Source organism: Castanea sativa, chromosome 11, assembly GCF_040712315.1.
Source record: "Castanea sativa cultivar Marrone di Chiusa Pesio chromosome 11, ASM4071231v1".
In the NCBI taxonomy this organism is placed as follows: Eukaryota; Viridiplantae; Streptophyta; class Magnoliopsida; order Fagales; family Fagaceae; genus Castanea; species Castanea sativa.
The window spans coordinates 14,056,004-14,111,580 of NC_134023.1; the positions used below are offsets into that span (position 1 = coordinate 14,056,004).

Consider the following 55,577-nt stretch of genomic DNA (forward strand, 5'->3'; position numbering starts at 1 on the left):
AAGTTGCATTAAGATAAGGAGTTAGACATCCCCGTTAAAAGAAATCTGTATGGAATGAAAGATAAAAATCTTGAACTTGTCATTATGAATTTGCATAATTACATTGTGAAAAAGAAATGTAGGCAGAATAACAAAAATAAGCCTATGGTAAGCTGGAGCTATCATAAATGAGGGCATGAAGGAAAAGGAGTCTTGGTCTACACCTTAGTTTTTGGCGGAGGGTCTTCCTTGGACTTGGCTGCAATCTCCTTTGTTTTATCTTTAGACCCCTTTGATTTGACCTCAGTCTCTTTGGTTGGGGAGCCACTTCTTTGATGGTAAGGGGAGCATTTGAAAGAAGCCAATGATGCGGCCTCCACGATCTCTTTGATGGTGCGAGCCACTTCCTTGGCCTGAGCTAACTCACCCTTCAAGCCCAGAATTTATTTTTGAGTAGTGGCTAGCTCTATTCCTTTGTTGTGGAGCTGTTTACGTTGCTCCTTCGCCTGAGTCTCGGCAATCTTAAGTCTAGCTTCAGCACTCCTCCTTCCTTTCCCTTCTTCTGCCAGCTTGTCAGTGAGCTATTTTTTCTCTTGCTCGAACTAACCCAGAGCTTTTTCAATCTCGATCCTGATATCGGCCTTGGCCTTAGCCTCGTTCTGAGCATCTTCTACCCATTTCTCTGCTACAAAAACCTCCTGGACGGCCTGTGTGAGGATGGTGAACAAGTGCATTATGACAAGGATAACATAAGAGTGTGTTAATATATATATATATATATATATATGCTTAAAAGGGTTGGAAGAAAGTAAATCGCAATGATAAAGTAATCGAATGACACATACCAAAGTCAAATCTCTTTTTAGGGAAAGAAATAGTTCTGGTTGCCTCATTTTCTTCAGGACAGCCATGTCCTTCGGCAGTAAGATGGGCTACTCCAGGGCCTCGGCTAGGTAGTGGGCGTTCCCTTTTAGGAATTCCCTTATAGTTGAGTGGCGGGGAATGGGAACTCCATCCAATTCCAATCGAAGTGCCCAATTGGATTGAGTTTGGCGCACCTCGGCCACATCGTAGCGCTCCTTACTCTCCACAGACGATGCTCGAGTTTGGCCCTTTGCAGTCTTTTACCATTTCTGTTTTTTCTGCTGTGCCAACTCCTCTTCCTCACCCTCATCTGTTCTTTTCTTTTTGAGGTCAAGTATGGGAAGAAAGGTACCTAGAGGAGGTGGAGGGCGTGGAAGATTGGCCGTAGGTTGAGATTTTGACGTGCCGTGGTGGTTTGCTTGCCCCTTTCAGCAAGAAAAGTCCTCAAACTTTTCCCTTTTTGAAGAGACATGCCTTCTTCCTCTTCCTCGGCACTGTTGTCTACACGCACAACTATGAAACCTCTGATACCAGAGCTCTCATCGAATTCATTTTCTTCGTCCGAAAGGTTAACAATGTGGCCCTCTGAAGGTTTCTTTGCTTCCTCAAGTTGGAATTGGTCTATTTCCTCCTCGAGAGACAGGCACGAGGATATGGATTCTTCTCGGACGGCTGCTGCTTCAAGTTGTACAGGTGGAGGGACTGCTGTTATTGGGCGTACATAGAGGATGACGGAAGGGTCGTCCGACAGATCACGTGAAGCAAGGAATCCTGTTTTTGAGACGTCTATTCTTTGAGGTCTCCTCTCACCCGCGATGATTGCGTTGCTGATGTCTTGGAAGGTAGTCGACAGAGGTTTGTATCCCAGGATGAGATGGGCTACCCTCACTTACCCGTCTTCACTTACAAATACCTCGGATCTTAAAACTCTATTGAGGTCCTTGATGCTGGATAGGCTCAAACGAGGTGATACGTGCTGTTTATCTACAAAGACATCTGAGAAGCCAAACATGGTTAGACCAAGAACAGGCGTCAAACAAAGAGAAAGTAAAGTGCAGTAAATCTAAATGATAAAATTAGAAGAACTAAACCCCATGCCAGGGGACCTAAATTCTATGGAATCACAGCTGGTGTTCCCTCTTTGACTGGGCAATGAGGACCGTCGTACCACTTCCCAGAGGTGATTAAGTAGTCATCCTTCATGCCTTTGTTAGATTTGGGAAGACACGATATGAGTCTAACGATGTTAGACATAGACTTGAGGTAATACCCCACGTCCTTAAGTGAGTGACACTCATACATATAGACAACGTCGCGCCATGTGAGTCTCAAACCCATTTGCTCGTTGAGCGCGTCGACACAACCTAAGATTCTAAGCATGTTAGGTGTACATTGGTCTGGGCATAGTCTATGATTATACAAGTAGTCATGGGTTACACTCTTCATGGGAAATGTCATTCCCCCTTCTAAAAACGCAATTATAGGAATGACAACTTTCTCTTCTTTCCTATCGTCGGCTATGGCTTCTAGGGCACAGTACCTCAAACCCACCCCCTGGGGAATGTGGTATTTGGCTTGGAAACCTTCCATACCAATGGAAGTATCTACTAAACATTTGAATCTACCCATTTGGTTGAAATAAAAGTGAGGATTTAGAAAAGAAATGGGGTAAAATTAATGGCCAAGGACGATAGCCGAGGAGAAAAAGAATTTAGAAGCATGAAAACTTACGAGAAAATGAGTAGACGACTCTTCAGGAGCTTCTTGAGAGTTAAGAAAATGAGGAATTCTTAAGAGCTGGTCGATTTTCGGAGTAATGGAGAAATTGCAACTTCCCAGGCGTTTTATATGAGAGACGGCATCGAATGGGAGTTATCCCGCTCAAAATTCAATAAAAAGTCCAGACCGTTAGATGTACATCTCACTGTTGGACGTGAGAGACAGTGCGTTGCTTGGAGCAATTAATAGGGACATTGTGGACTTCGAGGCGTCAGAAACAATTTTGAAGGAGGGAAATGATGTTTTTATGTGTAGTAGTTTAAGAAGCGTGCGAAAGCTGGGGCATGGGGTCAAAACCTCAATTTTCTCCTCGGATGGAGAAGAAAAATGAAGTTTTGAGAGGCTATTGTGAGGACAAAAGGTCCAGGGCATGTTCTTGGGCCTTGGGCCTGATCCGAGGGTATTTACTTGTCTGATAAGGGTTTAATGGTAATAATGATTTCAAACTTAAAGGCCCATAAGCAAATTGTTGCGAGAGAGGCTGGTGGAAATAGTCCGAGGAGGGGCAGCTCCTCGGTTAAGTGAAGTGAAGGTCAGTTGGTAGGCCATGGTGATTAGAATGATATTCTAGAAGGTATCGTGGATGAAGATATGTTTCATAAGGGCACAGAGAGGAAGAACGGATGAGAAATATCTTAGAGAAAGCGGCTACTACTGCATTAAATACTCTGTACCTAAATCTCTGGCCGCATTAATGAAGAAGTGACATCCAAATAGTGGTGATTAGCCTTACAGCTATTGTTTGAATACTTTGGGAAAGGGGCTGATGGGACAAGTATCTTGATCGGTGATCTGATCCATACGTGGGAGATGGGGAGAAGGAGGAGGATGATATAAAAGGAAAAGAAAGACATTCACGAGGGGAGGCAGAGAAGAAAGAGAGAAAACACTGTACACACCACCATCTATAATTGTAACCTATTTTTGGAAGAAGGAAATATCATACAAATCATCCTCGGCTTGTGTCTGAGGAGAGATTCAATTACATAAACAATTCATTGTATGTGATGTGGAAATCTAGCCCATCGTTTATGTTAACCTATATCACCAGAACCTAGATTTCAAGCCCACTTTCTACAAATTTCATTGTATTGGGCTTTTTGGGCCTATCCTTTTCTTACTATTGGGTTTGAGTGCAAATTGTGACCCTACAATTATTATTATTATTATTATTATTATTTATGTTTTGTCACTCCAGCTATTTAGGAAGATCAGAACTTTATGGAAATAATGAACTGATGACTTTTATGCTAGACATTTAGCACGTTGTCAAGGAAAATGCAAAATAAGAAAAAGGCATCATCCTGGCATAATTGTTTAACTAAATTATTTTAATTTAGGCACATCCCAAATTCACAAGTAAAAAAGACCAATCAAGATCTTAGAGGTTTTGGGAATTTCTGATTGCTCAGTTTTCATTCATAATGATTATGGTTTTGATATTCCTAATCGTTGGTTATATATGGTGCAGCTGATGAAGGATGTTCTTGACCTCCTGGTTTCTCAAATTTTTATTGTACTATGAAATACGCTCATGACCAACATGGGAATGATCCGATTATTAAAAGTTTAATATATATATAAAGTAATAACATCAAAAGTGGGTTCAATCCAAAAATCTTATTACACATTCTGTATTGAACATTCTGTACCCACTTTGTTTCTCTTCTGAAATTTTTTTCTAAACAGCTCATAATTTCAGTTTTAATTATGAAATTGTGTTTTAAAATCATTATTTTACAATTTAATTGAAATCATTTTTTAAAAGTAGAATTTTAGTTCATGTGGTAGAATGTGTAAGGTGAGTGTGTATTACGGAGTATGTGACGTGTTGTGATATCATTAGTCGGTTCTAATTTTGTGTTGTAAAATTCCAATTCTTGCATACAGTGGTAAAGTCAATATCATACTTGGTTTCTTTTTGGGAGGAAAGGTAGGGGGATTTAATTAATGACTAACTATTTACCATTTGATTTAATTAGAAATACTCTAAATAAAAGATAAAATAGAATAATAATAGATGAACATTTCTTTTCTTTTCTTTTTTCTATTTTTTTTTCCTTTTTTTTTTATAGAAAAAATTTCATAACAGTTTGATTTATTATAGCAGTAAACTTACATTCTTTTGAGAGTATCCAAAAAAAAGAACGTTAGATTCAATTTTGAAGATATTTTACATTCCTTTTGCTAAGGAAATTTTATATATGCCAATAAAATTATTGTGTATTCTAGTTGCACTCTCTTCCCTTGTCAATGACACATTTCTGAAGCCTTTTTAGTAAGTTGAATTTAGATAAGCTATTGACAAAAATTTAATTGTTGTCACTTTTATTTTGCTTCATGCTAAATCACAAGAGCTACTTTCAAATAGCATGACATTTGTATATTTTAGAGATAATTACAGCATATTGCTAAGCACTTTGTACATGGGGAGATGTCAATTCAGCTATAAAGCCCTTGGTTTGCATATAATCTTTTTTAGATGCATGTAACCATGAGGCATATGCTCATTGCCTACTCTGTGCATCTTTGATGTGGGGAAGAAAGCAAGGAGGGGACCTCTACGATGTTCAAAATATTTTGTTTTTGTTTTTGTTTGTTTGTTTTTTTTTTTTTTGTTCATTATGTAAAACTCATATTTCTCGCTATTTGATAAATATTATGAAGAGATAAATAAGTATTGTTTTATTCTTTTTAATCATCTCTTGATAACTTTGGTCAAAGTGCAAATAATTTTCTTTCATAAATACCCTTAAGTTATTACTATTTGTTATATAATGGAGAACCTTTTTCTAAATATGTATACATCCATATTTAATATTTTAATAAGATAAATGATATGTCCACAACATTTTCACAACAGTTTTACAACAAATCCTAAGTGACAAGTTGTTACTAGTTGTTATTGTTGGGGTAAAAAAGTAATCTTAGCGTTAGATTCAAATTTGAACTAAAAACAACTAACCACTTGTGATTTGTTGTGAAAATATTGTAAAAATGTTATGGACGTAGCATCTTTCTTTTAATAACAAATTGGGGGGAGTTGGCTTAGGGGTTTACAACTAAAAAAAGTTTAATTAGTTGCTTTATCTCTTAAAACTTTTATGAAAAAAAATGATATCATTCATTTTTTAAGTCATTGATATGCTAGACTCCTTTAACTTTGAAGACGTGTGACACCATCGGTAGTCTCTTTTTTTTTTTTTTTTTTTTTTTTTTTCAGGGTAATACCATTAGAAAACTTAAATCCTGTTTGCGTTTTAACAAGTCTTTGATCATTCTTTGGGACTTCAAAAGACTTTGAAAATTCAAGTCATGGAATTTTGTTTTTTGATTACTATACTCTTGGAATTTTGGACTATATTAGAATTGTTTGATGCAACTTGCAAAGTTATAGACAAAACGTGTGGCAACTGATTAAACATGTAGCAATCATGTTATCCGAATAAGTTTTATGTCATCCTATCTTTTTGCTCAAATTAATTAAGAAAAATGATTTTATGATTAGATATACTCATTTTTCCTTGTAATAATCAAGCAAATTCATTTTTACATAATACATTTAATTACAGACGGTACTTAATTAAAGCTGAAGCTCTAGGAGGAAGACAAGCAAGATCAAAATGATGTCGTCCAGCTTTAGTTAACAAAATTATCAAAACGACGTCACTCAACTTAAATGAATCCTCATTGAACCAAAAAATGAATCCTCATTGAACCAAAACATTACCGTTTACATCAACTATACTGTACTGTTTTGTGGCTGAACTGGAATATGACCGTTAGAAACATAGCCGTTAGAATCTCTTTTTTCTAATCTCCTTTTTCTATTCTTCTATCAATTACACTACTTTGTGTTCAGGGGTCATTTTAATCCTCTTCCAACCTTTAAATAAGACTAATATATATATATATATATATATATATATATATATATATATATATATATTCGAACTTAATTTTTTTTTATTTAAAATATTTAAAACTCTCTTAATATAGTCAAGAAGAAAAAAATCTTATATGTACTACGTAGCCTTAGAGTTATTCTTTTTATTATTATTATTATTATTATTATTATTATTTTTTTTATAGATAATGAAATGAAATACTAATGCAACTTCTCAAATAAATGTGTCAAATTTTATATATTGTTGTTTAGCTTTAGTTTCTTGTTTGTTGCTTTTGACTCAATCTTTCATGAATGTGTGTATTGGAGAAAAAAAAATAGCACTACTCTTTCTATATCCCCCAAATTCATTCAACCATGAAAGCTCATGCTGGTTAATAGACAAAGATCCTAAAGACTTAGTGAAATGAAAGCAGCTTGAATGAAAGATATTTGTCATCAATTTGTTTGCCAGAAAACAAGATACAACTATTCTTACTATAAGGCATAATGAAAGATATATGTCATCAATTTGTGTGGAAGAAAATAAAATACAATTATTCTTACTAAAAGCCATCGAAAACATGTGGTATAGGTTAGATTTCCAGTTAATGCTTCACAAGTTTTTGGTCATTGTTTGGAACTCACAAAGACTTTGGAAAATTTGTAGTCGTGGAAATTTGGACTGTATAAGAATTGTTTGATACTGATTGCATAGTTGCGGGCATAATGTGTAGATATTATGTTATCTAGTTCCCTCTATTATTCATGCTAGATTGAACATGTGGTATAGGTTAGATTTCCTAGTTTATACTTCACAAGTTTTTGGTCATTGTTTGGAACTTGCAAAGACTTTGGAAAGTTATAGTCTTGGAATTTTGGAATATATAAGATTTGTTTGATACTGATTGCAAAGTTGCGGAAAGATAATGTGTAGATATTATGTTATCTAGGTCCCTCTATTATTCATGCTAGATTGAATGCGTAGCAGTCAAGTTTTTGGGTCAGTTTTACTTTTATGTCATTTGTTTCTCTTTCCTCAAATATTTTATTATTAAAAAATATTGGTATACTTACAATGATAGAGAGTTCAACAAAAATTATTTATTTATAATGATATTATTTAAGATTAAATTTAGAATTAAATTCTCTCTCCCTCTCTCTCTCTCTCTCTCTCTCTCTCTCTAAATATGTTAAGTCATCCTATAATTTTTAACATATCTTTCATTCAACAAGCATCAATCGTTTTCACCAAGTCTTGTCATTGATCAAAACTTCCAAAGACTTGGAAGGTTGTAGTCTTAGAATTTTGGACTATATAAAATTTGTATGATGCAAATGGCAGAATTGCAAACTAAACGTGTGGTCACTGAACATGTAACAATAATGTTATCTAGGTCCCTTTGTTAAACCAAGCCAGAATAAATATGTAGAAATCATGTAGTCTAGGTTTGTTTTATGTCATCCTAAAAAAAAAAGGTTTGTTTTATGTCATCTATTTATTTTTCCTCAAAAGAAATTAGAAAAAAGAGAGACTAATTTATAAGTTCAAATCTACATGCAATGACCCTTTGCAACAATCAAGAAAAATCAATAAAAGTTTTTTTTATACATATTTATTCAAGTTTAAACTACAAAATACATAACTTTAATATATTTTCAAATTAGACATTTAAATTTCATTTCCCCCCATTTTAGTCTTTCAACTGTAATCTAGTATTAATTTAGTCATTGTGTCAATTTTGTCCAATGTCACTATAAGTTTTAGATTTTTCACTTTATAAGACGATGTTGTTTTAGTGAATTCTATGAGGTGGATCCAATGGGAAAGCTAAATTGAAAATGAATGAAAATTAAAGGACTAATACTTTCATTCATTAGTAAAACAAAAAAAAAAAGTGAAAAAAATCATTATGTTGAGCAGAATGCAAAATTTGAGTGTAATTTGTAATTTAGCCTAATACTTTCTTAGAAGAGAGGAAAGTATTACTAATCTTCACACTAATAATTGTGTTGATGGATGTAATAAATCCTAAAACTACTTGGGTTGGTGTCTATGAATGATTCCTATAAATATAAAGTGGTTTGTGTACACTGTGAAAGGGTGATGAAAATACGGAAAAAAAGAAAGTGAATTTTGTGGCTATGGGTTGGTAACCTAAGCTTTAGAGGTTTTTAGCCTACTGCAATTGGTAATCCAGAGCACTTTTAATTTGAATACTAAGTTGAGACTTGAGAGGTGCGTTTTCCTCATTTTTAGTGCTCAAAAGTCGTGCAATTGGTAGTAAAAGCAAAAGCAATGCAAACAAGGGAGATACGTGGCTACAGTGATGTGTGAGGTTTCCTAGTTGGACTATTCGTATGTGAACGTGGTGTGCGGACATGGTCATTTTCAAGAAACTAAGGAGAGCATATATCCTTGTCTACATTTCCAGCTAATAGCTGAATAGTCCGCTGTCTTTTATAGTCTACTCAAAAAATTCTCCAACTAAAAAATAATGTTTACTACAAATAAATAGATAACTGAATTATACTTGTTTTTATCTTTCAAAAAAGAATTATACTTGTTTTTATGGCTGGGGGATTAATAAGGGTCATGTTAACATATGTCATTTTAGTTTAATAGTTTTTAAACCAACTAGTCGCTAATCCGTGCGATGCACGGGAAAACTATTAATTCTGAAAAAAAAAAAAATCCAACAATTAGTAAATAGACATTCTGAAAATAAAAAAAATTAATTAAAATTAATCCAAACAAATAATTAATCAACAAAAAATATAGCTTTTAATAAGAAAACAAAAAATCACATGAACCTAAAACTTCAACCTACTGAGACGCAAATACCAAGAACCCCAAGACCTAAACTTTCAGAATTTATAGAATTTCCAAATTTTACTTCAAAACCAAACTAAATTCAACAAATTTATATATAACATACCAAATAAAAATTTATCATTTCTTAGGTTGGAAGACATAGGTTTCATCTTTGATTTAAAAAAAAAAAAATAGAGATGCTTTTATAATTATTTATCGTTCCCTAGACTTTGAAATGAAGATTTTCTTGAACATTTTTGAATGTATTACTGTTTCATATCTCTCTCTTTCTCACTGAGACATTGATTAGTTTTTCCTCAATTGTAATCAGTATATCCCAATAGTCAAGAATGTAAGCAACGAAATGCATATTTTATACATGACACTTAATCTCAAGGATGTCAAAATCCTAAAATTCAATATTATGTTCCTTTCTTAAGAGATGCAATAACACCGAAAAACTCCTGGTGTTGTAAGCATTTGATAGAAATGTAGTTTCAAAACTTTAACTGACTTTAATTTTTAAATCCTAGATTTAGATTCTAGGTATCAATCCCAAGTTCAGAGTATCATAAATATGCCAAACTAACCACGTGTTACTATATACATATATAAGTCCCCGGTAAGATCATTTAGTCCTATAATAATTACATAAGTAAAGTTTCATGCTTTCCATGTTCATAGTGATGCATCTTCTTTACATATAGTGAATAATATGATTATCTATGTTTACAGAATACATTACCCCTTGATCTTGACACTTCTCAGCACTTTCCTGGAGCATGTTTACAAAAAAATCAATTTTCTTTGAAACTTGTTAAAATGATAATGATGAGTTTGAGTTTAAGTTGAACTTATTAAAGAGATAGAGCTTCATTCCTGGTTAAGTTTGAGCTAAAAATAATAATTTTATTCAAATAAAATGATAATTTTATTTAAATATTGTGCTGAGATGGAAAATTGTCAGAGCTTCATTACAACATTCATTAACATTTCCCATATAAGTATACTAATTTTAGCAATTTGATTCAATAAAATTACACTTGTAATGATATTATTGATCCTTTTAAAAGGTGTAAAAAAAAGAATTATAGATCTAAAATCTAAAAGAAAATTAAGACCAAAAAATTAACACAACAACAAAAGTTACAAATAGTGAAGCTAAAAAAGATTAAACCCAATCAATCAATTTAACTCAAACAAAAACCCAGCCCTTCCAAAAATTTTAAACAAAATAATTGTCTTTACCAAACAGATGTACACATCACACACACACACACACACACACACACATTTTTGTCTTTACCAAACATGTGTACCATAGTCTTTTTTAAATTAGTCGTATAGGTTGGCTGGAGGCGAGTTCAATAGAAGATTTATTCATAAAAATCTCCCTTTAATAGGAGTACTATAGTTTTCTGATGTAAGAGTTAAAATTTAATTCTAATTGAAATAAGAAACTCAATTTATTTAATAACAAAAATAACCTTGAATTATAATAAAAACAATAATATATCTTATCAAATACTAGGGCCTAAAACTTGAAGAAATTCTAATAGACAGAATCTAATAGTGTTTAGCAAGATTGAAGAACAACAAACAATTGCAGAGAGAGAGAGAGAGAGAGAGAGAGAGAGAGAGAGAGAGAGAGAGAGAGAGAGAGAGAGAGAGAGAAATTGTGCTTTGATCTTGCTTAATTACATTCTTGTGCTAGATACAATATTTATACAAGTAAATCTCCCTAACTGAATAAAGAGAACCCCTGGAAGTATGAATTAGATCCATAAAAGGTGGAGTTGGTTGATCATAGCTTCCTAACTGAAAAGCCTGCCAATCAAGGGAGTTAATATCGTACCAGAGGTCGTTTTGATTTAATCATAGGAACGATATATTATGGTATCGATTAATACCGGTGTACCGTTTCAGAGTTACTGCAAAATTTTATATATATATATATATATATATATATATATATATATATATTTTATTAATATTTAAAATAAATAAATTTAGTATCCTTTAAATAATTTTTTTACTAGTATATATTTTTCAAATGAAAGAATCAAGAAACAATAAATACATCTCCTGTATTCTTATCTTTTCACTCATTAGTACTGCTGCCTTTTTTACTTTTTCCTCTCCACACGTTTCTCTCTCTCACAGTCACTGGTTTTCACATCCTACAATAAAAAAATTATTGATATACTCTTTTACACTTTCTTCTTCACTTTCAAATTTCAGACGATTTTAGCTCTCTCTTCTTCATTTTTTCTTTTAAGCTTTCAGTTTTGTCTCGTCTCACTCAGTTTTGTAGTTTTGATTCTGAGTTCATTTTGTTGCTTGTGTCGCCATCCATCACCACTCAAGATTTAGTGAGAGGTCGTTGGCTTCAGGAAAAAAAGAGACAGTGAATGCTTAAGGGATGAATCCATTTCTAGGTTACAGGTCAGTATCAGTGCGAAAAATACCGGCGGTACCAGCTGGTACGGTACGGAATTCACTTCCTTGCTGCCAATACCAACTGATTCTTGAACCTTCAATACGACATCGTTTAAGCAATACCAATACATTATCTATTTGATTTAATGAAATGGTGCGTTTGACTGCCTTTGGTCTTCAAACTTAATGAAACGAGTGTTTAGCTTTATCATCTTCAGCATCCCCCCTCAAATGAAAGGAGGAAGAAATCACCATGAGTTTGCATTGTTGAGCTTGAAATAAAGGGGCAGTCAAGGGCTTGGTAAAGACATCAGCCAAGTTATCCTTGCCAGAGACAAAATGAAAACACATATCCTTTTGAAGAAGTTTTTCACGGACATAGTGATAATCCACTTCAATATCTTTGGTGTGCGAATGAAAAACTGGATTTGCAGATAGTGCAATAGCAGACACATTATCACACCATAGCACAGGAACATGATAAAGGCATAATCGAAGTTCTTTAAAAAGAATACGAAGCCAAGCTAATTTAGTAGCAGTGGTGGCCAATGCTTTATATTCAGCCTCAGTAGAGGAACAGAAAACAGTTGACTATTTCTTTGAGGACCATGAGACAAGATTGGACCCAAGGAAAACTATGAATCCAGTGGTAGAACGATGATAAGTGGGGTCACCAGCCCAATCTGCATTAGCAAAGGCTAATAAAGTCAAGGGACTTGGTAAGAAGTGAATGCCATGATTCAAAGTACCCTTTACATAATGCAAAACACGTTTGACAGCTTCAAAGTGAGTGGTAGTGGGATGATGCATAAATTGACATAGCTGGTGAACACTGAAAGCTAAGTCAGGTCTTGTAAATGTCAAATATTGAAGAGCCCCCACCATTCGTCTATAATCAATTGGATTATAAAGGGTAGTACCCTTATGTGGCAACAATCTGATACAGAGGCAACAAGGAGTTTTTGTGGGCTTGGCATTCTCCATTTGGAATCTATGAAGCACATCTGAGGCATATTTGGTTTGAGTCAACGTAAGACCAAACTTAGTAGGAGAAATCTAAATGCCTTAGGAAGTACTTGAGAGAGCCCAAGTCCTTAAGTTGAAAGGTGTGATTGAGGGCAAAGATGAGACTAGATATCTGTAAAGATTTATTGCCTGTGATAATTATGTCATCAACATATAAGAGAAGATATATGATGATACTTGGAGCTTGGAAAATGAAGATAAAGTTGTCTGCAAAGGAAACAATGAACCCTAGATGAAGAATATTAAAGGTAGACCTCTCAAACCAAGCTCGAGGGGCTTGTTTGAGACTATAGAGGGAATTTTTCAATTTACAAACATAGTCAGGATGTTGAGAATTTGCATATCCCAAGGGTTGGTGCATATAGACCTCTTCTTTCAAGAAACCATGTAAAAAGACATTACAGACATCAATTTGTCTCAAAGGCCAGTTGAAGCTAATTGTAATAGCCAGAACTAATCTCATTGTAGCAGGCTTAATCACAAGACTAAAGGTGTCAATGTAATTTAATCCAACCGGCTAATGAAACCCTTTAGCCACCAATCTTGCCTTATACTTGGCTATAGAACCATCACAGAGACCATTTTTACCTACCGTTTGGTTGGGTGAAATTTGAGCTTCAATACCCACTTGAAACCAATCAAATTTACATTAGGAGGAGGTGGAACCAGTGACCAAGTTTCTTGCTTTTGAAGAGCTTGAACTTTAGCATCCATAGCATCACACCACTTAGGATACTGAGAGGTAATTTTGTAAGTGGGAGGTTCTGTGTAAGAGTAGTCAATAACAACTTTGCAGCACATTTTTGGTTTGGTAATACCACTTTAGATCTAGTCTGCATAGGATACTGGTTTTGGATAGTGTTGATGGATGAGGAAATAGGAATAAGATCAAGAGTAGAGGTAGATGTAGGATTGCAAAGTTAGGGACTGTAGAATTTGGTACTGCAGAATTTGTTACTGCAAAATTTGGTACAGTAGAAGTGGGATTGTCATGTGGATGAGAGTTAGGAAAAGGAACAGTGGGAAGCTCAATAGTGGTAGGAAGAGAAGTGAGATCAGGTTGGGTAAAGGTAGTGGGAGGAGTATAAGATCCTAAAAGAGAAGGTTGATTAGTGGAATGGAGATAAAGGAGATTAGACAAACACAAGGGGTTAGAAACTAAGAATGAGAATGAAGATGGAGACAAAATTGGAGGAAGGAATGGTGGAAAAGGTGAATTTGGACTCATTAAAGAGCACATGTCTAGAAGTGTATAGGTGCTTAGTAACAAGGTCAAGACAACGATAACCTTTAGAGACTATGGAATAACCCAGAAAAAGGCATTCTTTAGATCTAGGTTCTAGTTTATGAGAATTATAGGACTTGAGATAGCGATAATAGGCACAACCAAATACCTTGAGTTGAGAGTAATACAATTTTTGCCCATGAGAATAAAACTCAAGACAGAAGTGGGAAGTAAATTGATTAAGGAGATTGCTGTTTGAACAGCATAAGACCAATAGGCAATTGAAATGGAAGCTTGAGACAAAAATGTGATTGTAGTCTTAATAAGATGCCTGTGCTTCCTTTCAACTAAGCCATTTTGTTGAGGAGTGTATGGGCATGAAATTTATGTATGATACCATTTTGAGATAGGGAAGACTTAAAATGTTAGATGTGTATTCGCCACCTCCATCAGACCTGAAGATCTTAATCTTGATAGAAAACTGATTTTCAATCAAAATTTTGAAATGGACAAACTTATCAAAGACCTCTAAGCCATTTTGCTGAGGAGTGTATGGGTATGAAATTTATGTATGATACCATTTTGAGATAGGGAATACTTAAAATGTTAGATGTGTATTAGCCACCTCCATCAGACCTGAAGATCTTAATCTTGATAGAAAACTGATTTTCAATCAAATTTTTGAAATGGACAAACTTCTCAAAGACCTCAGATTTACTTTGAAGCAAATAAAGCCAAGTTAATCTAGTAAAATGATCAATGAAAAGAACATAGTATTTAAGGCCATTCACAAACGTAACAGGAGCTAGACCCTATAAATCAGGATGAACAATTTCAAAAGGACTAGATGCAGTAAAATGAGACTTGGGATAAGGAAGTTTATGCATTTTTCCATATGAGTAGTGTGTATAGGAGTAATTAGGATTGGTACACTTATTTGATACAAATTTGAATTTTGGAAAAAGAACACAAAGAACTTGATCATGTGGATGTCTAAGTCTCATGTGCTAAAGGGTTTTATTGAAAGCAGAGGACAAAGCAACACTATTGCAAAGTTTTGAAGTAAGTGAAAGCTTTAAAGCTTTGTGAGGATAGATGGGATAGACAGCATCTTTACTCTTGCCCTAGTAGAATACATTCCCCATGGCCAAAGCCTGAATAGAGAGTATGTTTTCATCAAAATAACACCAACAATTATTATTATGACAAATTTTATGCACAAATGCAAGATTAGAAGCAATGAAAGGAACCCTAAGGACATTTTTAAGGTGAAGAGCAGAATAAGATGAAGGAATACTGGAATTACCAACATGAGTGATAGGTAAATTTTGTCCATTTCCAATTGTGAGATGATCTTGACCATTATAGGGCTTAGAAAAGTTGATATAATTAAGGCTTAAGGTCACATGGTCTACGGCTGCACTGTCAGCAAGCCAGGGCTGTTCTTGAGCAAGATATGCATTAGAGTCAGTAGCCATAGTAGCAAGCTTGGTAGGTGGATGCTTTCCTTGATAAGCATAGTCCATCCTATGATAGCAATCTATTGCCAAATGTCCAAATTTACCATCGAGTTGGCAAGTAGCCCTCACTAAGTTTGCACTAGAAAATTAATTTTGTTAGAATTGGTTGAACTAATTCTATGGAGTGTTGGAAATTCTTCCTCCTCGACCTGCTCTATTGTTGTAGTTACCTCTACCCCTTCCTCTATTGTTGTAAGACTAATTGTAGGACTAATTATAGCTATTATTGTTGTTTGGCCTTGACTAGTGTGGGAAATTCTTCCTCCTCAACCTTCTCTATTGTTGTAGTTAGCTCTGCCCCTTCCTTTATTGTTGTAAGATTGATTGTAGGACTAATTATAGCCACTATTGTTGTTTGGCCTTGAGTTTGAAGCAGCTGCCATAGCAAAGATAGGATCTTTAACTTCCTATCCTTCATTTAAGGACTCTTCTTCTACATTGAGCATTGTTGCAAGCCCATCAAAGCTAAGTTAAGCGCTTCTAGTCCTTATAGCAAACCTAAAGGCATTATAGTCCTTAGGTAGCCCCTTGATTGCTATATGAAGCAATTCTTCATCATCAACAATTACACCAACAATCAAAAGTTTGTCCCTAATCACTTTAATTTTCTGCAGGCAAACATCCACAGAATTAATGCCTTTCTTGATGTTATGCAACTCTCCTTTGAGATTCATCACATGAGGCCTAGAAAATACATGAAAACCTATTCTTTAGAACCTTCCACACCTCCATTGCAGTGGTACATCAAAATGATAAAGCCAGAATAGAAGGGAAAGTGTGGAACTCATAAAGGTGAGCAAAGCCTTTTCTTTTGATCTCCAATTCACATAATATAGATTCAGAATAGTTGTGAATAAGCCAGAAAGATCCTTAAGGAACTTCTTTGGAATTAATTGAGAAGTTCAGAGATTCATCGAGTACTAGAAGTGCTTTTAGGAAGTTTTTGCTGGGTATTGTTTGGCGTCAAGAACAAGTTTCAGGAGAATCCTCAGAAGACATTATAATTCCTTGAGATTCTAGGTGACAATGGGATTGCATAGAATTTGGCAAAATGGTAATGATTTGAACCCCACTTATAGGAGATTATATAAGGGGAGTGAGTGGCTCAAAAAGGGGGTGGAGTGTAAGAAGTAGGTAAGAAGTAAGTAAGAAGTGAGCGAGAAGACTAGAGAAGAGTAAACACGTGGAGGGTGGAAAAAAAAACTGAGAGAGATATACAAGAGATGGTAAGAGGCAAAATCTAAGACGGAGAGGGTTTTTTGGGCTAGAAATCGCAAAAGTACTTGTAGTTGGGCTATCTAGGATTTGCTTGAGGCTAAACTTGTAGGATTGTGAGGAATCCCACCAACAAATAGATTTGGAGCCCAAATTCACCCCTATACTTATCCATGTCAGCAAGGTTGGGGCACCATAATTGGAGCCGTCTGTAGGGATCTTGCTCAACTAGAGGCTTCGAGCTAGCTTAACATCATCTAGCTACAAAGGGTCTGCATGTTGGAGAAGGCTCTGCTATAGTAAATTATTTGAGGGCTTCCTTAAAGGGTCAAAGGAGGTTGGAAAAGGGGCGTAGATGGGAACATTAGTGCATGCTTGAAGGATATCAAACTGAACAAGATTTAGATAAGGGCTCTTTGTAAGGGGAATGAATCATGTCTTATATCCTCGAGCGATCTCACCGAAGCGATTAAGAGCGAGAGCTGGAGAATTTATGAAAGCAAGTTAAGGACCTGGGGATTGAATTGAGAGGCTAACCCTACAGGAGGGACCAAGATGATTCATCTGATGACCCCGATTACACAAGGGGAGAATCATCTCACAGTGGCAATTCACATCGGTCAAGGGAAAAATCTTATGAAACCATGGAGGGTTGGCATGAATTCCCCCATCGTGATAGGCACGAGCGTCATAATGCCGTGTTGGATGCCATGAGCTAAGGCATTGAGGAGAGCTGTCTGATCACCATTTTTCAACAAAATTGAGCATACAAAAATGCTAAGGCAGTTCACCCGTCCTCCATTTACCATTTATGGTGGAAAAACTGACTTGGTGGAACATGTAAGTCATTATTTTCAGATGATGTCACCTTATTCTCAGAATGATGGTTTGATATGCAATTTTAGGGAGTTGATGTAGATGTTCAGGGCTAGATTCATAACATTTAGCAAGGTTCCTCAACTATTCAACGCATTGTTATCCATGAGGATGAGGAGTGGGGAGACCCTCCGATCTTACGTGAATACGTACTGGGAGTTATATAATGAGATAGGAGGAGGAAATGAGTGGGTAGCCACCAGTACCTTCTAGCACGGGCTCCTTAAGAGTCGGAACTGAGGGATTCTCTAACTATGCGTCCCACTAAGGACATGCATCAACTTATAAGAAGGATTGAAGAGTATAAAAGATTGGAAGATGACTAGCCACAGGGCATAAGCAAAGCCCCAACCTCTTCGAAAGATTTTAGTCGAGAACTAGGAGGGAGCCAAGAGTCTCGAGTAAGGAGTTGACGTAGCGGGCCAAGGGAGTTAATGTGACGTTTAAAGAGCCTATTTGTAAGATCCTTGAGCACATTAAGAATGAACCATACTTTCAATGGCCGGGGAAGATAGGTGGGGACCCAGCTAGAAGGAATCAGAGCTTGTATTGTACTTACCACATGGAGAAAGGTCATACTATCGAGTAGTGCTGCGAGTTAAAGGACCACTTGGAGTAGCTTGTAAAAGCGAGGCATTTGAAGGAATTTCTAGTCGGCTAAGAAGGGGTAAGAATAGGCCAAGGATTGGGAAACCAAAGTAATAATGTACTTCCCCCTCCCTTGGGAATTATTGAGGACATTTATGCAACATCCATGAGAGTAAGTTTGAGTTGTCAGAGGGGCATATTAAGTGTAGTGACCCCGCCTGAAGTAGATGCTATAGACCGACCTAAGAAGAGGTCCAGGAGGATTTCGATCCCAATCACTTTTGGTGAAGCAGATTTGGAAGGAACGTCCCAGCCATATGATGACACTAGTGACTTCTTGGATTGGCGGATTCTTGGTAAAGAGAGTCATGGTAGATCAAGGGAGTGGGGCTGAGATCATGTACCTTAATCTATATAAGGGGCTGGGGTTGAAGTCTGAGCATTTGAGTAAATATGACACATCGCTCATAGGGTTTGACAGGAAGGTTGTAATTCCCGAGGGGCAGATAAAGCTCCCGGGGTGAATAAAGGAAAAGAAGTTGAAGTAAATTTTCTTGTGATTAATGCCTTTTCGCCATACACAGCGATTTTGGGATGGCCTTGGATTTATGCTATGGGGCCAGTACCATATACATTACATTTGAAAATCAAATTCCCTACTGAAGATAGGGTTGTGGTAGTTTGCGTTGATCAAAAAGTAGCAAGGCAGTGCTTCATGGTAGCAATAAACCATGAGATTAAGCAAAAGGAACAAGTTGATTGAGAATAGTTATAGCAATTACAGGTTACCGAGGGTTTGACAAGGGTAGACAGTGCAGAAGAATTGGTTCAAGTACGAATTATGCCGTACTCCGACAAGTATTTTCGGATAGGAAAAAGCTTGCCAATAGAAGATCAAGTGGAGATTCTTTTGTCGTTAGAACAAAATTTGGACTTGTTTGCATGGAACGCATTTGAGGTTCTCGGAGTTGACCAGGCTTTTATTATGCACAAGTTAAACACAAACCCTCTGGTCCTACCAAAGTAGCAAAGACCAAGGAGGTCGGCGAATCCTCACATGGAGGCCGTGAAGGAGGAAGTGGAGAAATTAAAATAGGCGGGGGCCATTAATGAAGTGTTTTTCCTCAAATGGTTAGCTAATACGGTGGTGGTGAAGAAGACGAATGGGAAATGAAGAGTTTGCGTTGACTTTATTGACCTAAATTGAGCATGTTCGAAGGACCCGTTCCTTGTACTGAAGATAGATCAGTTGATGGATGCTATGGTTGGACACTAGAGAATGAGCTTTTTAGATGCCTTTCAAGGTTATTGTCAGATCACTTTGGCACTTAAGGATCAGGAGAAAACTTTCGATGCTTAAGTTAGAAAGGGAGAAAATTATTTAGAAAGAAAAATGACTTGGAGTGGTTTTTGGATGAGTATTTGTGTGTACCTTTGGATTATGTTGTTTCTTTATTTCATAGTTGTTTCCTGCCTTAATGAGTAATGAATCTTAGAATTTATGGGCAACTACCAGTGTGTCATCAATGGGAGCTCTGAAGTACACAACATTTATGAGAATTTGCAATTTAAGTTTCCAAATTTTCTTTTTATGCCCTCCAAACTTTGAAAAAATATACCATGTTCCAGATGTATGTTTACTCCCACTCACAGTCGAGTGGGTTCCACGACTGGAAGGACCCACTAGCTGTGAAGGGGAGGAAGCACACACACACACACACAGAGTTATTAAAGGTAAATTGTATTTTGATCTTGCTTAATTACATTCTGGTGCTAGATAAAATATTTATACAAGTAAATCTCATTAACTAAATAAACAGAACCCTTGGAAGTACGGATTAGATCGGTGAAAGGTAGAGTTGGTTGATCATAGCTTCCTAACTAAAAAGCCTGCCAGTACCAACTGATTCTTGAACCTTCAATACGACACTATTTGAGCAATACTAGTACATTAGCTATTTGCTTTAACGAAACTATAGGCGACTTGGGACAGGTGATCGGTATAGGCCCACCAAACTTAAGCACAAATACTCAAGCCAAAACTAGCTCGGGGAATTGGAGCTAAACTGAATCCTATGGGGATGAGCCCTGCCCAACAATAAGTGTATTAGGATCTAGAGAGCAATGTTCGGTGAACTCATTAAGTGTTTAGTCACATCTCGGCCCACTATTAACTGTAAAGACAGTACAAAATTAATGAGGAAGTAAAGAAGTTCAGAGATTCATCGAGCACTAGAAGTGCTTTTAGGAAGTTTTTGCCGGGTATTGTTTGGCATCAGGAACAAGTTTCAGGAGAATCCTCAAAAGACATTATAATTCCTTGGGATTCCAGGTGACAGTGGGATTGCATAGAATTTGGCAAAATGGTAATGATTTGAACCCCACTTAGAGGAGATTATATAAGGGGAGTGAGTGGCTTAAAAAGGGGGTGGAGTGTAAGAAGTAGGTAAGAAGTAAGTAAGAAGTGAGAGAAAAGACTGGAGAAGAGTAAACACGTGGAGGGTGGACAAAAAAACTGAGAGAGATATACGAGAGATGGTAAGAGGCAAAATCTAAGACGGAGAGGGTTTTTTGGGCTAGAAATCGCAAAATTACTTGTAGTTGGGCTATCTAGGATTTGCTTGAGGCTAAACTTGTAGGATTGTGAGGAATCCCACCAACAAATAGATTTGGAGCTCAAATTCACCCCCATACTTATCCACGTCAGCAAGGTTGGGTCACGCCCTCTGTGGGGATCCTACTCAACTAGAGGCTTCGAGCTAGCTTAACATCGTCTAGCTATGGAGGGTCTGTAGTAAATCATTCAAGGGCTTCCTTAAAGGGTCAAAGGAGGTTGGAAAAGGAGCGTAGATGGGAACATTAGTGCATGCTTGAAGGATATCAAACTGAACAGGATTTAGACGAGGGTCTTTGTAAGGGGAATGAATCATGTCTTATATCCTCGAGCGATCTCATCGAAGCGATCGGGAGCGAGAGCTGGAGAATTTACGAAAGCAAGTTAAGGACCTGGGGATTGAATTGAGAGGCCGACGCTGCAGGAGGGACCATGATGATTCATCTGACAACCTCGATTACACAAGGGGTGAATAATCTCGCGGTGGCAATTCACGTCGGTCAAGGGAAAAATCTCATGAAACCATGGAGGGTTGGCATTAATTCCCCCATCGTGATAGGCACGGGCGTCATAATGCCGTGTTGGATGCCATGAGCTAAGGCATTGAGGAGAGCTGTCTGATCACCATTTTTCAACAAAATTGAGCATACAAAAATGCTAAGGTAGTTCACCCGTCCTCTGTTTACCATTTATGATGGCAAAACTGACTTGGTGGAACATGTAAGTCACTATATTCAGATGATGTCACCTTATTCTCAGAATGATGGTTTGATGTGTAATTTCGAGGAGTTGATGTAGATGTTCGGGGCAAGATTCATAACATGTAGCAAGGTTCCTCAACTATTCAATGCATTGTTATCCATGAGGATGAGGAGTGGGGAGACCCTCCGATCTTACGTGAATAGGTACTGGGAGTTATATAATGAGATAGGAGGAGGAAATGAGTGTGTAGCCACCAGTACCTTCCAGCTTGGGCTCCTCAAGAGTTGGAACTGAGGGATTCTCTAACTATGCGTCCCACTAAGGACATGCATTAACTTATGAGAAGGATTGGAGAGTATAAAAGATTGGAAGATGACTAGCCATAAGGCATAAGCAAAGCCCCAGCCTCTTCACAATATAACAAAGATTATCGTCTCGAAAGATTTTAGTCAAAAACTAAGAGTGAGAGAAGAGTCTCGAGTAAGGAGTTGACATAGCGGGCCAAGGGAGTTAATGTGACGTTTAAAGAGCCTATCTGTAAGATCCTTGAGCACATTAAAAATGAACCTTGCTTTCAATGGCTAGGGAAGATAGGTGGGGACCTAGCTAGAAGGAATCAGAGCTTGTATTGTACTTACCACATGGAGAAAGGTCATACTATCGAGTAGTGCTGCGAGTTAAAGGACCACTTGGAGCAGCTTGTAAAAGCAGGGCATCTGAAGGAATCTCTAGTCGGCTAAGAAGGGGTAAGAATAGGCCAAGGATTGGGAAACCGAAGTAATAACGTAATTCCCCCTCCCTTGGGAATTATTGAGGACATTTATGCAACATCCATGAGAGTAAGTTTGAGTTGTCGGAGGGGAATATTAAGTGTAGTGACCTTGCCTGAAGTAGATGCTACAGACCGACCTCAGAAGAGGCCCAAGAGGATTTCGATCCCAATCACTTTTGGTGAAGCAGATTTGGAAGGAACGTCACAGCCACATGACGACGCTAGTGACTTCTTGGATTGGCGGATTCTTGGTAAAGAGAGTCATGGTAGATCAAAGGAGTGAGGCTGAGATCATGTACCCTAATCTATATAAGGGGCTGGGGTTGAAGTTTGAGCATTTGAGTAAATATGACACATCGCTCGTAGGGTTTGACAGGAAGGTTGTAATGCCCGAGGGGCAGATAAAGCTCCCGGGGGTGAATAAAGGAAAAGAAGTTGAAGTAAATTTTCTTGTGGTTAATGCCTTTTCGCCATACACAGCGATTTTGGGATGGCCTTGGATTCATGCTATGGGGCCAGTACCATATACATTATATCAGAAAATCAAATTCCCTACTGAAGATAGGGTTGTGGTAGTTCGCGCTAATCAAAAAGTAGCAAGGCAGTGCTTCATGGTAGCAATAAACCATGAGATTAAGCAAAAGGAGCAAGTTGATCGAGAATAGTTATAGCAATTACAGGTTGCCGAGGGTTTGACAAGGGTAGACAGTGCAGAAGAATTGGTTCAAGTACGAATTATGTTGTACTCTGACAAGTATTTTCGGATAGGAAAAAGCTTGCCAATAGAAGATCAAGTGGAGATTCTTTTGTCGTTAGTCCAAAATTTGGACTTGTTTGCATGGAACGCATTTGAGGTTCTTGGAGTTGACCAGGCTTTTATTGTGCACAAGTTAAACACAGACCCTCTGGTCCTACCAAAGTAGCAAAGACCAAGGAGGTCGGCGAATCCTCACATGGAGGCCGTGAAGGAGGAAGTGGAGAAATTAAAATAGGCGGGGGCCATTAATGAAGTGTTTTTCCTCAAATGGTTAGCTAATACGGTGGTGGTGAAGAAGACGAATGGGAAATGAAGAGTTTGCATTGACTTTATTGACCTAAATTGAGCATGTTCGAAGGACCCGTTCCTTGTACCGAAGATAGATCAGTTGATGGATGCTATGGTTGGACACTAGAGAATGAGCTTTTTAGATGCCTTTCAAGGTTATTGTTAGATCACTTTGGCACTTGAGGATTAGGAGAAAACTTTCGATGCTTAATTTAGAAAGGGAGAAAATTATTTAGAAAGAAAAATGACTTGGAGTGGTTTTTGGATGAGCATTTGTGTGTACCTTTGGATTATGTTGTTTCTTTATTTTATAGTTGTTTCCAGCCTTAATGAGTAATGAATCTTAGAATTTATGGGCAACTTCCAGTGTGTCATCAATGGGAGCTCTGAAGTACGCAACATTTATGAGAATTTGCAATTTAAGTTTCCAAATTTTCTTTTTATGCCCTCCAAACTTTGAAAAAATATACCATGTTTCAGGTGTATGTTTACTCCCACTCATAGCCGAGTGGGTTCCACGACTGGAAGGACCCACTAGCTGTGAGGGGGAGGAAGCATACACCCGAAACAAAGTATGCCTTCTCCCAAACCAGGTTTATCTTATCTTTCCCAAGAAAGTATAAATTAGCTTGCATTGTTTCATGCCAATGGATTTCGTCTATTTATTTTTTGTAATAAGTATTTTGATAGATGTATATTTGTGAAAATGTGTCAACAACACGTTGCATTGAAAATTTGCAAATTGCAATCCTTGTAGGTTTTCTAAAGCAAGGGGAAAATAATAAAAAAAGAAACGAATACAAGATCATATTACTTTGTCCATCTCCCGTATCAACTCCGGCGACGACTTGACTTCAGAAAATTGTTTCGTGAGTTTGTCTATCTTCTGTCATTTTCCTGAGTAAACGACACTGACACTAGTGCCTTCAGTCACGGCCTCATAGTTCTTGCTTTCTTAACTTGTTGGCTTCCTTCTTTTCCATGGCTTTGTCTCTATTTTACGTATATCCCACTCCCACAAGCTAGCAAATCAAATTCCGACATTTGAGCGTTTTATTTTTATGTCTTATTACTGTGAAACTGTGTTGATTGTTACAGATCGATCTGACGCCCCTTCTGATACGTAGTTGACGTCTAGTGCCTTAGTGCGTCCCTTCAATTACGCACTTAGATTCTCTAAAAAACAATTACGCACTTACATATGCTGTTGCGACATCAGTGCCGGCACCATCGGCCCATGTAGGCTCGATGTCGCATTCACGCGTGCACTGTGATACAGAGGTCTAGAAATATAAAGATTTTCAGAATGTTTTTCATTAATATTGAGAAAAACAAAATGTTCGTAGAAGTTGTATTAATATTATATTTAAATGAGAAGTGATATTATTGTATAAGAGAAATGTTACATTTACAACATTTTTTCAACACTTTCGAAACAAATTTTATATGACAATAAATTCTATGTAGTAATTTATGAGGTAAATTTGTAAAAATTTTGTATCTATAACATTACTAATAGTGTGATATTAATACATGGGACTTTAGATTTTGTCTATTAATACTCTCCCTTAATTTGACTTTGAAATTTGGATGCTTTTTATTTTGTATAACACTAATTTTTGAAAACAATCTATTACCACAATTATGTGATATTCTGAATGGAGTTTGTGGTGTATTTTCGTGTTAAAAGTTCGTTTGCGTAGCGGCTGCGTTGTTTTTTTTTTTTTTTGGCTGGTCCCATGGCGCTGTTCATGGGCCAGCCAAGTGATAAAAATGCGTGAATAGTAATTTGCAGTAATAAAAAATATTTTGTTACAGTGTTTTCATTAATAAATTTTCAGTTTTCAGTTTTCAGCAAAATAAGCGATATTTAAACACATACTAAAACTTATTTTCCTCTTTATTATGTATATGTACAAGTGCATTTGTTTCTCCCAAAAAAAAACAAACAAAAAAACTTGTACAATCTTCTGTTTTCGAATATGAGATCTAGGTTTTGAATTTTGCTTATTTTAAAAATTAGTTGGTGTCTTGACTTAAAATAAAAAGCAGTCATTATATAGCAAACCGTATAATTTGAAATTCTATATTATCTATAAAAGAGAAGATGAAGAGAAATATTAAATAAAGATTAAAACCAAGATAGAGAAATAACACAACAGACTAACTTTGTTCAACGTTTTGGCTTACATCCTGTAGTATAAAATCCCAAATGTCTATTATATATCTTTATTATTTTAATTATGTATCATAAAATATAGCCAAGTACATATAAAAATATAATATTAAAAGAAAAAAAGTCACACCACAAATTCCTCTAAAAAAGTCATAGTAACTTTTAAAGGAGAGTGAAACAAGTTATTCTACATATAATACATTCTCTTAATATAGATTATTATAACATGATTGGTCTATATTCATATTATAAAGCTCAAAATAACTGCATGGTTATATCACGAGATATACTTCAATACAATAGGACTTAGATGGTACTCCCAAATGTATTGTATATTACAACACATATCAATCTTACAACACCATATATTACAACGCCATATCAATAGTAAAGGCAATATTATTGTAAAAATTCTACAAGTTTGCTAAGAGTCTTATAATCAACTCTTGTAAGGACGAAGCTATTGGGGGTGGGACCATGATCCCCCTAATTTTATAAAATACTTGTCTTAATACTAATAAAATCATAAATTTATTTGTAAATATCCTTATCAACACCCTAGGTTTTGCATTTTTCTCTTGCTAGTTGTTTGGCTCTCTATCTCTCCCGTTCTTTGTTTTTAATGTTTATGTAATATCTGAGTTGATAAGTAAATTGAGTAACTAGAAAAATGTTACAATAATAACCTTTTACACTACTTGTCACGTGGCGAGTTATGAGTAGTGGAAGTGTGGACTTACTATTTTTTTCTACCACTCACAACTTGCCACATGACGAATTATGACAAAAGTTGTGTAAAGAGTTGTAATCATAACATTGTTTGAGTAATTGATTGTGTATATAAGAAATGTCAAAAAAAAAAAGAGTTTTAATACCTATGTAAACAATGTGCTTTACAGTTGCATAAGTTTGGTACCGCAGTTATTTCCACAATATTGCCACAACTTCTCAACATGGGGACTTGTGAATCATGGAATAATGGACCCATACGAACCTCTACCTATTATTTTATATAATTTAATATGTGTGACATTTTGTTGATTAAGTTGTGTATATGTTTTGAGTAATACTACAATCACTAAAACTTTCACAACATTTGTCTCAATACTTAAGTTGGCAAGCTTTTAATGATTTCTATTTGGACTCATTGTTGACATCATCTTACCACCTACCACTAACAATCTCTCACATTGACATTATTAGCGAAAGTGAAAAAAAAATAATTTTGATGTGTTTTTAGACTCTCACATATGTTTTTGATACCATTCATGTCTTTTGTTATAAATTGTTGAAGTTGCTATAAATTTTATGACAAAAAAACTTTTAAATTAATATAATAATGAATTTAAATAGTTTCACTTCAATAACATAATAAATAAATGCAATTCGATGAACCAATATAAATCGATATTGCTTTCTCAATGAAAATAACGATGATAAATATTGATTAATACGATACCGGAATTTCTTATTAATTAAAAATTTTATCATTTGAAAGCTTTTTATATTTAAGCTTTTATTTTAATATTTAATTTGGCCCCTTTGGAAAAAAATTTTGTTCCCGCACTGTGTAACGTTGCCCCCTGAACCTAGAGTTCTAACTTGGTCCCTGACTTCTTGAGTTTTGAAGAAAGACTTCTACAAGTTTAAATTTATCCTTCTTCCACTATTGAGTGCAAAAAAAAAAAAAAAAAAAAATCACGAGTCTATAAATACTAACCAGTTTCTCATCATTCCTAAAGATTAAGAGTCTTAAACTTTATTAACAATATGGAATTATTGTTGTATCTGTATGGGTTGGTTGGCTTCCTCTTTATACAATCTTTACATGATATCATAGTAGTTGCCGACACCTTTTCTTCTAAGCAGCCACTCTGCAATGAAGATGAGCGGTCAGCGTTGTTGCAATTTAAGGAAAGCATTGTCGTTAACTGTGCATCTCATGATCCTTATTCTTTCCCAAAGGTTGCATCATGGAAGCTTGATGGAGTTGGTGGCGGGGAATGCTGCTCATGGGATGGGATTGAGTGTGATAAGAACAGTGGCCATGTCATTGGCCTCGACCTCAGTAGTAGCTGTCTTTATGGTTCTATCAACACTAACAGCACCCTCTTCAGCCTTGTTCACCTCCAAAACCTTAATATGGCCTTTAATGACTTCAACAATTCAAATATCCCAGTCGGATTGGCCAATCTTTCCATGCTAAAACATCTTAACCTCTCCGATTCATCATTTTCTGGCCAAATTCCGTCACAAATTTCTGAACTGTCCAATCTGGTTTCTCTTGATCTATCTTTCAATATTGATTCATCTTACCAAAGGCTGTTGAAACTCAAAATTCCCAATTTCAGCAGCATACTTCCAAACTTAACCCGCATTGAAAAACTTCATCTCAGTTATGTTGACATGTCATCCACAGTTCCCTCAGTCTTAAACAATTTATCTTCTTTGACCTCTCTCCATCTTGATGATTGTGGATTGCTTGGTGAATTCCCACCTGGCATTTTCCAGCTACCAAATCTGAAGTCTCTTTATGTGCAGGGCAACGAATATCTGACAGGCCATTTGCCCAACTTCGAATGGAACAGCACCCTCGAAGCTATATATCTCGGAGAGACGAGTTTCTCTGGCGAGTTACCAACTGCAGTTGGAAACCTCCAATCCTTGAATGAATTGGGAATCTGGAACTGCAATTTCTCTGGGCCTCTTCCATTTTCACTTGGTAACATTAGCAATCTTAAGGTTCTTGATCTTACAAACAACAGTTTTAGAGGCCAGGTCCCTTCATCAATGGAAAACCTTTCCCAATTGACTTATTTGTCACTTTGTCTCAACAATTTCAGTGGCAGCAACTTTCCTAGGTTTGGTAAGTTGAACAAACTCAAGTATTTGATCATTTGCAACGTCAATTTAAATAGTCAGATCCCTTATCTTGCCAACTTGACCCAGCTTAGCTTTTTACGCCTTTCGTCCAATCAATTAACTGTTCCAATCCCATCTTGGCTTATGAACCTCACCCAATTGATCCATCTAGACCTTTCATTTAATAAGCTGCATGGTCCAATTCCAAGCTCAGTCATTCAACTCAAAAATCTTGAATTTCTTCACCTTTTCCAAAATGATTTGAGCGGAACAGTGGAGCTGGACATGTTTACTAAGCTTAAAAACTTAACTAAGCTTCACCTATCACTAAACTACATAACATTCCTCTCCAAAACCAGTCCCAACACCACAGTTCAAAAGTTTAAGCAAATAGGACTGGCTTCATGCAACTTAAGCGAGTTTCCAGATTTCCTTCGAGAACAAGATGAGCTGGAGTTTGTAGACCTAGCTTACAATCATATTCATGGCCTTGTGCCCAAATGGATGTGGAACACAAGTAAAGAAAATCTGGGCTTTGTGAATTTTTCTCACAACTTCCTGACTGGCTTTGACCAAATGCATGATGTTTTTCCATGGCCTCGTTTAGGCATCCTTGACCTTAAGTCGAACTTGCTGCAAGGACCACTCCCAATTCCACCACCCTCCACCCGCATTTATCTAGTCTCGAACAACATGTTGTCTGGCAAAGTTTCATCTTTGATCTGCAGTCTAAATTCACTATATGCCCTGGACTTGTCTCATAACCACTTGAGTGGCACTCTTCCTCCTTGTCTGGGAAACTTGAGTAGTTTCCTATCAATATTGAATCTCCGAAGCAACTACTTCCACGGCATGATTCCTCAGGTATGCATGAAAAAGAGCAGCTTAAAGATGTTAGACTTAAGTGAGAATCAATTAGAAGGATGGCTACCAAGATCACTGGCCAATTGTGCAAAGCTAGAGTTTCTTATTCTTGGAAACAATCAACTCCATGATGTTTTCCCTCATTGGTTGGGAAAACTTCCCGAGCTAAAGGTTCTCATTTTGCGATCTAATAGATTTCATGGTGATATGGGGAGTCCTGCAACCAATTTTGAGTTCCAAAAGTTGCGTATTCTTGACCTCTCTTACAATAATTTTAGAGGTAAATTGCCACTTGGATACTTCAAAAATTGGATTGCAATGAAAAATGTCCCAGAGGAACAATTGACGTACATGCAAGCAATTGCCACCATCTACCTATTGAATTTTGCATTGAATGAAAATTATGATTATTCAATGACAATAACAAACAAAGGTGTTAAAACAGTGTATGCAAAGATTTTGGACTTCTTCACTGCCGTTGATCTATCATGCAACAAGTTTGATGGAGGGATTCCAACAGTTATTGGGAATCTAAAGGGGCTTCATTTGCTCAACCTTTCCAACAACTTCCTCACTGATCGCATTCCATCATCTTTGGGGGATCTACATCAATTAGAGTCATTAGATCTTTCTCGAAACAAGCTCTCAGGAGAGATCCCACAGCAACTTACAGAACTCACTTTCCTTGAATTTTTCAATGTATCTTATAATAATCTCACAGGTCCTATACCGCAAGGGAAACAATTTAATACATTTCAAATGAGTTCATTTGAAGGAAATCTTGGACTCTGTGGAGACCAAATAACAAGGAAATGTGGCGATTCCAAGTCCTTAGCACCCCCTTCAATTTTTGAGGACGATCATGGATCAGAGTCTCCGTTTGATTTTAATTGGAAAGCAATCCTGCTAGGGTACGGATGTGGGCTAATAATTGGAGGGATTATTGGGCACATCATGATCACCAGAAAACATGATTGGTTTATGAAGAATTTTGGAAATAGACTACACCAAAGGGATAGAAGCGCCAAGAGAAGGGGAAGTAGAAACTGAACTTTGCAAGTGAACATGCCCTTTATAGACGGAAATCTTTGTATATGATGTGGCTTGACCATAGTTTTTTCTTTTTCTTTTTTGTATTTTTTTCTTTTCAAGGGAAGGGGGCTTATGAGTGTATAAGAGTAAAACTATAGTGCAAATGATGTAATTCAATAACACATCCACAAATGTGCAACTTCTATGGGTATAAAAATGTATGTCGATTGAATAAATCCGTAACTTTTCTAGTGTAACAGAGATCAACACTAATAGATATATTAAGTAAAGAGAAAGTGATGGGGAGACATAATAGATGCAGATCAATGGGACGATGCCAACATTTCGCTAACCCGATGTGTGTCTGGGTAGCTAAAACTTGAGAGCTTTGAACATTGCATTTGGTAGCTCTTCCCTTCGGCTGCTATGTTAGTTCCCTTTTTTTAATCAATAGAAATTGGATATTAATCCTATGATAAAATGGTTTTTTCGCAATTGTTATTTATTATTATTATTATTATTATTATTATTACTATTTTTTTATTATATGTTTTCTGGGTTTTGTTTTTGTTGTTTATTGGGCTTATGTTCTTGTCAATGAGGCCTGATAGGTTTTCCTGAACCGTAAAAAGAAAAAGACAAAAAATTAAAAATTAAGGGTCAAAGACTTGTTCAAAACATAAATGAAATAAGGAAATTTTTTTATTAAAATTTTTTGGTTTTGTTTTCCCGATTCGTACAAGAAATTAGAGGAATAAGCGGAAAGCTAATAAAGGTTTTTTCCTGTCGGTGTTAGTACTTAGAGCAACCACATCAGTCCAGTTAAAATCATCTAAAATACAAAAAAGTACCAATTTTACACATTTTGAGCACACATCAGTAGGTGTAAAAACATGCAAAATTGTGTAAACCCAACCCGAGCTACACTAACCGTGTATATTTCCACGGTTACTGTAGCTCGTTTATCCCTTTTTTTAATTAATTTCCATTGGCTCCCTTTTTTCTCTCTCCTATCCGTGCTCAACAACCCAATTAACTGCTCATCTTCGTTTTCCTCAGATGCACACAAACGCACCCACAAACAATCACACAGACATCATCACAGCAACACACTTCTCAAAAAAAAAAAAAAAAAAACAAAGATACACATACAGATAGTGGATCGGAGCTCGTGTCTGGTGGATCGTGGATCGGACCTTGTGGATCGGAGCTCCGAGCTGGTGGATCGTGGATCGGAACTCGAAGCTCGGATCAGAGCTGGTGGATCGGAGCCGGTGGATCGGCGCGGATCGGAGCCGGTGGATCGGCGTGGATCGGAGTGGATCCGAGCTCGTGGATCGGACAGATCGGAGCGGATCCGAGCTCAGAGCTGGTGAATCATGGATCGGAGCTCGAATCCGAGCAGATCGGAGCTCGGATCCGAGTGGATCGAAGTGTTAATCGAGAGAGAGAGAGAGAGAGAGAGAGAGATTTTGAAACGGGATGAGCTGAAACGGGTAGAGAGAGAGAGATGATCTGATACGAGTAGAGAGAGAGAAAAAAATCTGAAATGAGAAAAGAGAGAAAAAAAAATCTGAAATGAGAAATGAGAGAAAGAGAGAGCGAGAGAGAAAAGAATGAGAAATGAGAAAGAAGAGAGAGAGAAAAAAATCAAAAATGAGAAAGAATCAGAACTGAGAAAGAAGAGAGGGAGAAAAAAATGAGAAATGAGAAAGGAGAGAGAGAGAGAGCGCGCGTTTTGTGGTTAGGAAAAATAATAAAAAATGGTGAGAGTATTGATTATTTAATTAAAAGATGGGCAAAATAGAGGAACTGATGTGAAGATTTTGTAAAAGTGATAGTGTGAAAAGGAAAAAGTAGATTTTTTGTGTAAAATAGAGGAAATTTTTAAAAGAGCTGATGTGGTTGCTCTTAGAATTGGATTTTCCACTTTTCCTTTGGGCATTGGGATCCTACTCGGTTTCTCGTGTTGTCATTGGATTTCTAAAGCTTTTTAGGACTTAACGCTTAACAGCACTAGTATTAGTAGAGTAGTTATTAATAAACTTAATTTAAAAAAAAAAAAAAAAAACTTTACTATAAACAAAATGCATCATCCTTTTCTTATGATATGTTCCAACAAGTTTTGTATTCTTTAAACCAATCAAGATTAAGTTGATGCAATGCTCTACTATTTTATTTTTATTTTTTAGGGTAATCATAGCTTAGAGGTTGACAAGAACCCTTTTGTAAATATACTATGACAAATTAAAATTTAGTCCGAGAAAGTTGTAAAGTCTAGATGACAACCATAGAAATTTTTGTTTTGTTTTTCCGATTCATACAAGAAATTAGAGGAAGAAGTAGAGTAGGAAAACTTTTTTTTTTTCCCCGAAAAGGAAAACTAGTAAATACAAAAGGACAATTAAGGCGTCTTTGTTAGGGCCCATTCTGGGGGATATTGTCTTTGAGCTCACACGGGATTACTAGGCCAAGTCTAATATCATATATAACGACTTAAGGAAAAGTGTTAGCTATATCTGCGCTATACCTCAAAAAAAATAGTCACAATTGAAGTTTCTTGTAGTTGTTAATAAAACTCAATTCAACTTAGTATAAGCCCTATGTGGGATCCATCACACACCCACACACATCACACAATCAATCAAATTGGGGCATCACAATTAGCTTTGTGGACACTCCATTGGTCTTTCAATGGAAAAAGCCCTAAAAACAAAACATATCTACACGTGGTTGTACCATTAAGTGAATTCAGGATTAGAAGATCTCGAACATAAACTCACTAGTGAGAGCTTTGCCTTGCCATTATGTGTTCCTGGTTGTAAATCCCTGAGTTGCCTCAATCTCGACACCATCAATGGGATTCTCAAATTACTGCTTTCATTATCGACTGCGGGTTGTGCTATTACTAATACGCTCCAAATATTAGCTTTAGATTCCGTTCAAGTTCAACACAACTATTTTGGATAATGGCTTTCATGTTTCAAGGTCCTTAGATATTGAATCTTACTAGAATAAGTGGGATAAAGAGTGTGTTTATCGTCAACTCTCTTGACATGTTACAAATTATAAATTGCGATGACCACACGGATATTAGTATCTTAAAAGATAAACAAAAAAACTACTTGGGACATTTTGGCATCCCATATCTTCTAGCGGTGGATCATTGAAAATTAATGTAATCTTGAAGAATTTCTCTGGTATGGATATGTTGTGGATTACTATTGCATAGGGGATTTCACTTCCATGTCACAATTGCTCTTATGTTGTCTAATTAATTACAAGGTTTTGAAACCCGGACCGTTCATTGAACTGTAAAAGGGAGAGGTTTAAGGTTTTTGAGGTCGAACCGAGGTTGAATTGGGGTCGATTTGTGATGATGTCATAATTAATTAATAATTATTTAAAAAATAAATAAATATATTAAATTAGTATAAATTGAAAAATTAACTAAAACGGTTCAATTAAAATAAAGATCCATATTTCAAATATATTTTTCATATCATAATTTTTACAAAATAAATAAAAAAATATCATATCTTAAGCAAATATAGATATAGTATTTATTTATTTATATGTTAATTAGTAAAACCTTGATAATAATAATAATAATAATAATAATAATAATAATAATAATAATAATAATAATAATAATAGCAGTAGTACAATAATTATTATAATATAAGAACTTGTGTGGCAAATTGGCAATACACATATATACTGGAGGCTTAGTAGTGCAATAATAATTATTATTATCAAGTCACATCATGTAACTTCCCCATGGTTGAACATTAAGCTCATTTTTTATTCACAAATTCAAAGTTTTCAACATTTCCAATACAAGTGTCAGACAGTAGTCACGTGGAGGCTTAGAAAACTTCAAAAATAAATACAAAACAACGAAAGAGAAACCACATATAACATAAGTTACATAGCGGTGTTCTGCAAAAAATTTAAAAAGAAAAAAGAAAAAAAAGAGAGGAGATTGGTGATTACAGAGGAGTGGAGACGGACAGTAGAAGAAGAAAAAGAAACAAGAAGAAGAAGTTACTGCTTCATGGAGCCACCCCTGCTTCTTCATCTTTTTGACTTGTGAGGGTTGATTTCTTTATTTTTGCTTTTTTCCTTCTTCTTCGTTGTCTTCTTCTTCCTCTGCTGCTTCTTCTTCTCTGTTATTTTATTTTTATTTTTCTCGCTTTCATTTGGTTCCAGATTTGAAAAAACCCAAAGTATTGCTGAAGTATTGGCCAAAAATTTTCCAAAAAAAAAGGAACTGTCCAACCTTAAAAACCGGTCACAGTTCTTAGAATCGTACGGTCCGACCGCGGTTCACATGGGTCCTTGCTTTTTTCCCATAGGGCGGTTCTTGATGCTAAAAAACCCACAAAATTGAGAGGTTCGCGATTTTTCCGGTCGGACCGTATGGTCCGGTCCAAGTTTCAAAACCTTGATTAATTATACGAACCTTCTTCTAACTACAACTTGGATAAATTACTTCACAACATTCAAAACACACTAAAGTTCTAGCACTATGCGATAAGTCTGTTGAGGTAAAAATTACTGGCTGCTCCTTTTCCAAACCTAATCTCTTCCTTTCTCCGTTAGTCTTTCTCCCTAGTTTCCCTTCATACATACTAGATATTTCTTCAAGTATTAGGAAGTTCAAATTTGAAAATTAATAGTTTTTTTTAGAGTGTAAACATACAAAACAGATTTGAATTCTAAGTAACATTGTAACCATGGACGGAGTCATTAATTCATGTTGCCCCCAAATTTTTTTTAAAGAGAATTGAAGTATATATATAGGTGTTAAGCACCCCACAACGCCTGTCTAATGATAATCCTTTGTTTTGATAAAACCTTAATTTTCAAAAATTGGCAGTATTTCGACATTGGGTTTCGGGGCTTTGCATACATGGGGCTTTGAGGTTTGGCTTTTGAATATGTGTGGTCCCAATCTATGCTTTCCTAGGGAATTCAGGATAACTACCAGATTTCCACATTGAAAACCTGGCGACATGTCACCTTGCTTTTGTTGTGGAAATTAGGCATCGCTTGCCTTAGGTGACATGGACTATGACAATCACACCGAAAGAGGTGAGTAGGTATATATATACATACATCATGCACAATGCAAGCAACCAGAGCAAGAAAGTAAATACCTACATCCCTAGAGCATGACCCAAAATATAGGTGCAGGAAAATAAACAAGGGTCGCCATAATCTAGAGATGAGGACGAATGGTACACGACATGATATACCTAATACAAACCATCTAAAGAGACAAATTAAGGAGGAAGGAAAGGGGGTAAATTGAACTCTTAAACCTACTATACACAACCGCTTGGCTCAAACCTATTGTACTCCGTGCCCTAACTCCAAGTGTCCTCGCTTTATGTGTGTACATCCAAAGGAAAAGACAAGAAACCAGCAGACAAGCAATGGGAAGAAAAGATGCAAAGAGCACGTGGATGAGGCATAAAGCAAATTAGTATGATAGACATGGCAAGCACACGAACAAGAAAGTAAACAAGCAAAAAGCAAACAAAAGGTGGTGTCCGCTAGGGACAAATGTAGGTTTGGATCGGATGTCCATAGCATCATTGTGTTGAAGTATGGACGACACACTAGCCAAAAAGACTCATGCATGGACATGTAAGCAAGCATGTAAAGATGCAAAGAAAGCCAACGGGTGGCACAGACAAGCATGGCAAGCATATCATCGCACAGAGTAGAAAATGAGAAAGGTATGCACAAAGCAACCAAGCATCCGGAGATGCCTCCTAAATGGTTACATCCAAACAAGGCCTCATGGGCGTTGGATGTAACCACACAACCCCAAACCCGCTAAGGGTGTTAAACGTGGCAAAGCCTAGAACTAGAGAGGCTAACACAAGCATAAAGCATAGAAGCAAGTAAGCATAGACATGCAAAAAGGAATGATCCAAACCCTTTGATGTGGGCCAAGGTGTATGGACGATGACAAAGACCATAGGATCTAGATCGGCTACAATAGGCCAAAACGCAATAAAGAAAGACAAAGCGACAAAAGGGCTACAATAGCACATGGCATGACGAACATAGCCTAGGTCTAGGCACAAAAACATGGCATGGAGCACACACGCACATGGAAGATGGCATAAAACATGTAAAGATCATACATCCAAACACACAAGCATGTGAAAACATAGATCTAGACATATAAGCATAGAAACACGCATGTAAACATGTAGATCCTAGCACATAAATGTGGAAGAGCATGAATCCAAGCATAGAAGCATGTGAAGACACGGATCTAAACAGATAGCATGGCAAGATAGGCATAAATGCATGTAGATCCAAGCAAGGCATAGCCAAAACTTCATACAAGCATGTGAGCATGAAACCCTAACATCAACATGGAGGAAAAAGATGAACAAAGTATGGGAAAACATGGCACAAAGCATAAACATGTAGATCTAAACATATTAGCATGTATACAAGCATAGAAACACGTAGATCTAGCCAAACAAAACATTGAAAATATAGATCTAGGCACAAGCATAAAGCACATAGATCAGAATAAATAACATTTGAGTAAGCATAAAAGAACATGGATCTAAGTTAGAAACATGCTAGAAACAAGATAAAGCGAGAAATGTGTCAAAGAAAAGAATAAATCATGTTATTCAAGCACAAAAAGATTTAAAAGGTTAGGGGTGTGGATGATAGCTAAAAAATCTACATCCACACCCCTAAACCCCTAATCCAAGATGTAGAACCAAGGAGAAGAAGATTGAGCACAAGAACACTACCTTGTATTGTTGGTGAAGATGCAAGAATCAAGAAGCTTTGATGTGTTCTTTGATGTGTGTTTTTGGTGTGTTTGGAAGAGAGAAAACACCTAGGCAGAAGGAAAAAATTAGAAAAATGTGTTCCTCCAGGTCTAGTGGGTGCCTAGGGCTATTTATAGCCCCAACACGTGTTTCGAGGCGGCAGCCCTTCAAGGCCCTTTGGCATCAAAAGGCCTCTGATTGGATTGTTCTTAAATCCTCTAGATAGATTTGGACTTCCTGTTTCCGAATTGGTATAGAACTCAAAAATCCAACGGCTGGATCAAAAGTTATGGCCCTTGGAAGTTTGTGGTGCATCGATTAGTGCGTCATCCTAGTTTTCGTGATATCTTGGGCATTCTAAGTCCGATTTTGACCCATGAATAGTCGTTGGAATGAGAATTTGATAATCTTTGATATGGTGTTGGTTTCAACTCATTCTGACAGCCTGATAAAAATTAGGGTTTTTGGGCCCTCTTAGGATCGATTTCAAGTCAAACTTGGTCAAAATTCTCCGAGAAGCTTGGATTTGATGTAAAACTGTGGAAATGTTTTTTTGTAAATGTTTTGGCTTTGTTTGACCTTCACTCAAACCTAGGGTTGACCAGGGACATTTTGGTCATTTTAGTTGAAAAATGGCACTTCAGGTGCTTTTGTGCCTGAACGGGTTGCGCCACCTTGTTTTGGATGTTTTTGCGGCCCCACAAAGAGAAAATGATATTTTTGGACTTTTCAGGGCTCATCACGCAAATCGAGGGTGGAAGAAATATGGAATCAACACATAGTATTATATCCAAGGTGGACAATGATGGTTCTATTAAGTGTTTCTCCCTTGAGGATTCCAAGACTAACCCATCTGCTCTTTACAGATGATAGTTTTCTTTTTTGTAGGCTAATAGACATGACTGTCAAAAGGTGTTGTAAATGTTGGCGACCTATCAAAGTGTTTCCGAATGACAAATAAATCAAAGAAAAACTTCTCTAAAATTAAGAGTGGAAATTATGAAAGTCCACCACAGAAGCAACAAGAGTGGAAATTAAGAAAGTACTTGGGGTTACTAAAATTTTGCACTATGACAAGTATTTGGGTTTGCCATCACTTTTTGGAAGACACAAAAAAGTGAGTTTTGATTACATCAACGAAAGAGTTTGCAGGAAATTACAGGGTTGGAAGGAGAAGTTGTTGTCACAAGTTGGAAGAGAAATCTTGATCAAAGTAGTGGTTCAAGCCATTTCAACTTACACAATGAGTTGTTTTGTGCTTCCATTAGGCCTTTGTCATGAAATTGAAGGTCCTATACATAAATTTTGGTGGGGCAGCAGGGTGATCGTAAGAAAATTCTTTGGGTTAAATGGGAAGATATGTGTGATTCCAAGTCGGAGGGTGGAATGGGTTTTAAGGAGTTGACACTATTTAATGAGACCCATTTAGCAAAACAAACTTGGAGGTTGCTGCATAATAAAAAAAACTTTGTTTTACAGAGTTTTTAAATCAAGGTTCGTTCCAAATTGTTCTTTTATGGAAGCAAAAGAGGGCCATGGAGGATCTTATGGAAGAGCATCTAGAAGGGTAGAGAAGTTATCAGGCGAGGAGCAAAATGGAGAGTTGGAAAGGGGGATTCTATCAAGATTTGGGGTGAGAATTGGCTGCCCTCATTAAAATCTCCCCGAATCTAGGGCCTTTTGATAGTTGAAATCCATAATGCTACTATAAGTACTCTAACCAATCCATTACAAGCCAATGGGACTTGACTTTATTGTCTACCGTGTTTAGCCCCACAGAAGTTGACCTTATATAGAAAATCTCACTAAGCTGTGGCTATTCAGAAGATGTTCTGTATTGGCCCTATGTGCAATTGGGTCAATACTCAGTCAAGTCAGGATTTTTCTTTCTCAAGTCAAAAACTAGCTGCCATGTTGTTTCAAATCATGTACAACTGGCTCACACAAACACTCTGGAAACGCATATGGAAATGATCGCTGCCTAGTAAAATTAAAAATTTTCTATGGAGAGCAAGCCGTAATGCACTTCCTACCATGTCCAATTTGGTTCGCCTTAACTACACAAACCAACATGAAGATGTGCTGCATGCGCTTTGGTACTGTCCAAGCGTATCTTCAATTGGGGACAAAGAGCCTCAATGGAATTTTTGTAGAAATATGAGTTTCTCGGACTTTCCACAGCTGCTATCCTTTGTTCTAGATTCAGAATGCAGCCCAGAATTTTTTTCAAAGCTCACGTGGACCATATGGTTTAGGCTCAACAAGGTTAGATTTTCTCCACTAGGTTTTCCTCTTGATCAAGTTTCACAACGAGCAGTTATTTCTCTTATGGAGTTTCGGGCAACACAACCAAAGAGGTAGTCCTCAATGGTTAGACCAAGAGCAAGGTGGACAGTGCCTCTAGGTGAGATTTATAAAATAAACTTTGATGGGGCAGTGTTTATAGATGAAGATAGAGCCAGGATTGGGCTTATTATTCAAGATAGTCAATGTATGGTTATGGACTCCATTTCTCAAAATATTCCTCTTCCCATATCAGTAGTGGAACTTGAAACATTGACAGTAGCTAAGGCTCTAGAATTCTCCATAGACCTAGGATTTGTTTTGGCTATTTTAGAGGGAGATTTGGAGATAATTATGAAAGCTTTGATGGATGATTCGCCCTCTTTGGCTTCTTTTGGCCTTCTAATCAGGGATGTAAAAACTTATGCGGAACAATTTCAATGTATTAGTTTTTCAAATGTTGGTAGAGAGGTAATTTTGTAGCTCACAACCTAGCTAAGCATGTATGACATGTCATTGGTTTTTTGTGTGGATGAAAGATGTCCCATTACACACCTTTAATGTTTATCAGGTAGATTTGCCTTTGCTTTAATAAGAATTTCAGTCTTTTTTTCTCCCAAAAAAAAAAAAATTCACAAATTCCAACCATTGACTAATCTCATCCTAAATTCTTGTGTAAAGAATATATTCAACAGCTTAAATATATATATATATATATATTTCAACATTAATTTTTTTTAAAAAATTATTATAATTAATAAAATATGAATTCGTTAGCTGAACTCCTCGTCAATATTGATGGACGATGATAAGACAGCAACTATGGAATCCTGCAAAAAAGGATAAGTAGATTTGGAATACACTTGTGTGGAGTGTACCAAAGAGTCTCCAATGGGTTAGTCAGTAAAATGAAAGTTCAATCTTATAGATAATCACTATTTGGCTAGAAAGTTTTGTGTATATGTTGCATACCTTTCTTTGATTTTTTGTGCCTTTTTATAGGTCTTTGCTCCTCAGGATGAGAGTAATTGCTAATCTTTGTGATTTTTGATTTGTTGGTAATGAATGCTATGGTGTTATAAACTTTAATGATCTTTTGTCCATTGGTTCGTCGGTTAAGCTTTTGCATGTCTGACATGTTAACTATCACTCTTGTCATTTATGGGGATCTCAGTTAATGTTCATTGTAGTCGTCCATACCATGGACGATGGTGATTTTTCTCCTCTTCAGTTGCCCCTCTATTCCTTTCATCACACTTATGGACATAGTGGGAATATGAAAGGTCAAATCACTTTAATTATCGTACTCGTTGCATTTATTGTGAAAGACGTTGTGGGTCCTTTCACGACGCATTCATTTTGCGATTGCCTGGACGTGCTAAATCCATTTCTTGGGTTTCCCGCACGTGAGTTTTTGGAGTTTTATTTTTTCCCTCCTTTCTTTTGTATATTACAGATCTGATTTTCTTCTCAGCAGTTTGATCTAAGGTTGTGATGGAACTTAAGTTTATTTAAATATAAAAACTAGAGCACATTTTTATATATTCAAGAGGGCATTGTTCTATACATAGATCTAGAAAATTTTCATTCCCTTTTGGAGCTACAATTGGACCTTGTGCAAACAACATATCCAGTTATAAAAGCAAAGTTACTGCATCTAAGCAACCACAGTTGCTGATCTAATTCTTTGAGTGTAGATCTCAAAGTGACAAGCTGAAGAGTCCATGAATTTGGAGCTATATGTGGTCACATCAATAAGTACTACATGAGGTAGCAATAGATTTAGGGTTAAGTCCATTGTAGAATCCTCAATTCTATTTGTGAAATGTTGCCTTGAGGATTTTTTAGGTTAAATCATCACCAAGTTCTTTTACTTTGAAACCACAATTTCAAAAGTGCTCCTAGGTCATCATTCTTTGTGTTCATGTGATTTGTGCTTGTTTGGTATTTTAATTATTTTAATCAAGATCATTATTAATTAATTAATTACTTGGTTAAAAGTTGGTTAATTTGGTGATAATTGGGGTCTAAAACCCTAATAGATTTCAATTGGAATTTTAAGCCACATGTCTTATTTAAAATTTTTAATTTTTGTGCCAAATAAGTTATAGTGTAAAACTCGAAGAGTTTATATAAAAAAGAAAAAAAAAACTACAAAAATTCTATGAACCCGAAGAGTTTATATAAAAAATTATATAAATGCTACAATGTAGAAATTGGATTGTCATAAAAGCTAAAATCTTTGAATTCTCTCTCTTTAATGGAAACCATGTAATTGTTGATGAAGTTTTAGAGCAAAAAATCAAAGCAAGTAACTTTGTTATTACTCAAAGGTTTTAGAGAAGCTTTACACTCGGGGGAAATTACCATTACACAGTGATGTCTTTTGGGCTAAAGAATGCTGGTGTGATGTATCAACGACTAGTTACTCAGATGTTCAAGGATCAAATCAGGAAAATTATAGGAGTTTACATTGATGACATGGCAATGAAGAGCAAGAGGAGTGAAGGGCATGTGTGTGACCTAGTTGAGGTCTTTGAGATACTGAGGCAGCACAAGTTACGCCTTAATGAAGACAAATGTGCCTTCAGAGTGGGATCAGGCAAGTTCTTGGGTTATATGGTAACCACACGGGGCATAGATGTTAACCCTGACCAGATTACAGCAATTCAATAGCTACACCCACCTGGTAATCCTAAAGGAATGTAAAGACTTACTGGGATGATCTCCGCCTTGAATAGGTTTGTCTCAAGATCGGCAAATAGGTGTAGACCATTCTATCAATTGTTGAAGAAATAGAAGTGTTTTCAATGGATGGAGGAATGTGACATGGCATTTAAAGACTTAAAATCCTATTTAGCAAGTCCACCTATTTTATCCGGACTCGAGCCCAAGAAGATTTATATATGTACTTGGCGGTATCCAACCATGTTGTTAGTTTGGTGTTACTCAGACAACAAGAAGGGATCCATAGACTGATATATTATCTCAGTAATACATTGGTCAATGCAAAGACTCGGTATTTGCCTTTAAAGTAAATGGCACTAGCAATGGTGCATGTTACAAGGAAATTGCCACATTATTTCCAAGTACGTACAGTATGGGTACTGATTGAGTACCCCTTGAAATCACTTTTGAGGAGGTTGGATTTCACTAGGAGGATAGCCAAATGGGGAACGAGGCTAGGAACATTTGATATACGGTACAGGCCGAGGAATTCCATTAAAGGACAAGTGTTGGCAGACTCTGTGGCTGAATTAACTCCCACACTAGGAGCCTCTATTGGAATATGCCAAGTCAAAATTAAACAGTGGCAAGTGTATATGGATGGTGCATCTAACACGAGGGGGACGGGAGTCAGGATTGTAATGGTGTCTCCCGAGGGACTGAGATTGGAAAATTCACTCAAATTGGGTTTTTGCGCTTCAAAAATGAAGCTGGTTGGGAAATTTAGACCTCGGTTGATATAATTAACAAGTTTTAAAACCAAGTTGTTAATTAGATTTATTATGAATAAACCTTGTTAAAACAAACTAACATCAATATCATGCACAGCAAAAAAGTAAATAAGACAAGATATGATGATCTAGAAAAACCAATGAAACAAACTAGTTTCACTATAAAAAAACCTGAAGGGAAACCTTCTCAAAAAGCAATTCACTATAGTAAAGAGAAATTTCAAATCTAGTACAAGAACTTTGTCCTTAGACTTTATAATCCCCGTAGATGAACTTACAGCGCAAACCTTCTACCACTTTAGAACCTCTGAACTCTTGAATATATGAACACCACATTTTTGCAAGGATCCCAGTACGTGACTAACCAATGATGCACAGCTCCCAGTACGTGACTAACACACCAACTTGAAGAAGATTGTTGGTTGCAAAGTTCTTCACTTCATTAACAATGAAGATCAAGAAGTACTTGACTACAATACCCTAAGGCGCAAAGATGCATTAGTTTCTTTCAAAGAGAATAAAGCATCGGTCACTTTTTGCATGTGTTCTCCTTGTATTCTCTTCTGTGATGGCCTTTAAAATAAGCCTTATATATGTCTAAGGTTGTGAGAAAAGAAACCCTATACATACATGTCAACATGGGCCAAAAATCAGATCTAGAAATTCTGATTTCATAATTCTCGATAGATAGTATCTGTCAAGCAGCTATCAAGCCTCGATAGATAATATTTGTTGAGCAGCTGTTGAGCTTTAATGAATCAACACTTCTTCATTTATCTCTTGGATAGATTTGCATGGCTTCAATACTAGACTTGAACTCTTGTTCTTTGAAGTATTAAACACATCCTAAATTTACCCAGTTACAAGTAAAGTGCATTTTGTTAAAGGATTAGCCAATTCTAAATAACATATGTTATTAACATGATTCACATATGTCCTAATAATCTCCTCCTTTGGCAATCCGTGACAAAACCACAACAAATAAATGAAAATATGAGAGAAGTCATAAATCACTCAACTCATACTCACTTGTTGAATACAATAAAATCTATCATAACACAAACTCTTGAAAAAACTTTACAAGAAGAGAGTTCATGACAAGGAAGACTTTGACAACCTATATTTCTAAAACACTTAAACAAAACTCATCACGGCATCTTAGTGTGAAACAGAAATAAAAGATTGCATACAATAAGAAACATGTGTATAAAGAGAGAAAAGAAACAACACATGTAGAGGTAGGTGAAGAAAAAATACATCATATATATATATATATATATATATATATATATATATCAAAGATAAGCACAATGTATGTAAACATGGTCACAAGACCAGTGTACAAGAAGAAGAAGCTAAAAGAAGCTCCTACAACAATAAGAATGTAAACACTCCCCTTAACAAGATGAAATACAACTACCCCTTACAAAGGCGTGTATTTCTCCCCCTAACATGTAAAATCTTAAAAAGAAACCACATTTTCTCCACCATTTCTTCCCCTTTTTGTCATGATTGACAAAGGGCACAAGAAACTAGAAAGCTTCACCTGAGAAATATAAAGATGATCAAAATTGATCAAGGGGCAAAAGGAGTCCATATAAATGCATGAATGTAATAAAACAAGATGCTATGGATGACAAGATAATAGAAAGATGCAAAACATGTGAAAAACAATGCATGCAAGAGGAAACATGTCAAGCAGCTATCAAGCAAAAGCCAACTTCAATGGATCAAACAGCTATCGAGCATCTATCAAGCAAACAGAAACTTTCTCGATGGATCGAGAATCTGTTGAGAAGTTATCGAGACAAAGTCCAAAAATCTCGATGGATCAAGATTGTGTTAACTTCGTCGAGACAAGAAGAAAATGGGTCTCGACGGATAGCTAGCTGTTGAGAGGTATCAAGAAGCTGTCAAGATTGCTTAAAAACAGTTTTTCAAAGAAGAGAAAAACACAAAAATGAATGCAATCAAGCATGTTATTCAACCAAAGATCCAAACAACATTTTAAACTCTCAAAAACATCTCTCAACAAAAAAAAAATGTTATGCATATAGATCCAAAACACACTCGCACACTAAACAAGTCTAACCAATTTTATATTTCATAAACAAATCTAGACAGTTTAGTGAGCATACATTTACACATGTAAACCTTGTGATGGCTAAATCACATTATAGCTGCACATGTATCAAAAGTAGCAAAGAATATATTGCGTGTTGTGTGTGAAAAACATCGTAAGAGTGCATAAGCGTCTACATGTTATGACGATTTGAGATATGAGCAAATTCATTTTACTCACACACAATCATAACTGCTTAATAGGGACTATCACCTTCGAGGTACATCTTATAACTTTCACATCTCCTAGAAGACACACTTACGATCACATTTAAAATATTTTGATTCTTTTTGCTTTAATTTTTCTTTGCATATTTTCTTTTATTAAACATATCATGCATAGGTATATAAGAGAGAGAGAAAAAAAACTCAATTATGTTAAGCTTTTGACATTGCGCTTTTGTTATGTCGAAGCATACAAATGTCATTTCATGATTGGCGGGCAATAGTGGTGAGATGGTTACTTATGCATTTTTTTTAGGATTTTTTTAGTCATGCCCGTCAAAAAGAGTGATACGAGTGTTAAGTACAAGAGATTACTCATCACAAACACAAGCCACAAAACTCACTTGCTTAGTTGTGCATAGAGATGCTCATCTAAGTTACAAGAGATACAAAGTTTAGAAAACTTTGTTTCAATAGTCATTCAAGGTACACAAGTACCAATGTACACAAACACACGCTGTTTTTGTATTTTTTTCGATTTTTCCTTTTTTTTTATTTTGAAATAAAAACAAAATAAAAACTAAATAACCAAACAAAAAGAGACAAACAACATGAGAGCATGAAAGAAAGATGGATATGCATGAAAGCATAATTCCAAAGTAGATAAGAAATCAAGTAAAGAGAGTCCTACTTTAGATAGAAAGAATTATAGATAGAAAGAATTAAAGTAGAGGACAAACAGAAAAGACAATTAAGTCTTTGATTTCTTTCTCACCCACACAGCACGAGTCTTTGGCCGTAAAGATGAAAAGACACGTGTCTTAGTATGTCTACTAAAGGACATAGAAGAATTAAAATTCTCTTAAAATTGAGTTAAAAAGCTCAAAGTTTTTAATAACTCTCCAAACAAAGGTGTAGGTTCTTGAGAGGAAACCTGTGATCGTTTGAACACTTTCTTTTGAGGATACAACTTAAAGCAATTAAGACGAATGTGTCTTGAAACACCACAATAGTGACAAACATGAGCAATTATAGAATTACTCAGCACCCTAGAAGGAAGTCTAACCTTAAAGGTTGACAAAGACCTCAACTTAAGACAATTTGGCCTAATATGACTAATAATATGACATTGATGACAATTGGGGACAAATTTAGAATTTTTATTCAACCTAGGAGGAGTTTTAGACATAGGTTCAGAAACTTCACCGTTAATATCGGATTGTTTACCTTTGTCTATCCTAGCAATATTAGCCTTCAACTCTTCATTATTCCTTTTAAATGGAGGAATGTAAAAAAAAAAATTTCTTTTAAGTTAGGCTCAACAACAAGTTTGGCACCAGTTAATTTTTCAACTTCAGTTTTAAATTTAACTAGTTGCTCTTCCAAACTTTTAATATTGTCCATCTGAGATGAAATTTGATTTTTAAATTTCTCATTCAAATGATTAGCTTCATCCAATTTTGCAATCAAATAATCTCTTTCAAGCTTGACCTTTTTAAAATTAGCTTTTAATTTTGAAGAACATTCAAGAGATTTCATACAAAAATTATAAATCTTACAATAGGCATCTTGAATATTATTATCATCATTCAACACAAGATCTTGCAAATCAAAACAATCAAGAGTTTCCATACACAATAGGGGTCATGGATCACACTCAAGAAATTAATCCAATCAGAGTGTACCCGCTCTGATACCACTTGTTGGAAAATTTAGACCCCGGTTGATATAATTAACAAGTTTTAAAACCAAGTTGTTATTTAGATTTATTATGAATAAACCTTGTTAAAACAAACTAACATCAATATCACGTCAATATCATGCACAGCGGAAAAGTAAATAAGACAAGATATGATGACTTAGGAAAACTAATGAAAACAAACTAGTTTCACAGTAAAAAAAAACCTAGGGAGAAACCTTCCCGAAAAGTAATTCACTATAGTAAAAAGAAGTTTTAGATCTAGTACAAAACCTTTGTCCCTAGACTCTACAATCCTCATAAATAAACTTACAGCAGAAACATTATACCACTTTAGAACCTCTGAACTCTTCAATATATGAACCCCACCTTTTTGCATGGATTCTAGTACATGACTAACACACGAACTTGAAGAAGATTGTTGGCTGCAAAGTTCTTCACTTCATTAACAATGAAGATTAAGAAGCACTTGGTTACAAAACCTTAAAGTGCAAAGACACAGTATCTTCTTTCAAAGAGAATAAGGCATCGGTCACCTTTTGCATGTATTCACCTTGTTTTCTCTTCTGTGACGGCCTTTAAAATAAGCCTTATATATGTATAAGATTGTGAGAAAAGAAACGGTACAAGACGCTATTCATTCACGGGCCCAATACTCACTAAAGCCCATCCCAACAGTGCCACGTACACAAAGCCCACGAATAGTTGGGGTTCGCGTTCGAGAATTGTCACATTTGAAGATCACTTGTGAAACCGGGCTTATGAGTACCGTCCGGATGATTTTCGGCACCCAACTCGGGATAAAGGGAACACCAGCGACATGCTGTAAATGCAAAACCCTGTCCGTTCGGAGAATATGACTGCCCATAAATCCAGTGTAGGCTACAGGAACATCCCTATCGAGCAATACAACCATCAATGGAATCGGTTCCAATGCCACTCTCGCTTCCTCCCACTCCCAACTAAACCTCCACTTAAGCTTAACAGTATTGGACCCCTCTTTTCACTCACCAGGGGAATAATCATAGCCACCCCATTAAGTATGGCTATAAATAGGCAAGGACGACTCAGTTGAAGGGATTGGCAATCCCAGAGTGGAAAGATTAGAGAAAGAAATCGTGATCACCATAAGAAAGAAAGGGGAGTGTTAGTGAGAAAAGAAGAGAGACTTCGGAAACGGGGCAGCCGAGCATAGCGCCACCCGTGGTAGAAAATCCAAAAACCCACTATACTAACAAATTATGAGCCCAAATACCCCTTAGGCCGAGCAACCTTACTTTGGAACGCACAGAAACCATACGCATACATGTCAGCATGGGCCAAAAATCAGATATGAAAATTTTGATTTCTTAATTCTCGATAGATAGTATCTGTTAAGCAGTTGTCGAGCCTCAATATATAGTATCTATTGAGCAGCCGTTGAGCTTTAATGAATCAACACTTCTTCACTTGTTTCTTGAACAGATTTGTATGGCTTCAATACTAGACTTGAACTTTTCTTCTTTGAAGTATTAAAGACATCCTAGATCTACCTAATTACAAGTAAAGTGTGTTTTGTCAAAGGATTAGCCAATTGTAAATGACATATTTTCTTAACATGATTCGCATATGTCCTAACAAAGCTGAATATGATGCCCTCATTGTTGGACTCCGAGTAGTGCAAAGGCTCGGTGCTGAGGAAGTAGAGGTGTTCTTGGATTCAAGATTGGTGGTGCGTCAAATAGAGGGGAGCTTTAAGGAAAAGGACTACCGCATGTCGCAATATTTAAAGTTGTTTGGATCCGACGAGCGAACTTCCAAAAAGTCATGCCAATTCATTGGCCACTTTGGCTTTGTCTTCAGATGAATGCACTCCCCAAATGATCTTTGTGGAGCTATTAGGGCAACCGAGCAAAGAGCAACAAGTGGTTGTAGTGGCTACTTCGGTAGTAGAGCCTGGTTGGTTGGATCCTCATATTGCTTTTTTATCTGATGGGTCTTTGCCAACTGATGAAAAAGGGCAGAGAAGGTGTAGAGAATGTCAACTTGTTTTTGGTTATCTGAGGATAAAAAGTTGCATTGGCATTCGTTTGGAGGTCCATATTTATTATGTCTCCACTCGAGTAAGACCATTGAGCTGCTAGCTGAGTTGCATGAAGGGATATGTGGAGGGCACTTGTGGAGAAGATCGCTAGCCACCAAGCCATAACTCAAGGACTTTAGTGGCCGAATATGCAACGAGAAGTGGTTAACTACATAAAAAAGTGTGATCAATGCTAAAGACATGCTCCAATCATGCATTAACCAGGTGAAAATTTGAATCCGATCATTAGCCCTTGGCCCTTCGCTCAATGGGGGCTAGATATAATTAGACTATTCCCTCGTGCGCTGAGGAACAGGAAATATGTATTGTTCGCGATTGATTACTTTACCAAATGGGTAGAAGCTGAAGCCTTGGAAAACATCAGGGATGTAGATGGGAAGAAATTAGTATGGAAAAATATCATTATGAGGTTTGAGGTTCTAAGGGTGATGATATCGGATAATGGGCTTCAATTTGACAGTAAGGCCTTTTGGGAGTATTGTAGCAGTCTCAACATAACTAATAGATACTCATTACTAGCGTACCCTTAGAGCAATGGACAGGCGGAGGCAACAAACAAGACAATAGTTAACGGTTTGAAGAAGAGATTGGAAGGGGTGAAAGGAAATTGGGTTGAGGAGTTGCCAAATGTCTTGTAGGCCTACTGAACAACACCTAGAGGATCAACGGGTGAAACCCCTTTCTCCTTGATGTACGGAGCAGAGGAAGTCATACCAATTGAGGTCGGCTTGTCACACATGAGGGTAGCTGATTTTGCATGAAGTAATAATGATGTGCAAATTGGGAATTTAGATGCCTTGGAAGAAAGATGAAATATGGCATCCGTTTAGCTTGCGAATTATCAGCAGAAGTTGGCCCAGGGGTATAACAGAAAGGTGAGGCATCGGGAGTTTGTGGCAGGAGACCTCATTTTGAGGAAAGCAGTAAGAAGTATGAAGGATCAAAGTGCAGGTAAGTTGGCTCTAAATTGGGAAGGACCCTACTGAGTGACAGCAATGGCCAGGGCAAGAGCTTATTACTTGGAAGATATGGAAGAAAGACCTTTACCCCGACCATGGAACTTTTGTAATCTAAAAAGGTATTATCCATGAGTATAGTGAGAAATGTGAAAGATATGTCTAAGGTTGTAGATAGACTTGAAAAACAAGTGTGGAAGGAATTCCATTATCTTGCATTGAATTATTTATGAGCATTTATAAATTTCTTTAAGGACAGAAACCTGGGCTCTACCTGACTTCGATCACCAACCAGGTGGAAACCTTAGTAGGCTTTTCTAAGGATAGAAACCTAGCATCGGTCTGCCTTTGGTCATCAACTAGGTGGAAACCTTAACGAATTTTCCTAAGGCCAATCGGCCTGACTATCAACCAGGTGGAAACTTCAATAAACTCCCCTAAGGAGAGGAACTTGTTCTTAACATAAACCTATTCACCAATTAGTCTAATAAGTAAATAGTAATGGTGCTTTCTTATGAAATGGGGGTTATCTTAATAGAAAGGCCTTAGTTGTGTTAATTAAATATCATATCCTTTGGTCCAAGAGTGCATAGTAAATCAATCATTTGTTCGGGAACATGAATACATTGCATGTGTTACCGAATGTTTACACTTAGAATTTTTTTAGGGTGCAATGGTGCAATTTTCCTTAAAAATAGTAAAACCGCCCATGTTTAAGGGGCTCAATCATGCAATCACATTATAAGGAAATAAAATAAAGAATCTGACCAAAGAAACTTAAACCATTAATATTAAGTAAACTTAACAAAATTCAATACACACATACTATTCCAATCAATTAGATATAGAAAATTTTGGTGAAGCTGAAATAAAAATAAACAAAGAAAATAATAAAAATAAAGATATAATATAAAGGGGGGAAATACACAGTTAAATGTCTTAACAAAATCAAGTGTTCATATTATTGGATGCGCGGGGCTTGTCAAAGGAACTTCACTAGCAATAGCAGGGGCCGAGCCAAGAATTGGTTGGGTAGGGCCCTGCATCTCGGTGGGAGTGGTGGTTGCTGGGTTATCCTCATCAAGTACCACCACGTGGGAGTCAATCTGTTGAGACAACTCCCTCATTCCGGGGCTTTCTACCCCCTCCTCCCCTTCACCGCTGTCTTTAGATTGTTCTTGAGCTTAGGCTTTAATCTGTGGGTTCTCAAGCAGTGAAATTTGGTTAGCACTCTTGAATGGGGAGGTGTCAAGAAGACCGATAGCATTCACCATGGCCATCCAACCCTCCACAAACCCAAACTTCCAAGCCTAAAAGATCATTGGTCCAGTCGAGTTCTCAGCGTCTTTAAATCCCATATTGTAGTAGACTTGTTCATAAGTCTTTAATGTCTCCTTCAAGTCAGCGAGTTCTTTGTCACAAGCGGAGACAAGGCTTGTAGCCTCGGCAAGTTTAATTTCAGCCTCGCCTAACTTACCTTGAAGATCCACTGCTTTCTGCTCAGCTAATTCCCATGTCTTTTCAGTGGTAATTGCTCGTCGCTCCACTACATTTAGCTCCAAGGTCTTTTCATTCAAGCTCGCCTCAACTACTTGTTTTAAGGCTTTATCCTTGTTAGCCTCTTCCACCACGCCCTTTAGCCGGCCCTCTACAACATGGGTCATTTTGGTGGCCTAAAACAATGGTAGAAGTGATCAGGGATCAGTACAATCTGAGCACCAACACTTAAAGAAAATGAGAGATAAAAAAATATACATACATAGAAATGGATAGCAAATAAAAACAATGAAAGTTAAATAATAATAATGATAATAATAATAATAATAATAATAATAATAATAATAATAATAATAATAATAATAATAATAATAATAAAATACTCGTTGCTATGGTATGCTATTTTAGTTTAAGAATGAGATCCTCATCCTGACAGCCCGAGTAATGCTCCAGATCAGCAAGCAGTAATAGAGCTTGCCCGAGGCTATTAGATACCCGTCCCCTAAGGCTGCTCCTCCAAGTCCGAACGTAGGAGTTGGATGGCAAGACTTTGTCCCCCAAATGGAAGGAACATTCTCATCCTGTAAAGGGATTTGAAGAGGTAGAGGCCACTTGACAACCAATGATGGTCGGTTGAGTTCTGGGCCTTGTCTTTTGGGGGGGTCCTACTGGGTAGTTGAGTCACTACTCCACCCAAAATTGGTCATGCCTAGCTCCTCGAACCACATACCTTGTATAAATTGATATTTTATTAAGTGTTGAATAGAACCTTAGTTAGGTTTGGTCCTCGAGCCATCTACTTTGGGAAAATTAACACTTTAGTTTATTTTTCTAAATATCAAATTGAAACTTGGTCATGCCTGGCTCCTCAAACCACATACCTTGAATAAATTGATATTTCTATCAAGTGTTAAATAGAACTTTAGTTACGTCTGGTCCTCGGACCACCTGTTTGGGATAAATTAACGCTTCAGCTCATTTTTCTAAGAAACAAACAGAACCTTGGATATGTTTGGATCCTCGGACCACATACTTTGGCAAAATTGATATCTTTCTTTGTTTGCTTAAGTATTACATTAAGCCTAGTTTTAGGCCACATTTCTCTCGCTTTGGGTTTATACATATTCATTGGTATTTATTTGTTTGCTATTGCTTGTTAAAGAGTATAATCCCAACACACAAGTTATCAAAGGAGGATATGGGCTTTAAGTGTTCATTCATCCATTCTTGATAGGAAATTATTTCCTTGTCAAATTATAGATATTACCAAAGTCAATATTAAGACCTACCCTATTCAATTGAACACCAAATCATTCATATTGTGTATATAGTTTGCTTTAAGATATGTATATAAGTTGCATTAAGATAAGGAGTTAGACATCCCCGTTAAAAGAAATCTGTATGGAATGAAAGATAAAAATCTTGAACTTGTCATTATGAATTTGCATAATTACATTGTGAAAAAAAAAAATGTAGGCAGAATAACAAAAATAAGCCTATGGTAAGCTGGAGCTGTCACAAATGAGGGCATGAAAGAAAAGGAGTCTTGGTCTACGCTTTAGTTTTTGGCGGAAGGTCTTCCTTGGACTTGGCTGCAGTCTCCTTTGTTTAATCTTCAAACCCCTTTAATTTAACCTCAGTCTCTTTGGTTGGGAGCCACTTCTTTGATGGTAAGGGGAGCATTTGAAGATTTGGTTTCATATAGGGTCATAATTTGTTTTCCTTTGTCTTTCACCCCTGGCTGAGGATCACCCTGGCTAGCCTTCTCGCTCAAACCTTTATCAATCTTCACACCTTGTTCCGCAGCCTGGTCAGAGCCTGTAGATGCTTTAGGAGGTGGAAGAGAGCCTTGGAAGGTGGGTGGTTGTGTAGCAGGCACTGTCTTGAAGTCAGTTGAAAGAGGAGGGATGACTTCAATTGCAGAGATATCTGGGAGATACCATACATTTTTGGCCTTTCTCCATTTAGAAGTAGCAGGGACACCTACCACATTAAGGGCTTCTGCCCATACCTAATGGCAGTAGTCCCTACACACTTCAGCAAGTTCTTCAGCCAGCCCGCTTTCCATTTCTTCAACCCCCTTGTTGAAAGAAGCCAGTGATGCGGCCTCCATGATCTCTTTGATGGTGCGAGCCGCTTCCTTGGCCTGAGCTAACTCACCCTTCAAGCCTAGAATTCTTTTTGAGTAGTGGCTAGCTCTATTCCTTTGTTGTGGAGCTTTTTACGTTGCTCCTTCGCCTGAGTCTCGGTAGTCTTAAGTCCAGCTTCAGTACTCCTCCTTCCTTTCCCTTCTTCTGCCAGCTTGTCAGTGAGCTATTTTTTCTCTTGCTTGGATTAACCCAGAGCTTTTTCAATCTCGATCCTGATATCGGCCTCGGCCTTAGCCTCGTTCTGAGCATCTTCTACCCATTTCTCTACTACAAAAACCTCCTGGACAGCCTGCGCGAGGATGGTGAACAAGTGCATTATGACAAGGATAACATAAGAATATGTATATATATATATATATATATATATATATATATATATATATATGCTTAAAAGGGTTGGAAGAAAGTAAATCACAATGATAAAGTAATCAAATGACACATATGAAAGTCAAATCTCTTTTTAGGGACAGAAATAGTTCTGGTTGCCTCATTTTCTTCAGGGCAGCCATGTCCTTCAGCAGTAAGATGGGCTACCCCGGGGCCTCAGCCAGGTAGTGGGCGTGCCCTTTTTGGAATTCCCTTATAGTTGAGTGGCGGGGAATGGGAACTCCATCCAATTCCAATTGAGGTGCCCAATTGGATTGAGTTTGGCACACCTCGGCCACATCATAGCTCTCCCTACTCTCCACAGACGATGCTTGAGTTTGGCCCTTTGCAATCTTTTATCGTTTTTGTTTTTTCTGCTGTGTCAACTCCTCTTACTCACCCTCATCTGTTCTTTTCTTTTTGAGATCGGGTTTAGGAAGAAGGGTACCTGGAGGAGGCGGAGAGGGTGGAAGATTGGCCGTAGGCTGAGATCCCGAAGTGCCGTGGTGGTTTGCTTGCCCCTTTCAGCAAGAAGAGTCCTCAAACTTTTCCCTTTTTAAAAAGACATGTCTTCTTCCTCTTCCTCGGCATTGTTGTATACACGCGCAACTATGAAACCTCTAATACCAGAGCTCTTGTCGGATTCGTTTTCTTTGTTTGAGAGGTTAACAATGTGGCCCTCTGAAGGTTTCTTTGCTTCCTTAAGTTGGAATTGGTCTATTTCCTCCTCGAGGGACAGGCATGAGGATGTGGATTCTTCTCGAACGGCTGTTGCTTCAAGTCGTATAGGTGGAGGGACTGTTGTTATTGGGTGTACGTAGAGGATGACAGAAGGGTCGTCTAACAGATCACGTGAAGCAAGGAATCCTGTTTTTGAGACGTCTATTCTTTGACGTCTCTTGTCACCCACGACGATTACGTTACTGATGTCTTGGAAGGTAGTCGATAGAGGTTTGTATCCTAGGATGAGATGGGCTACCTTCACTTACCCATCTTCACTCACAAATACCTCGGATCTTAAAACTCTATTGAGGTCCTCGATGCTAGATAGGCTCAAACGAGGTGACATGTGCTGTTTATCTACAAAGACATTCGAGGAGCCAAACATGGTTAGACCAACAATAGACGTCAAACAAAGAGAAAGTAAAGTGCAGTAAATCTAAATGATAAAATTAGAAGAACTAAACCCCATGCTAGGGGACCTAAATTCTATGGAATCACACCTGGTGTTTCCTCTTTGACTGGGCAATGAGGACCGTTGTACCACTCCCTGGAGGTGATTAAGTAGTCGTCCTTCATGCCTTTGTTAGATTTGGGAAGACACGATATGAGTCTAACGATGTTTGACCTAGACTTGAAGTAATACCCCACGTCTTTAAGTGAGTGACACTCATACATATAGACAACGTCGCGCCATGTGAGTCTCAAACCCATTTGCTCGTTGAGCGCGTCGACACAACCTAAGATTCTAAACATGTTAGGTGTACATTGGTCTGGGCATAGTCTATGATTATACAAGTAGTCATGGGTTACACTCTTCATGTGAAGTGTCATTCCCCCTTCTAAAAACACGATTATGGGAATGACAACTTTCCCTTCTTTCCTATCATCGGCTATGGCTTCTGGGGCACAGTACCTCAAACCCACTCCCTGGGGAATGTGGTATTTGGCTTGGAAACCCTCCATACCGGCGGAAGTATCTACT

General features: G+C 36.9%; 3 protein-coding genes across 3 annotated transcripts; all 3 read left to right on the plus strand.

Moving 5' to 3' along the window:
- The first annotated feature begins 22,512 nt into the window (after positions 1-22,512).
- Positions 22,513-22,965, plus strand: LOC142616108 (uncharacterized). Its single transcript, XM_075788993.1, has one exon. It carries the CDS (start codon positions 22,513-22,515, stop codon positions 22,963-22,965), a length of 453 nt encoding a protein of 150 aa, XP_075645108.1.
- Positions 22,966-27,291: 4,326 nt separating this feature from the next.
- Positions 27,292-30,565, plus strand: LOC142617806 (receptor-like protein 7). Its single transcript, XM_075790768.1, has one exon. The coding sequence runs from the start codon at positions 27,292-27,294 to the stop codon at positions 30,295-30,297; it is 3,006 nt and encodes a 1,001-aa protein (XP_075646883.1). The 3' UTR covers positions 30,298-30,565.
- Positions 30,566-39,461: 8,896 nt separating this feature from the next.
- On the plus strand, positions 39,462-40,412 carry LOC142616109 (uncharacterized). The gene is made up of 2 exons (XM_075788994.1): positions 39,462-39,848; positions 40,380-40,412. The coding sequence occupies exons 1-2, from the start codon at positions 39,462-39,464 to the stop codon at positions 40,410-40,412; spliced, it is 420 nt and encodes a 139-aa protein (XP_075645109.1).
- The last annotated feature ends 15,165 nt before the right edge of the window (positions 40,413-55,577 follow it).

What these genes read in the sequence shown, in the direction of transcription:
- LOC142616108 (XM_075788993.1), top strand. Translation starts at nt 22,513, where the DNA reads ATGACGACGCTAGTGACTTCTTGGATTGGCGGATTCTTGGTAAAGAGA.
- LOC142617806 (XM_075790768.1), top strand. Translation starts at nt 27,292, where the DNA reads ATGGAATTATTGTTGTATCTGTATGGGTTGGTTGGCTTCCTCTTTATA.
- LOC142616109 (XM_075788994.1), top strand. Translation starts at nt 39,462, where the DNA reads ATGGTTAGACCAAGAGCAAGGTGGACAGTGCCTCTAGGTGAGATTTAT. An exon ending in TTTCAAATGTTGGTAGAGAG is followed by an intron (nt 39,849 to 40,379) that starts GTAATTTTGTAG and finishes GCCTTTTTATAG; the next exon opens with GTCTTTGCTCCTCAGGATGA.